At 38.3% G+C, this 72,089-nt stretch overlaps 2 protein-coding genes across 2 annotated transcripts; both read right to left on the bottom strand.

Annotated features, from left to right (window-relative positions):
• Window positions 1-14,655: 14,655 nt before the first annotated feature.
• On the bottom strand, window positions 14,656-34,405 carry IFI44 (interferon induced protein 44). Its single transcript, XM_088835426.1, is given in 10 exon segments — window positions 14,656-15,564; window positions 17,780-17,880; window positions 19,107-19,278; window positions 26,914-27,060; window positions 27,224-27,419; window positions 28,347-28,383; window positions 32,167-32,385; window positions 32,388-32,476; window positions 32,478-32,609; window positions 32,852-34,405. Coding segments are annotated over 9 exon segments (1,272 nt in total). The 5' UTR covers window positions 32,600-32,609; window positions 32,852-34,405; the 3' UTR covers window positions 14,656-15,375.
• Window positions 34,406-42,546: 8,141 nt separating this feature from the next.
• On the bottom strand, window positions 42,547-65,550 carry IFI44L (interferon induced protein 44 like). The gene is given in 8 exon segments (XM_088834997.1): window positions 42,547-42,816; window positions 43,093-43,193; window positions 51,430-51,601; window positions 52,664-52,816; window positions 55,748-55,951; window positions 56,673-56,713; window positions 58,952-59,445; window positions 65,417-65,550. Coding segments are annotated over 7 exon segments (1,425 nt in total). The 5' UTR covers window positions 59,436-59,445; window positions 65,417-65,550.
• Between the last annotated feature and the right edge of the window lie 6,539 nt (window positions 65,551-72,089).

The raw sequence follows: 72,089 nt of genomic DNA, 5'->3' as shown, positions 1-72,089 counted from the left end.
ATGGCCCTAACAGAAGCAGAAGATATTAAGAAGAGGTGGCAAGAATACACAGAAGAACTGTACAAAAAATATCTTCGAGACCCAGACAATCACGAAGGTGTGATCACTCACACTCACCTAGAGCCAGACATCCCGGAATGTGAAGTCAAGGGGGCCTTAGGAAGAATCACTATGAACAAAGCTAGTGGAGGCGATGGAACTCCAGTTAAGCTATTTCAAATCCTAAAAGATGATGTTGTGAAAGTGCTGCACTCAATATGTCAGCAAATTTGGAAAACTTAGCAGTGGCCACAGGACTGGAAAAGGTCAGTCTTCATTCCAATCCCAAAGAAAGGCAATGCCAAAGAATGCTCAAACTACTGCACAATCGCACTCATCTCACACGCTAGTAAAGTCATGCTCAAAATTCTCCAAGCCAGGCTTCAGCAATATGTGAACCATGAACTTCCAGATGTTCAAGCTGGCTTTAGAAGAGACAGAGGAACCAGAGATCAAATTTCCAACATCCACTGGATCATGGAAAAAGCAAGAGAGTGCTAGAAAACATCTTTCTGCTTTACTGATGCCAAATATTTTGACTGTGTGGCTCACAATAAACTGTGGAAAATTCTTAGGGAATACCAGACCACCTGACCTGCTTCTTGAGAAACCTATGTGCAGGTCAGGAAGTAACAGTTAGAACTGGACATGGAACAACAGATGGTTCCAAATAGGAAAAGGAGTACATCTAGGCTGTATATTCTCACCCTGCTTATTTCACTTATATGCAGAGTACATCATGAGAAACTCTGGGCTGGAAGAAGCACAAGCTGGAATCAAGATTCCTGGGAGAAATATCAATAACCTCAGATATGCAGATGACACCACCCTTATGGCAGAAAGTGAAGAAGAACTAAAAAGCCTCTTGATGAAAGTGAAAGAGGAGAGTGGAAAAGTTGGCTTAAAGCTCAACATTCAGAAAACTAAGATCATGGCATCTGGTCCCATCACTTCATGGCAAATAGATGGGGAAACAGTGGCTGACTTTATTTTTCTGGGCTCCAAAATCACTGCAGATGGTCATTGCAGCCATGAAATTAAGACACTTGTTCCTTGGAAGGAAAGTTATGACCAACCTAGACAGCATATTAAAGAGCAGAGACATTACTTTGCCAACAAAGGTCCGTCTAGTCAAGGCTATGGTTTTTCCAGTAGTCAGGTATGGATGTGAGAGTTGAACTATAAAGAAAGCTGAGCACAGAAGCATTGATGTTTTTGAACTGTGGTGTTGGGGAAAACTCTTGAGAGTCCTTTGGACTGCAAGGAGATCCAACCAGTCCATCCTAAAGGAGATCATTCTTGGGAGTTCATTGGAAGGACTGATGTTGAAGCTGAAACTCCAATACTTTGGCCACCTGATGTGGAGAGCTGACTCATTTGAAAAGACCCTGATGCTTGGAAAGATTGAGGGCAGGAGGAGAAGGGGATGACAGAGGATGAGATGGTTGGATGGCATCACCAACTCGATGGGCATGAGTCTGAGTAAACTCCAGGAGTTGGAGATGGACAGGGAGGCCTGGTGTGCTTTGGTTCATGGGGTCGCAAAGGGTCGGACTCGACTGAGCGACTGAAGTGAACTGAATTGAAGCGTTATATAAATTAATAAATGCTGATTCAAAGAGTGAATGGATTACAATTAGCCCTTGTGAGTTTTTGCTTCATAACCCTGTGCATGCATGCATGCTCAGTTGCTTCAATGATGTCCAACTCTTTGCAACCCCATGGACTGTAGCTTGCCAGGCTCCTCTGTCCATGGAATTTTCCAGGCAAGAATACTGGAGTGAGTTGCCGTTTCCTTCTGTAGGAGATCTTCCCAATCCAGGGATTGAATCCAGCTTCTATGGCTCCTGCATTGGAGGCAGATTCTTTACCTACTGGGCCACCTGGTAAGCCTCTTAAATCCTGTATATTATTCTAAATTCATGCAATAACTGACATTAAGGGAAAACAGCAATAATAAATGTTTTGCAGGGAAAATAAAATGTATTGTGATTTTATGACTGATACTGGCTCCAATGCAACAAATTTATTTTGTCACTAATAGCAACAAAAAGAAAAATAAAACAAAGAGAAAACATGAAATGAGCAGCCGAACAGAGTGACCTTGCCAACACACTGAGCAGCGATGCAGGTGGAAGCTCCCAGAGACCTGGGAGATCATTCCTTCTCAGTGCAGTCAGAGTCTCAGTTTCCCCAGTTCTCTCTCCCACTGCTCTGCCTTTTTCTCACTCTCCCCCTGGACTGTCATTCTCCTCTCCGCCCCCTTCCCAGCTCTCATTGCCAATTATGAACTTATCTCTTCTTAGTCACGGACTTAACCTGGTTGAAGTAATGAAATTATATTCTCACTTCTTTGGACACACAGTGTTGTCATTTGAGCCCATAAATGACAAATTGGAACCAATCACAGATATTTGGTGCATCATGTGGTAATCTTAAATGATGTATGAAAATGGTATAAACATGGATCGATTTTTATATCCTACTTTGATTCTACTTGGCTGCAAATGGTGATAAAACTTGTTTTGAATAGAAAACTATGAAAAGGTGAGAGAAAAGTCACAGAAAAACAGTTTGTAACTTACAGGGGCCAATGTCTTTATTTAAAGATTTCTCCTACCACTCATACAGCGAAGATACTTTCAAAATCAAGTTTAATTGCTTAGAACTTCATGTGTCAGAGGGATATACTTTATAGAGTTTAACTGCCTGTCCCATATATGCAAATATTTACATCAGGATTTTTATCATTATAATATCATAGAATTTCAGACCTGGAAAAAGGCTTAGAATTAATCTTGTGAAGTCCAAGCTCTTTATTTTACAAATGAAAAACCTAAGTCTTACAGAAGTAAAGGAATTAAATCTTAGAGCTACTTAACAACAAAGCAAAATGTTGACTGTATGCTTCCAGAGTCACGTTTTAATGCTACACTCCCCAAACTCTAGAATTGGGAACAATACACTACACAGTGGGGATTCTCATGAATAATAATGAAGGTTGGAAGGAATCAATTTTCTTGAATACAGCTGGGAACCCATTCTTATAACTTATGATTTACATGATTTTCAGGATAAGCATTCTTTCCATGCATATGGAATGCAAACAAAATGTAGCCCAGATGACTGCTAATTGTTTTAAAAACAAAATATGCATGGAGAAGGAGCAAAATTAGAACAGTAAAGGAGTAAGTCTAAGAAATTCATAGCTTGAAACTTGAAGAATATCTCAAGTTTGCAGAGACTACAAAATATTTGCAAGCTTCTAGATACTGAGACCTTGGAATGACTGAGAAAGATATATTGAAATGCATGTTCTTGGCATTGCTATGATGCCATTAAATTGTGTCATTTTAAATCAAGAGTCCTCAAGAGCCCCAGTCCACATCCCTGAAAAGAACCGCCTTGCCATCCAGCTATAATTGGGATGAAACTTTGTGCAGAATGACCCTTCTCAAGACACTTGCACAGTTTGCAGTACATAGATGTTCAATGAAGAATGATGTTAAACAGGTGAATTTATCTCCTTCCTCAATGCTGGGAAAGTTGTTATTTGATGCACTGGAAAATATGTGGTTTGACATACAGATACAGTAGATACTGACCAAGCCTAATATTTGTGTTAATAAATCATAACCACTGGTAAAGGAAAAGCATCTCACCCTCGGCAGGCTTATCTTGAAAAAGAGATAGAAACCTTTCTGTCTAAAGGAGAAAATGATCTTTTAAAAGAAACTCAATGCACTTTTTTCCCCTAAGCAAATTAGAATCATGCTAGGCTGGTGAATTCTCCAGAGAGAGTGAGGACAAAATCTTGACATCCATTGTAGTTTCAAATTCTCCATGCCTCAGGAAGAAAGTCCTTTTCCTCTCATTTCTAAGCTAACAGAAGTTCTCCCTGGTGTCTAGAGAGAGAGACTATATACCAGGGTCCTTGAGCTGTCAGTAGAGGTAAGACCACATTAGGCAATGTTTTCACACTGATTTGAGCACTAAAGGGAGTGTTGAACCCACGGGAACTTTTCATCAAGCAATAGCCAAATGTGTTTTCAATATTGAGAGAAAAGGACCTACACATAAAACACTTTGTGTGTTAGTTGTTCAGTCATGTCTGACTCTTTGTGACCCCATGGACAGTATCCCACCAAGTTTCTCTGTCCCTGGAATTCTCCAGGCAAGAATACTGGAGTAGGTTGCCATTCCCTTCTCCAGAGGATCTTCCTGATCCAAAGTCTGAACGCAGGTCTCCTGAATTGTAGGCAGATTCTTTACCATCTGAGCCACCAGGGAAGCCCTACTGTAAGGCAAAAATTACTGCTGCAACAGAAGCATAATCAAAGTGCTATATAAAGAACCAATGGAATATAATATTTAACTGACAGTATGAGAAATGTTTTTAAATGGTGTGGTATACCAGTTGGACTTTGAACAATTGGTTACATTTTAATAGGACATAAAGCATGGAGATTTTGTTCTGTGCCGCAGGAATAGTAGTAAAGGCATGAATATGCATCCTGTGTTTAGGAATAACCAGAAAACCAGAGATAGGAATGTAATTTGTGGGAAAGAAAAGAAGTTAGAGAAGGGTCAGCTGCACTTCTGCCTCCAGATCTGTTCCTCAGGCTTGCATCCCATTCCACTCCACATGGCAGACAAGCCCATTCCTACAGACTGTTTCATCCAGGCTTCCACCTCATCTGATTTATGGCTGAGTTTGGCCAGTGGGAGTTGCCATCTAGAGACTCGAAGGCAGTTTGTAGGGCAGAGATGGGGGCTTTGTCAGCTCCTTTCTCACCCTTGGGTGTGACCTCCAGCAGCAACTAAATCCTTCTTATGGCTCCAGATTCCATGGGACAGTCCACCCTGTGCAGTTTCACTTCTCACCAGGAAGCTCCCACTGTAGTTACAGTTTCCTCCAGAAAGCTTTGGCTTCTTGGTTCTGGTAAGACCATCTCACCGCGTTGTCCTCTCTGCCTAGGTAGAGAGGTAGCAGCTTCCTCTTTCAACAGAAGGAAATCAGGATATGTCACCCCAAAATATGCCTCTCATATAAAAAATATTTTGAGGAATTAGCAGAATATAAACACTTGGTAACGATGATGATGACACAAAAATATCTCCTATGGATCTTGTCCTACAGTTATTAGATTTTCACATGAACATACACAACAGATAAGTTTATTAACTGTACAGCATGATGACCATTTACTGTTCATTAAGTGGAAGTAGATCATCATAAAGGTCTTCATCCTTGCCATCTCCGTGTTGAGTAGGCTACAGAAGAGGGTTGGTCTTGCTGTCTCAAGAGTGGCAGAGACCGAAGAGGGAGAGGAGGTGGAAAGGGCAGCAGGAGGGGCAGACACACTCAGTGTAACTATGGAAATATATCATAACTTCTGTCTGATTTCGCTTTCCATTTCTCTCAGAATGTTTCTATACAGACTCAATCCTCCTACCATTCACTTCAGTGCCCAAATCATAGAAGGGATCATCCATGTCATAAAAGAAGGCAAAAGCAGTCTTGAAAAGTCAGAACACTTCTGACCTTTGTCTAACGTTAGTTTTTGGTTGTTTTTTTTTTTTTTCTGGCACTGCTTCTTATACATCTTCTCCATTGTCTGGCACTGGTTCAGAAGGACTCAGTCATCTTCTGGTAATTCCTCTGGTGTGGTGTCTATTAGCTCTTGAATTTCTCCAAGATCCATATTTTGAAACCCTTCACAACCACCACCCTATCTTTTTTACCCATATCCACAGTCTCTTTCATGATTTCCTTGACTGTTTCTATCATAAATCCTGAGAAATCATGCACAACATCTGGAAACAATTTCCTCCACAGGAACTTATTGTTTCAGGCTTTATGGTTTTTGCAGGCTTTTTTACAATAACGATAGCATCTTTATTGGTGTCATCCTTCCAGATTCTCATGTTTCCATCGAGGTTCTCTTCCACAGTATTGATAATCCTTTCCATAGAGTACCGTGTGTAATGAGCTTTAAAGTCCCTAAGAGCCCTGATCTGGAATCTGAATCTGAGACACTGTGTTTGGGAGCAAGTGGGCCACTTCAGCACCTGTGGTGCTGAACTCATGAGGTTCTGGGTGGCTAGGGACATTGTCCAATATCACAAGATCTTTAAAAGGCGGTGCCTTACGGGAGAGGTATTTCCTGACTTCAGGGACAAAGCATTAATGGAACCAGTCTAGAAAAAGATTTCTCATTGTCTGGGACTTCTTGTTGTACAACCAGAAGACTGACAGCTGGTATATATCCTTTCCCGTCAAGGCTCAGATGTTAGCAGCTTTATAGATACAGGCAGTTCTGATCATAAATCCGACTGCATTTGCACAAAATGGGAGAGCTAGGCTATCCATTCCTGCCTTAAATCCTGGTGCTTATTTCCCTTCTGTATTAATAAATGTTAATAATTCCTGGAGATACTCTTTCCAGGAAATAGTCTGCTGCCTCTTGATCAGTGGAAGTTGCCTCTCATGTTATCTTGATATTTTTAAAGCCAACATCTTTCTAAAATTATCAAACCATCCTTCACTGTTAAATTCTACAGCTTTAAATCCTTTACCTTCCTTTGACTTTCTGTTGTCGTATAATAACTTCACTTTTTTTCGAAACATATTAGTCTGTAGATATGCCTGTACCTGCATAAAAGCTGCATTTTCAATAGAGGATAAAAAGGTATTTTGCAAAAAGTGCAAAGTTTTCCTGCTTGCTAATGTAGATGCAATTATGCCTTCATGGATTTCCTTTTTGGGTTTTTGTTGTTTTGTTTGTTTGTTTTTATAGCGGTCCTTGTGCTGGATTTGTTTATCTTGAAATGACAGGCAACAGAAGCTGCAGACCTCCATCTAGGGTACACATCCAGCAATTAAACTTCCTCCTATAGTACCGTCATGACTTTTCTCTGCTTCTTGGGAGCACTTCCAACCTCACTAGTGGCACTTCATATGGGTCCTATGGTGTTAGTCAAGGTTTATGGTATAGAACTAAGCATGATGAAAACCACACAAGAACTGAGAAAGATCAATTTCTACTGTGATGCACAATTTACTGGAGAGAGGAACTACACATACGGAGATGATTAGCATCACGTGGCATTTTACACAGACCCTCCCAACACCTAAGCGCACCTAAAACGCAACAGGAGGTGCCTATGTGTACTGCAGCTAATTTTACAGTTATGATTTATACTGCATCGTTACATTTTTTTTACATTGTTTTTTAAATTTCTCTCGGCTATGAATGGTGCCAAGTATGGTCTTTACATATTTTAACGCATACGTTTTGATAAATTTTAAGTTTTCATTATAGATTTGTATAAAGTATTTTATGACTATAAATGATAAAATAGGCTAGTACATACATCGGAGAAGGCAATGGCAAGCCACTCCAGTACTCTTGCCTAGAAAATCCCATGGATGGAGGAGCCCGGTAGGCTGCAGTCTGTGGGGTCGCTAAGGGTCGGACACGACTGAGCGACTTCACTTTCACTTTTCACTTTCACACATTGGAGAAGGAAATGGCAGCCCACTCCAGTGTTCTTGCCTGGAGAATCCCAGGGACGGGGAACCCTGGTGGGCTTCTGTCTATGGGGCCACAAGAGTAGGACACGACTGAAGTGACGCAGCAGCAGCAGTATATACATATATTTTATGCGTTCATGACATACCTACTTTTTCTTCACGTTTTTAATATTTCTAGACTACATAGTTTATTGGTAATTTTTTCAAACCAGTGCAAATCTCAAAAATTTTGTCCAATATATTTACTGAAAAAGTTCTACTATCAATGGACCCATACAGTTTAAACATGCATTGCTCAAGAATCAGCTGTAGATTTTTTGATGTTATTCTCAGCTGGGTTTTCAGGAATCAGGTTCACATCCACATAAGTCTTCACATGTTTTCTAATCACTTCATTTAATTCCTTCAAACATTACTGAACATCTATTATTCACAGAAACTGTACTAAGTGAACTGACCACAAAAAGCAGTGTGGCTGTATATGGCTATGTAGCTAAATAACATATAGTGTGATAATGCTTGAACAGTGTCTACAAGGAGTCAGCAGAATGCAAATGACAGAGAAATCAATTCCTGATTGGCAGGTGGGAGAAGGAAATGGCAACCTACTCCGCTGTTCTTGCCAGGAGAATCCCAGGGACGGGGGAGCCTGGTGGGCTTCCGTCTGTGGGGTCGCACAGAGTCAGACACGACTGAAGCGACTTAGCAGCAGCAGCAGCAGCAGAGAGGTATACGAGATAAAATACTACAGGAGGGAAACGTGAATAGCAATAGGCATTTGTTTACTGCCTAGGCTTCCCTAGTGATTCAGTGGTGAAGAATCTGCCTGCCAATGCAGGAGACATGGGTTCGATCCTTGGGTCTGGAAGATCCTCTGGAGAAGGAAATGGCACCCCCACTCCAGTATTCTTGCCTGGGAAATCCCATGGATGGAGGAACCTGGCAGGCTACAGTTCCTAGGGTCACAAAAGAGTTGGACACGACTTAGCAATGAAACAACAACAGCAACAACATTTACTGTCTACTGTGTTTCTGACACTTCAAAAAGTACTTTAAGTATACTTTTATTTAATCTTCAAAACAATTCTCTGAGGTAAGTACTATAATTATTCCCATTTGCCAGATGAGAAAACAGGGTACATGGAAATTAAATAACTTCCCCAAAGTATAAACAATCACATGGAGATGGGACAATGCATAAAACAGTTAGGAAGAGGAAGTCACTCAGTGGAGCACTTGTTTCAGTGTTTGAGATCGAGAATGAAAAAGTTGGCTTGAAGCTCAACATTCAGAAAACTAAGATCATGGCATCTTTCCCATCACTTCATGGGAAATAGATGGGGAAACAGTGGAAATAGTGTCAGACTTTATTTTGGGGGGCTCCAAAATCACTGCGGATGCTGATTGCAGCCATGAAATTAAAAGACGCTTACTCTTCGGAAGGAAAGTTATGACCAACCTAGATAGCATATTAAAAAGCAGAGACATTACTTTGCCAACAAAGGTCCATCTAGTCAGGGCTATGGTTTTTCCAGTGGTCATGTATGGATGTGAGAGTTGGACTGTGAAGAAAGCTGATCACCGAAGAATTGATGCTTTTGAACTGTGGTGTTGGAGAAGACTCTTGAAAGTCCCTTGGACGGCAAGGAGATCCAAACAGTCCATTCTAAAGGAGATCAGTCCTGGGTTTTCATTGGAAGGACTGATGTTGAAGCTGAAACTCCAATACTTTGGCCTCCTCATGCGACGAGTTGACTCACTGGAAAAGACTCTGATGCCGGGAGGGATTGGGGGTAGGAGGAGAAGGGGATGACAAAGAATGAGATGGCTGGATGGCATCACTGACTCTGTGGACATGAGTTTGAGTGAACTCTGGGAGTTGGTGATGGACAGGGAAACCTGGCGTTCTATGATTCATGGGGTCGCGAAGAGCCGGACACGACTGAGTGACTGAACTGAACTGAACTGATGTCAGGATTAGGAAAAATATCCTAAGAAGTTTGGACAAAATGCTGTGTAGGCAAAGGAATTCATCGGAATTCTCTGAAAGAAACATAGGTAGGGAACCAGGGCACATCATCATGTTTTTGGAGCAATGTGCTATCGTAACTAATTTACAGACTCTTCTTTTGTATAGAATAATACTAAATCAAATATAAATTCACATTGAAGGAACATGATTCTTGAAGCATAATGTTTCTTCTGTTCAACATGAATGTAATTTGCCTGCACAAATTAACTCATGTGTAAGTGGGTTTGAACTTCATTATCCAAAAGTAATGTTATTGGGAATAACATTGTTTTAAAGCAAAAGACAAAAGTTCCTATTTTATGTGTTTATTGATCACCATAGGCCTTGAGCATTATACTTTCAAATTTCTATTTAAACATGCTAAAATAGGATATGTTAATTATATCTTAGTTTGCAAACATGCATGAACAATGTCTGATATAACGCCAGGAATAAAAAAACTCTAGCACAGAACACAGCATTTCCAAATGCTGTCATATATACAACACCAGGAGAAAATCATCTTCCACTTCAATAAGGCACACCTTTAACAAAATTTTATGTTAAATTTTTTTTCTGTTGTGATGGTATTCCTTTAAAAAAAGCAAAATTATAAGGCTTAGTTTTTATTTGAGCTTCCAAATACGACCTTAACCATCTTCTCCATTTAGAGCATTGACCACTAGGGGGCAGAAATGACCCAATCATTTAGTTTGTTTCTGTTGACTGTTTCAGATTTTCAATCTGAGATGTCGTATGCTCCTAAAGCCAAAGGGGTATCTTCTTTAAACTGCATATCAAACAAACAAACAAAAAGAAAGAAAAGAAAACAATTCAATTTTAAGTCTCTTTCAGTTTTATGAGTTACCAAGTTCAAATCTTATGTTTGTTTTCAACTACAATAAAATTAAATTTACAATAGAGAGATTGATAGTTGATTATTGGTTTGTTGTAATATAAGACTAGCAATGTCCTTCAGTACCTGGGTTTATGTTTCTAAGTGCCTACACTAAAGATTAATGTAGTTACGAATATTACCTAATTCACGTATATTATTAATTACATATATACATATTATACATTATACATATTAAGTAGTTACATATATTATCTAATTATATATATATTACCAAATTACACATATTATCTAATGATTTAGTTATTTATATTATCTAATTTAGTGTTTATGACATATCTATGAATAAAGTGTTAGCATCCTCATCTGTAAGATGGGAAATTAAAGATTTTTTAAAAGATTGCAAATCATGTGGCATAATACGGATTTAGACCCAGTTCTGCATAATTCCAAAAGTTTTCTATGATATTAATTTTTTTCAGTGTTAGTATGGAATATGCAATACATGCAGGAAAGTATCTAAAATACAAATATTCAACTTAACAATGATATTAAAGCAAATATCCATTTCACCACCATTCTGATAGAAACAAAGGACACTTTAAGCTCCTGCAGAAGCACCAGATGGCTACTTACTCTTCAAAAATCCCCTCTACCTTGGGAGGTAAAAAAATAAAATAGTCCACCTGATTTGTCTATGTTCTTGCCTGTCCAGACAAACTCAACAAGCAGGGTTTCCAAAAGCGCGATATGGCAAGAGAACGAGAAACAAGACACAAGAATTCAGAGAAAAGCGAGAATCAGGGGACCAACACCGCCCCTAGGTGAAGGTGCCGAAACTGAATCCAAGCCAGCTTTATTATACTTTCAACTGTGAATGAAAGAATATGCGGGGAGGTAAACTATAACTCATGTGACCTTCAGGGCCAAAGAAGAAAGTGATCATTGACCACTGAGCTATTTCAAATCCTGAAAGATGATGCTGTGAAAGTGCTGCACTCAATATGCCAGCAAATTTGGAAAACTCAGCAGTGGCCACAGGACTGCAAAAGGTCAGTCTTCATTCCAATCCCAAAGAAAGGCAATGCCAAAGAATGCTCAAACTACCGCACAATTGCACTCATCTCACACGCTAGTAAAGACATGCTCAAAATTCTCCAAGCCAGGCTTCAGCAATACGTGAACCGCGAAGTTCCAGATGTTCAAGCAGGTTTTAGAAAAGGCACAGGAACCAGAGATCAAATTGCCAACATCCGCTGGATTATGGAGAAAGCAAGAGAGTTTCAGAAAAACATCTATTTCTGCTTCATTGACTATGCCAAAGCCTTTGACTGTGTCAATCACAATAAACTGTGGAAAATTCTGAAAGACATGGGCATACCAGACCACCTGACCTGCCTCTTGAGAAACCTGTATGCAGGTCAGGAAGCAACAGTCAGAACTGTACATGGAACAACAGACTGGTTCCAAATAGGAAAAGGAGTACTTCAAGGCTGTATATTGTCACCCTGCTTATTTAACTTATATGCAGAGTACATCATGAGGAACGCTGGGCTGGAAGAAGCACAAGCTGGAATCAAGATTGCCGGGAGAAATATCAATAACCTCAGATATGCAGATGACACCACCCTTATGGCAGAAAGTGAAGAGGAACTCAAAAGCCTCTTGATGAAAGTGAAAGAGGAGAGTGAAAAGGTTGGCTTGAAGCTCAACATTCAGAAAACTAAGATCATGGCATCCAGTCCCATCACTTCATGGGAAATAGATGGGGAAACAGTGGAAACAGTGTCCGACTTTATTTTTTTGGGCTCCAAAATCACTGCAGATGCTGATTGCAGCCATGAAATTAAAAGACGCTTACTCCTTGGAAAGAAAGTTATGACCAACCTAGATAGCATATTAAAAAGCAGAGATGTTACTTTGCCAAGAAAGATCCATCTAGTCAAGGCTATGGTTTGTCCAGTGGTCATGTGTGGATGTGAGAGTTGGACTATGAAGAAAGCTGAGCACCAAAGAATTGATGCTTTTGAACTGTGGTGTTGGAGAAGACTCTTGAGAGTTCCTTGGACTGCAAGGAGGTCGAACCAGTCCATTCTAAAGGAGATCAGTCCTGGGTGTTCATTGGAAGGACTGATGCTAAAGCTGAAACTCCAATACTTTGGCCACCTCATGCGACAAGTTAACTCACTGGAAAAGACTCTGATGCTGGGAGGGATTGGGGGCGGGAGGAGACGGGGACAACAGAGAATGAGATGGCTGGATGGCATCACCAACCTGATGGACATGAGTTTGAGTGAACTCCAGGAGTTGGTGATAGACAGGGAGGCCTGGCATGCTGTGATTAATGGGGTCGCAAAGAGTCGGACACGACTGAGCGACTGAACTGAATTGAACTGAATTAAGAAACAGTAATCAATAACAAATCAAAGATTGATATTCTTATCTATACTTTTTCCACCAGATATGTAAAACATGTGACTCTGAGAAGCCAGTTGAGAAACAGTCTGGGGTCAGTTTTCTGACCCCAGGATCATATCTTGTTTTTATGAACTGTTCCCTCTGGACTTGTTCCAAGAGTCTCATGCCTTATAACATCTAGTTTTTCAATAATTACAAATTTATTTTGTGGCCCTTGCCGGGGCCTGCTTTTCTTTTATTCTTCCTGTCTCCTACACTTGCTTGTAAAAATATATCCTTCTTTTTATTGCTGAGTAGTATTCCATTGTGTGGATATACCGCAATTTTTTACTTATTCACCTGTTGATAGGCTTTTGAATTGTTTCCAATAAAGTTGAAGATATGTAGACAGACCCAATCAGCTGGCAATTTCTCAGTTATACATCTTAGGGACAATTTTTATATGTGCCTCAAAAAATGTGTATAAGAATCTTTGTAGTAGCATTATTCATAATAGTCCCAAATTAGAGATAATTCCCAGGCCTATGAATAGTATTAATACAATAGATAATAAATTGCAGTATATTCCATAGAGCCCCTCTCCACCTTGAAATATAATCACCATCTTCATTTTTATGACCATCATCATTTTTTTAAGATTATCATTCCCTTTGTTTTACTTAGAACTTCTGTGAGATTTATATAAATCTATTCATCATGTGTTGGAGAAGGAAATGGCAAGCCACTCCAGTATTCTTGCCTGGAAAACCCCATGGACAGAGGAGCCTGGCGGGCTGTGGTCCATGGGGTCACAAGAGTCGGACACGACTTAGCTACTAAACCACCATTCATCATGTATAGATTCATTCATATCTTTCTCCTTTTGATCAGAAGTATATTTTTAATATTTATCGATTCTGTTGTATATAGTTATAGGTCTTTAATTTTCATTGCTACATTAAATGAAATCTCTATGAAATATTAATTTGCTACATCCTTGAAGAAGTGTTCAGATATTCAAACAAAAATGGCTTTAGGTTAAAGAATACAACATTAACAGGGGCCCAAAGAGAATCAAGCACTTTAGAAATAACATAAGAAGGCAAAAATTAAGACAACATAGGTGACGGTCAGATGTTGACAAGTCATATTAGAATAATCTTTTCCAAAATCACACACACACACATACCACACACACACACAGATGCACACACTCAAGTTAGACTTCAGTTTTACAAGAAGAAACTTTAATTTTTCACAGATACAGAACATAATTTTTAAAGAAATTATTAGTGTTTTATACAATCAATGACTTAAATTGTGCTGTTCCTCTTTATATGTATTATGATTTTGTATGTGCAATTTCATTCTAGACTTAAATAAAATATCCCCGTCAGGTTCAACTGCTTCCCTTTTTCCTGTGTTTTCTTATTTCACACTTTTCACTCTTCTATGATGAGATTAAAAGCTTTAATATGCAATGTGCTCACTTATTTTCTTTATTCACATTTGACCATTTCTTTCTTCTGATCTCTGTGTAAAGGAAAACAATATATTCTTAATGGGTTATCCAGAGAAAAGCACAGAGAAGGCAATGGCAACCCACTCCAGTACTCTTGCCTGGAAAATCCCATGGACAGAGGAGCCTGGTAGGCTGCAGTCCATGGGGTTGCTAGGAGTTGGACACGACTGAGCGTCTTCACTTTCACTTTTCACTTGCATGCATTGGAGAAGGAAATGGCAACCCACTCCAGTGTTCTTGCCTGGAGAATCCCGGGGATGGGGGAGCGTGGTGGGCTGCCATCTATAGGGTCACACAGATTCGGACACAACTGAAACGACTTAGCAGCAGCAGGGAAAAGCAACCAGTAGGAAGAAGAGACATTGGACTACAGGAGATCTAAGCCAACTTTGACTTTGGAAGTGCATGCCCCACGAGGAAGAGAAGGAATGGAAAAACCAAGATGGCAGAGTCAGAACTGCAAACGAAGTAATGTGAGAGTTTCCCCAGAGTTTGCAAGAGAGAGAGCCAGAGATAAAATGATATTCTGATTTCCCACAAACTGAAATAAGATTTGAGTTTAGGTTAACACTCCTACCTTATCTTTGATTGGAACAGTGCAGCATGTACTATACAAAGGTTGATAATAGGAAATACACATAATACTAAATTCTGAAGTCATAAACAGGAAAAGCACCCACCTCTACCCAGAACTGATTACACTGCATTAAGGCAGGCTCTGGTGAGGGAAAGCCATTGAAAAGTCAAGTCAAAAAACAGGACTAAATATAAAGCCCCAAGGAAGGACCAATAATTAAAGATCACTTCTGATCAGAAACAATGCTGAGTCAATCTCTTTCTGAGTCCCAAGCAGCAAAGCCCACTTTGACAAAAGAGAACAAGGCTTGGTCTGTTAAAACAGAGGTGAATCATTTCAAATTTTCATTTTGAAACAAGACAAGAAGGGGAAGAAGTACTGTATGCACCCAAACTGGAAGTAGCCACATAGTGGACACCTTGAAGCTTTTACACCATCAAACATGTCTACCTGTCTTCTCAAGAGGCAAATTCTCTAAGAAGTCATCTGCAGCCCACAGCATCTCTTTCAATGCAGAGAGGATCAGGACATCTATGACAGGCTCCAGTTCCCACTCTGAGGTATAATTACTAACCACAAAGATGTCAGAAAGAGCGAATCCAAGTTTTCTGTGAACTTCCTCTAGCTGAAATAGAGAATATAAAGACCAGAAATCTTAAAACAGTGCAAAATACAGTTTTATGTCAATATAAATTATGAAAGCACTAACATAAAGTACAAACTTGGCAATGCTTTTGCTGTTGGAGAATGTAGAGACAGAGATCTGGCCCCCTAAAGGGGTTTCTTCAAGAACATCACAAGTCAAGGTCTAATATCATTGCTAATTTTCATTTAGAATACACATTATAGATTCAATATGAATTAGAAGTGAAAGGTACCTAATAGTTTCATACAAACTACACTGAAATTCAAGCATTTTAATACCCTTATATTAAAATCTATCATTTCCTTTCTAAATTTCTTTTCAATTTTTGTTTATTTATTTTTGGCTGTGCTAGGTCTTTGCTGCTTTGCACAGACTTTCTCTAGTTGTAGTGAGTGGAGGTTACCCTCTAGTTGAAATGTGCAGCCTTTTCATTGCAATGGCTTCTCTTATTGCAGAGCACAGGCACTAGGCACATGAGCTTCAGCAGTTGCACCATATGGGCTCAGCAGTTGCAGTGTGTGGGCTGTAGAGAACGCAGACTCCAGCAGTTGTAGCACTCAGGCTCAGTAGGTACGGCACATGGGCTCGGTTGCTCCAGGACATGTGGAAGTCTTCCTGGACCAGGGATCAAACACATGTTCCCTGCATTGGCAGGTGGATTCTAATCCACTGTACCACCAGGGAAGTTCCCTTTCAGTTTCCTTTTAAAGGATATTCTCGGGATAAGTCGTTTTTACTAGACTAATTTAATGTTATGCTTAATTCAGGCTTGAAGTGAACTGAAGTGAAGTCACTCAGTCATGTCCGACTCTTTGTGACTCCATGGACTGTAGTCCACCAGGCTTTCTCCCTTTCTCCATCCATGGGGTTTTCTGGACAAGAATACTGGAATGGGTTGCCATTTCCTTAGCCTAGTTTATCTGTGGAACCACACTTCCTAGGCTCAAAATAGGACTCTGTCACCTCCTAGCACCATCAGGAAACTAGCAATTGCTTTACTCTGTGTGCTTCTGTTTCCTTATCTATAAAATATGGTAATGACAGTGCCCATCTCATAAAGTTGTTATAAAGTATTGAATAAGACAATGCATCACATATTTAGTGCTCAATGGGCTTCCCTGTTGGCTCAGTGGTAAAGAATCTGTCTGTAATGCAGGAGACCCGGATTCAATCCCTGGGTCAGGAAGATCCCCTAGAGGAGGGCATGAAAACCAACTCCAATATTCTTGCCTGGAGAATCCCCATGGACAGAGGAGCCTAGTGGTCTACAGTCCATGGGGTCGCAGAGTCAGACATGAAGCCACTAAGCAGCAGCAGTGCTCAACAAATATTAACTATCTTTATTTCCTCCCAACTATGGTTCCCACCTCAAGGTTCCCTCAACTCCAATCTATTCTGCACATGGGTGGCAGATTTTTATTGGCTTAACTTTGGTCATACCATTGCTCTTTCAAAAAAATTGCTGTAATTCCATATAATGCACCTAATTAATAGAATCATCTCATGCAAATGTAATTTCCTCACTCTCTCTACCACTCCAAGGATTCAGCCCTCCCCTAAACTAAACAGTGCTATGCTTCCCATACACACTACCTTTTCCTTCATTGATGCATTGACTTATGCTGTCCCCAGCATCTCAGTTTTCCCCTTTTGGTCCCTTCACTTCCTGAAATGCTCTTCCTCAGTACCACCCCAGTAATGAAATCATCCTCCTCCCCTTTAATGCACTATTTCCCCTTCTCTAAACTTTCAAAACATTTCATTTTTAATCATTTCTGTTTATCACACTCAATCATATCATACTCTTTTGTCAATTTCTTCTTATCCTACCACCTCCCCAGTCTCTTTACCTCTTCCTACAAAATTACAAGCTTTTTAGTGCAGAGAAATTATTTTTATTATCTGTGTATTTGATTAGAGACCGTCATATTTGCTTATCATCAAGGTAATTGATATAATTTGAATAGAACCTAACTTAATTAAATTGTAGTGAATTGAAATATCTGTGTCAGTGTAAAGATAAATATATATTTAATTTTTAAAAATTGGAAAATGAGCCTGAGTTATCCCAAACAATTGTTTTAATTCTTCTTAAACTCAGTAGGTGTTTGTTTTTATTTTTATACACAGTAATATGTAATTAGAGTGACATAATACCCCAGAAAATGTGTTTACAAATGAAATCACCCATTACCTTAAGTTTCACAGGCACACATTTGTATATGTCTATGAGGTCACCTTTTGTAATCAGATCCAAGGTATCCACATGAGTGAGCAACATCACATGGACCATATCTATGCCAAAAAGATCCATATTATTTTCATTATTAAAGACAACACCAATATTTTTCATTTAATCAGCTGTTAATTATGCAATATGTTATCTATGGAGTAATTTCAGAGACTTGAGAAGGTTCCGTATCCCCCACAAAAATGTCCCCCTTAACTACTCATTCATACTTGGAATTCGTCTGATAGAGGAAATATCCTTCATTGTCTCCTATGGGAAAAGATAAGACTTCAAAAGAAACCACCTCTTGGAAGAGGTAACTAAAATGTATGCTATAGCATTATTGATTGATTTCACATCCTATCCAAACATTTGTGTTTGGATGGAGATTAGAGAAAACCAAAAGAACTCTAACACACAAGATGGGAGGAAAGACGCCTCAAGGTGAAATTTTAGCAATCACCTCCCTGCAAACCACCCTTGAAAGCTTTCAAATTTCAGTGAACAAATAAATCAATCATTCCCTGCTTCTAACTTAATCAAAGTTGTGACAAATTGGCTCATCTGCAAAGAGAATGAATAACAGAGCCTAGAAAAACCATTAAGGCACCCTAATTCCCTAATCCTGTTGAAGCCTTGATGCTACCTCTCCCTACTCAACACCTTACTTTCCTGCATCTTTTTCTAACTGAAATGTTCTTTTCCACTTTCTAATCCTTTAAGAAACAAGGGGGAATTTAGGATTCTTGGTAAATAAACACATGCTAGAATGCTGAGGTAGCAGGCAGTGAGGATTCTGGTAATCTCTTCATCTATATTCATTTGTTTAAACTTTGTAATAAATCTCTGAGGCAGGCTCTATGATTATACTACAATTTTATAGATCAGAAAATTGAGGCCCAAAGTCACTCAGCTTGTGAGGGATTAATTTGATTGAATCACATTGATTAGCCAGGGGAATGTTTACCTCTGAGGGCTTCCCAGGTGGCACTAGTAGTAAAGAACCTGCCTGCCAATGAAGTAGACGTAAGAGACGTGGGTTCAACCCCTGGGTTGAGAAGATCCCCTGGAGGAGGGCATGACAACTCACTCCAGTATTCTTGCCTGGAGAATTCCACGAACAGAGGAACCTGGTGGGCTACAGTCCATAGAGTCTCAAGGAGTCAGACACAACTGAAGCGACTTAGAACACACACATTCACATATGCAATTTCTTAAGGTCTTCATCCTGTCCCCAAACCACCCAACAATATAATCAATTGCCTTAGAAATAAACTGGAAAGAGACTCACCAGACTTAATAAACTCCATTCAAATTCTTTTGATCTTTTCCACCGTCTCATGGGAGAGCTGTCCAACAGAGTTGGCATTGAACACAAATGCCACACAATGGATTCTGTCCTTCATCAATGGGCAGCCTGTATGGCTACCAATACCTTTTGGCATTAGTTTCAAGGAATTAAACTGTAAAGTAAACATAAAGCAACATACTAATTCAATGAATATTTATAAGCACACACTCTGCACCAAGCACAGTTCAAGTGACTGAAACTGAACAAAACAGGCATGTCTCTAACATTAAAGGGCTAACAATCTGGCAGAAAAGACAGCTGTTATGCAATTATATAGCTCACCTTTCACATGGTCAGGTAAAGCTTCTGTGAGGAAGGGTCATATACTTGGAAAGCTAAAATGTTGGGGGGAGTTAGACTGATAAAGGGAATAAGGAGATGGTAGACGATGCTGTGAAAGTGCTACACTCAATATGCCAGCAAATTTGGAAAACTCAGCAGTGGCCACAGGACTGGAAAAGGTCAGTCTTCATCCCAATCCCAAAGAAAGGCAATGCCAAAGAATGTTCAAACTACTGCACAATTGCACTCATCTCACATGCTAGTAAAGTCATGCTCAAAATTCTCCAAGCCAGTAATACATGAACTGTGAAATTCCAGATGTTCAAGTTGGTTTTAGAAAAGGCAGAGGCACCAGAGATCAAACTGCCAACATCCGCTGGATCATGGAAAAAGCAAGAGAGTTCCAGAAAAACATCTATTTCTGCTTCATTGACTATGCCAAAGCCTTTGACTGTGTGGATCACTATAAACTGTGGAAAATTCTGAAAGACATGGGAATACCAGACCATCTGACCTGCCTCTTGAGAAACCTGTATGCAGGTCAAGAAGCAACAGTTAGAACTGTACATGGAACAACAGACTGGTTCCAAATAGGAAAAGGAGTACGTCAAGGTTGTATATTGTCACCCTGCTTATTTAACTTATATGCAGAGTACATCATGAGGAACGCTGGGCTGGAAGAAGCACAAGCTGGAATCAAGATTGCTGGGAGAAATATCAATAACCTCAGATATGCAGATGACACTACCCTTATGCCAGAAAGTGAAGAGGAACTAAAAAGCCTCTTAATGAATGTGAAAGAGGAGAATGAAAAGTTTGGCTTGAAGCTCAACATTCAGAAAACTAAGATCATGGCATCTGGTCCAAAATCACTGCAGATGCTGACTGCAGCCAGGAAATTAAAAGACGCTTACTCCTTGGAAGGAAAATTATGACCAACCTAGATAGCATATTAAAAAGCAGAGACATTATTTTGCCAACCAAGGTCCATCTAGTCAAGGCTATGGTTTTTCCAGTGGTCATGTATGGATGTGAGAGTTGGACTGTGAAGAAAGCTGAGCACCAAAGTATTGATGCTTTTGAACTGTAGTGCTAGAGAAGACTCTTGAGAGTCCCTTGGACTGCAAGGAGATCCAACCAGTCTATTCTAAAGATCAATCCTGGGTGTTCATTGGAAGGACTGATGCTAAAGCTGAAACTCCAATACTTTGGCCACCTCATGCGATGAGTTGACTCACTGGAAAAGACTCTGATGCTGGGAGGGATTGGGGGCAGGAGGAGAAGGGGACGACAGAGAATAAGATGGCTGGATGGCATCACCGATTCATGGACATGAGTTTGAGTGAACTCTGGGAGTTGGTGATAGACAGGGAGGCCTGGTGTGCTGTGATTCATGGGGTCACAAAGAGTTGGACAGGACTGAACGACTGAACTAGAACTAGAAAGCATTCAAGATAGAAGAAGCAATGTGGATAAAGGTGGAAGTTAAAGCATTTAGAAAGAAATCTGATATCATCATAATACAAGGGGGAAAGTCATTCAAAATAGGATGTGTTTACTCTTTAACTAGCAATTCCTATGCTGGGAATCTGTCCCACATATATACTGGCAAAATACAAAGTGATATATATATATATATATATATATATATATATATATATATGTATACACACACACACACAAGGCTTTTAACTTCAGGACTATTTGTAGTGGCAAAAATCTGATTCATCAATGACTTATAGTATTCTATCACCTCTCTAAGAAAGGAGAAACCACAAATAAACTATAAATTTTTATATGGGTACTTATAAGAAAAGAGGATGAGTGTATTTTATGAGTCAGAGAAAAGATGGATTCTTTGAGTACACCTTCTTTTCTAGAATTGACCTTGTACAGATGATAAACATAAATACAAAACTAAATTTTAAAAGCTATCCTTAACTTTAAACAAATAAGTTTTTACATCCAGCAGGATCATAATAACCACACAGAGATAAATAATTTGATTGACTTGAAAACATAGTCATTTGTATATTTCTGCTACATATTTCCTAAATTGAATATAAAAATCTGTTAAAAGACTAATTTGTCTCCAGCTTTGATTGTGTTTATATTATGTTGGTATTAATTATGATCATGATTAGATTGTTCATAGTAGTAATAGAAATTTTTTTCTGAGACCACAGTGAATATTATGTGCAATAAAGCAAATGAGTTGTGGCATGATATTCTGCCACCTCTGATGCACTTGAGAATAGGGATTCTCTGCTTGGGAGAAATCACATACAAATGTAAGGTTGTTGTTCAGTGGCTAAGTCATACATGACTCTTTGCGACCCCGTGGACTGTCTCCCCGAGTTTGCTCAAACTCATGTCCATTGAGTCAGTGATGCCATCCAACCATCTCATCCTCTGTCATCCCACCTTCTCCTCCTACAATCTTTGCCAGTATCAGAGTCTTTTCCAATGAATAGGCCCTTCACATTAGATGGCCAAAGTTCTAGCACGTCAGATTCAGTATCAGCCCTCCCAGTGAATATTCAGAGTTAATTTCCTTTAGGATTATGTAAGATAGAAGAGATTATGTAAAAATTCTTTAGCCGTGAATTTGAATGGAAAGTTTCTGAATGAACTGATAATATATTTGATATATATGATAATATATCATAAGAATACATATTATATGTGTGTGTGTGTGTGTGTGTGTGTGTGTGTGTGTATCTTAGCCCTGTCTACAGAAAAGGGCAAGAACCAGTGGCCAACTAAGAAGCAATCAATAGTTCTAATGACCCAAGCAAAGACTCCTTAGAGAAATCACTGATTTAAAATCTAGAACTGGAAATATATACAATGTGGCTTGAATATCTAGTACATCATAAATAAGAAATATAGGAGACTTTTCAGGTTTCTGTCAAAAAAAAAACACTCAGTATCCAAAATGTAGAGGTTTCCACTTGTCAAAAATGGTACATTTGGCATCAAAATGGAGAAAAACATAGTAAATAGAAACATATCAAGTATGTTCAATTCATGACTTCATATGGATAGTAAAATAATAAATGGTAATTGTTGGCAGATACAAAGAACTAACTTATTGTTTCAAAAGTTTGTAAAAAAGAGAAAAAAATGAAGCATACATTTCTACCTATATAAGCTCTACCACTAAATAATCTAGTAATAGAAGAGGGGAAGTTTCTCTTTCATATGTGAAATGAAGGAGTGATGAAAAGAGAATATCACTATTTTCACACCGCAGTAAAGGTTCTAGACATTGAACACTGATGAACACCTATATTAGAAAAATGAGAAAACCCAAAGTTGTATGCCTCTTCATGAAAGAACACAACACCACCTATGAAGTCAAAGCTGAATTTAAACATGCCCCAGGCATGGTTTTGGAATTTTTTCCATGGTTTTGGAAACCCACATCAATTGAAACAAACAACAAAATTCAGACTATAGGTTAGTCTAGAGAACAACTAGATTTTTTTTTTAATTACTTTCAAAGAATAATACCAGAAGATATAGAGGCAGAACATACAGACTAAAAGAGGCTGGAGAGATTTCTCTGAATAATGTTTCTAACAAATTGTTTAAAAAAAGATGCATGATAAAGAGAAATGGGTAATAGTTTGCAAATTAAGAACAAGTATAACTTTTAGATGTGATAAGCATATTATGGCTCTATTTAAAAAAAAGACACATATGTGCCATGAGTATATATATACATACATATATAAGATATTTGACATGTTAAATATAAATTAAATATATATTTTAATAATAAATTTAAAATATATATATATATTCAAATAAAAGTGAAAGTGTAAGTCTCTCAGTCATGTCCAACTCTTGGGAACCCCAAGGGCTGTAGCCTGCTAGGCTCCTCTGTGCATGGAATTCTCCAGGCAAGAATACTGGGAAGAGTAGCCATTCCCTCCTCCAGGAGATCTTTCTCACCCAGAGATCAAACCTGTGTCTCCTGCATTGCAGGCAGTTCTTTACCATCTGAGCCACCAGGAAGACTAGAGATCTCTTCAAGAAAATTGGAGTGATCAAGGGAACAATTCACGCAAGGATGGACGTGATAAAGGACAGAAATGGTAGTACCTAACAGAAGCAGAAGAGATTAAGAAGATGTGGGAAGAGTTCACAGAACTATACAAAAAAGCTCTTAATGACTCAGATAATCACAACAGTGTGGTCACTCACCTAGAGTCAGACATCCTGGAGTGTGCAGTCAAGTAGGCCTTAGGGAACATTACTACGGACAAAGCTAGTGGAGGTTATGGAATTCCAGCTGTTATTTCAAATCCTAAAAGATGATGCTGTTAAAGTGCAACATTCAATATGTCACCAAATCTGGAAAACTCAACAGTGGCCACAAGACTGGAAAAGGTCAGTTTTCATTTCAATTCCAAAGAAAGGCAATGCCAAAGAATGTTCAGATTACTGTACAGTTGCACTTATTTCACATGCTAGCAAGGTAATGCTCAAAATCCTTCAAGCTAGACTTCAGCAGTAGGTGAACCAGATACACAAGCTAGATTAGAAAAGACAGAGGAACCAGGGATCAAATTGCCAACATTCGTTAAATCATAGAGAAAGCAAGAGAATTCCAGAAAAATATCTACTTCTGTGTCACCGATTAAGCCAAAGTCTTTGACTGTGTGGATCACAACAAACTGTGGAAAATTCTTAAAGAGATGGAAATACCAGACCACCTTACCTGTCTCCTGAGTAACCTGTATGCATGTCAGACATTGAACAACGGGCTGGATCAAAATTGGGAAACAAGAACATAAAGGCTGTATATTGTCACCCTGCTTATTTAACTTCTATGCTGAGTACATTATGCAAATGCCACACTGAATGAATCACAAGATGGAATCAAAATTGCCAGGAGAAATATCAACAACCTCAGATATGCAGATGACAACACTCTAATGGCAGAAAGTAAAGAGGAACTAAAGAGCCTCTTGATGAGGATGAAAGAGCAGAGTGAAAAAGCTGGCTTAAAACAACATTCAAAATACTAGGATCATGGCATTCGGTCCCATCACTTCATGACAAATAGAAGGGGGAAAAATAGAAGCAGTTACATATTTTTCTTTCCTTTGGCTCCAGATCACTGTGGACAGTGATTGCAGCCATGAAATTAAAAGACACTTGCTCCTTACAAGGAAAACTATGACAAACTTAGATAGCATATTAAAAAGGAAAAACATTACTTTGTTGACAAAGATTCATAGTCAAAGCCATGGTTTTTCCAGTAGTCATGTATGCATGTAAGAGTTGGACGATAAAGAAGGTGGAGTGCCAAAAAATTGATATTTTCAAGCTGTGGTGCTGGAGAAGACTCCCAAGAGTGTCTTGGACTGCAAGGAGATCAAGTAAGTCAATCTTAAAGGAAATCAACCCTGAATATTTATATGGAACATTGAAGCTGAAGCTCCAATACTTTGGCCACCTAATGCAAAGAGTTGACTCATTGGAAAAGACACCGATGCTGGGAAAGATTGAGGGCAGGAGGAGATGGGGACAACAGAGGATGAGATGGTTGGATGGCATCACCGACTCGATGGACATGAGTTTGAGCAAACCCAAAGGGATAGTGAAGGACAAGGAAGCCTGGAGTGTTGCAGTCCATGAGGTCCCAGAGGGTCAGACACAACTTATCAAATGAACAACAACAGCAGCAACATATATTTAAAGGCATATTCATTTATGGGTGAAATGTTATGACTTCTCATGTTTTCTTCCAAATAATACAGGAGAGAAGAATGTGGGTAGACATAGATGAATCAAGATTGGCTATAAATAAAAAAGTGTTGAAGCTATGTAAATGAACATTTGTTAAATAGTTTTTTCCACTTTTACATAGGTTTAACATTCTCTATAATAAATATTTCTTTTAAAGAATATTTTAAAATAAACTTAGCTACCTCTATAAGATAACTTGACACTAAAGAATGAAAGAACCTTGCATGAATTTAAAAATAAAGTATTTTGTGTTTCTGGATAAAAATACTGGATGTACAAAGATGTATATAGACATGCAATATAAAATTTTCACATCATCCCAATCAAAGCACCAACAAATCAAGCACAGAAACAACCAAATAAAGCACACGTTCATTTGAAAAACTGTATGTATGAAATAGTTACAAATCTGTGAGAAAAGAATAATGAATGATGTATCCAATGAGTTATCAAGACATAATTTATTGCCATGGAAATTAAAACAATTAGACAATATAATAATCACAAAAGAATTGAAATATATTTTAATAGGACAAACTATGGAATAAAAATTAATATATATATTTAGAATGAAAAATATGCAAAGACATTCAATGAAAGATGTTGGCACATTTGATTATTCATTTGGAACAAGATGAATTAATACTAAATTATCTGAATGTTTATATAAAGGAATGGGAAAGTTTTGTGTTTTTTTTTAAAGGCTGACTGAAGTAGTTCTTCTCTTTAATCTTTTCCTTTTTCTTGCCTGGAATATTGACAGTGCTTAGCATGATCATCTTGAGAACACAAAGATTAAAACCACATGTATTAGTCATCCTGGCCTGCTGTCACAGGTTAGAGAGAAAAACCTTTATTTCTCATAGTTCTGGAAGCTAGGAATTCCAAGATTAAAATGCTAGTAGATTTGGTGTGTGGTGAGAGCCATCTTCTTATTGTGTCCTCATATGGCTTCTAGAGAGGTCATCTCTTGTGTCCTTTCTTACAAGGATACTAATTGCATTTATGAGGGCTTCATTGTCATGATCTAATCACCTCCAAAATTCTCTACCCTCAAACCTCAGCACATTATGGATTAAGCCTTCAACATATGAATGTGGGGTTGGGAGGGCAAACATTATGCTTTATGCTGAGGGATCTCAGAAACAAAAGTCAGAAGGACTCTTGAAATTAATAACCTGCCACACTGTCCCCAAACTGCCTACCTTCAGACTTCCCGTTACATAAGAAAAATCACCCATGTGAGTATATTGATGTAGTTAGATTTCTGTTTCACATAACCAAAAGCAAGTGAACATAAAACAGCATTCATTGTTATAACAGCTATGACAGAAGAATCCTTTGGATGCTTTGTGTGCTAAGTCACTTCAGTTGTGTCTGACTTTTCACAACCGTACGGACTGTATCCTCCGTCCATGGGATTCTCCAGGCAAGAATACTGGAGTGGGTTGCCGTGCCCTTCTCCAATGAATCTTCCCAACCCAGGGATAGAACCCAGGTCTCTTGAGTTTCCTGCATTAGCATGTGGGTTCTTTACCACTAGCGCCACCTGAGAGGCCCCTTGGATGTTTTAATTCTTTATAATATAAAACATCAAAAAGCAGAAAAGGATCATGAACAAGTATAGTTTAATACAGTAAATCCCAGTGCACTAGAGTCTTAAGTATCAATTATACATTCGTAATAATTAGCTAAATCATACCTGGTATCTGTCAGGAAAATGACCTTCTAAGATATAGGGTATGTCATCCATGTCCAGGCCTTCTTTCTCACTCAGCCCCATTGAGTCACACAGAATAAATGGCAGAGTGTTTTTATCCTTCCCATACTTAATGAAATATGTTCTGTACTTCAGAAGGAAAAAAGCAGCTTTAAGAGCTCATTAAAAAAAAAAAAAACACTGTAAATTGAAATGAACTCTATGTGTAATGAAATTAATCAGCAAAAGACATTTCAAATCTAGTTAACTTGAACAAGGAAGGCAAAGGCTGAGTGATCTAGCATGAACTCACCTTTTCAGATGTCCTAGTTGGATTAGAACCCACCAAAGCCTTGTTCGTTACATGGCTTCAGAAAATAGACCTCACTGAGTTGAAAAAGCTAGACTTCCCAGCTCCAACTGGATCCAGAAGCAGAATCCGAATTTTGTGAACCAGGCCTCCATATGGTACGAAATTTCTGATAGCACACAATAAGCTCTCCTTGAGCCTGTTTAGAAAAGGCAAGTTTAACAGTTAACTAAGGTTAAATCTACCATTAATTTTCCTAGAATTCAGTCTCTTTTCTTCTTCTATGTTATTATTTATTTCTAACCAGCAACTTGTATAAAAAGACATGAAACTACCTTATCTCAAATCCTATTGTAAAAGAAGTAAAAGTAAAAATAACTGTGTTAACTAAAACCAATCAGACATAAAGCCTTTTGGACTTAAGTATACATAAATCTTGGAATAAACAGAAATTATGTTAAACAAGAAGATAAATTATCAATAATAGACTTGAAAAACCACAGCACAATATGTGACTTTTGAAGTTTATAGAAGTAGATGGTTTCTAACATGTTCTTGAAGTTAATCATAAGTATTCCTGCCCTGCCAACCACCCCTGCCCTGAAATAGTTAAAACTGTAGCTCTAAGAATTCTAAGCAAAAATATAGACATTCAGCCAAATAATAATTTCCCTTTTAATATAAAAAAACATTAGAAATGCCTTTCATCCACTCAGTCCTCTTTTTGCTTTAAGATTGAAATTAAGAAATATTTTACGATTATAGATACAGTTTGTTCTTTGTGACGCACAAGTTATAATTTACACTATCAATTTTATTGACAGACTGTATAGTAGAATAGGATTTTCCAGGTGGTGCTAGTTGTAAAGAACCCGCCTGCCAATGCAGGAGACATAAGAGACACAGGTTCCACCCCTGAATCAGGAAGATCCTCTGGAGGAGGGTGTGACCAACTCACTCCAGTATTCTTGCCTGGAGAATCTCATGGACAGAGGAGCCTGGTGGGCTAAAGTCCATAGGGTCGCAAACAGCTAGACATGACTGAAGAGACTTAAAGGAGGAAAGGATAGTATAATAAATCTCATATAATGAACAGAATAACAGAATATTAAAAACATTTACATACTCAGTAATCCCATTCATCCTCCTTTCATCCAACAAATCTATAGAGAAATAATCAAAGAATATAATGAAGATTACAGGTTGTTGAATGATTGGAACTGAATTAATATCAATGAAGTCACTAGAAAAAAATACAAAAATTGCCTTTCTGCAGGAACAGAACAGTATGGTGAAAAGCAAGTAGAAAATTACAGGAAATCTCCTTAATGTATTTCATTTGAAGAGTCCAAAGCTGGACTCAAGGTGGGCACTGCAAGATCTTTTCTCACAAAATTATTTAGCAATAGTGTGTGGCCCACTCCAACATGAGAGATGTGGGCTGAGTCCTCTCTGAATCAGAGAAGCAAGGCCTAGAGGCATAGACAGGCCAGGGAAAGACTCAAAATACTCTAGAATATCTTCTTCTCCATCAATCCAACAGATATGAAGGGGATAATGTACATAGATACACAAATAAAAAAACCACAGGCACAAGATTTTCTCTAAAACCTACTATCGACTGTTGGGCTTCTTAGAATTTCCAATCCAATTGCTTTTCTTCTTGGTGCAGAAGGGAATGTGGTACTTGTGCATAAACAGTGAGAGCACAATAAAGGATTCAAGGGCAGACTTACGTCTTCACTGAACCAGTGAGACAGTTCAGTTCAGTCGCTGAGTCGTGTCCGACTCTTTGCGACCCCATGAATCACAGCATGCCAGGCCTCCCTGTCCATCATCAGCTCCCAGAGTTCACTCAAACTCATGTCCATCGAGTCGATGATGTTATCCAGCCATCTCATTTTCTGTCGTCCCCTTCTCCTCCTGCCCCCAATCCCTCCCAGCATCAGGGTCTTTTCCAGTGAGTCAACTCTTTGCATGAGGTGGCCAAAGTATTGGAGTTTCAGCTTTAGCATCAGTCCTTCCAATGAACACACAGGATTGATCTCCTTTAGAATGGATTGGTTGGATCTCCTTGCAGCACAAGGGACTCTCAAGAGTCTTCTCCAACACCACAGTTCAAAAGCATCAATTTTTCGGCACTCAGCTTTCTTCACAGTCCAACTCTCACATCCATACATGACCACGGGAAAAACCATAGCCTTGACTAGACAGACCTTGGTTGGCAAAGTAACGTCTCTGCTTTTTAATATGCTGTCTAGGTTGGTCATAACTTTCCTTCCAAGGAGTAAGCGTCTTTTAATTTCATGGCTGCAATCAGCATCTGCAGTGATTTTGGAGCCCCCCAAAATAAAGTCTGACACGGTTTCCACTGTTTCCCCATCTATTTCCCATGAAGTGATAGGACCAGATGCCATGATCTTAGTTTTCTGAATGTTGAGCTTCAAGCCAACCTTTTCACTCTCCTCTTTCACTTTCATCAAGAGGCTTTTGAGTTCCTCTTCACTTTCTGCCATAAGGGTGGTGTCATCTGCATATCTGAGGTTATCGATATTTCTCCCAGCAATCTTGATTCCAGCTTGTGCTTCTTCCAGCCCAGCGTTCCTCATGATGTACTCTGCATAGCAGTTAAATAAGCAGGGTGACAATATACAACCTTGACATACTCCTTTTCCTTTCTGGAACCAGTCCGTTGTTCCATGTCCAGTTCTAACTGTTGCTTCCTGACCTGCATACAGGTTTCTCAAGAGGCAGGTCAGGTGGTCTGGTATTTCCATCTCTTTCAGAATTTTCCACTGTTTATTGTGATCCACACAGTCAAAGGCTTTGGCATAGTCAATGAAGCAGAAATAGATTCTTCTGTTTCTTGGAAAGGGTTACTCTTTTTTGTGGATTTAAAACTGAAAGGATTAGATGTAGTGATGCTGGTAACTCTAAATATCAAAAGAATAATACTGTGTGGAACATTTATAGATATAGCTAAATGCATGGTTACAAAGAAATGTTCTTTAAATTACCGAAGGTAGAAATAGTGAAGACTGTGTTCAATGATTTCAATATAATAAAACTAGAAAAGAATGAGTGTAAACAAAGAGAAGGGCAACCTCTTAGGATTTCACAAAGCACTTTTTAGATAGCTTTAACATCCAAAAGGAAATAAAAATCACAATTGGAAATGTATAGAATCTAATAATATAAATACTTAATATCAACCTTGGGATGTGTATATTTCATGAATAACAAGAAAGAAGGAAAGAAACAGGAAATAGAAACAAAAGAATAAAGGGGAACAAATCTTAGAAATATAAGAATATAACAAAAATAAAAAGGCATATTAATAAATTGAAAAAGAATAAAATAATATAGTAATTAATGTAAAATATGAAATAAATAAATTACTAACTAGTCTAATCAAAAAAAGCCAATTTCACAAAACGTCACACCACAAGTTACATACCAGAATGGCTACAAATTGCAAAATCAGTAATGAAAGATTTGGGGAAAGTTTTAGAGAGACAGAAAATCTCATACACTGCTTGTGGTAATGAAAATGGGTATGACAATGTTGGAAAACTTTATCAGTATCTACTGAATCTGAATATACACATACCTGATGACCCAGCAATTTCATACTTATATTCTTCAAAAAAAAAGTCGTGTCCGACTCTTTGATACATTTATGTGAACCAAAAGACATATACGAGATTATTTATTTGGACTAGCCCCAAACTGGAAAACCCAATGGTCACCAAAAGTGACTTGATCTTTTTTATAGTGTGATGGAATCATTACAATGAATATTATAGGAAAATAAAAAGGAGAAAATTACTACTATGTATAATACTATGGATGGATCATTAGGGAGGTAGAAGTTAAAACAGCTGACCTAGGATATATTCACTCTCTTTACCAGGGAAAGAAAAAAAGTAACTAGGTCTAATTTTCTTATAAATATACTAGTAGTCTTGTCTCCTGGGAAATAAACTAGTGATATTTGCTACAAGGACGGTATTTTTCTCTTGAATATCTTTAACAGTATGTTCCTGGCTAAGAATTATGTGCTAAGTTACTTGTCATGTCAAATTCTTTGTGACCCCATGGACTATAGCCCGCCAGGCTTCTCTATCCATGGGAATACCAGAGTGGGTTGCCATTTCCTTTTCCAGAGGATCTTCCTGACCTAGGGATCCAATCCAAGTCTCCTGCATCTCCTGTATTAGCAGGCAGATTCTTTATCACTGAGCCACCTGGAAGCCATTTCTATATTACAAATTGATATATTGACATGTAACTAGCTAAAGGCTAAAATGCAGCATAGTATTTATTCTAGAGTCCGGGGCAGTATCTGGCACATAAACAGGCATTTCTACAACACTTTTGTGGGTAGCACAGACAACTGAAGCTTTTGGAAGATATGTATCCAAATGCAAATGTACATAATTCTTAAACAGCAACTCCACTATCAGGACGTTACCATAAAGAAGCAATTTTGTGTACTTATATGCATACAGATAACACAGGAGCATTGGTTGTAACAGCAAATATAAGAAACAATTTATGTCTTTAGTAGAACAATGGGTAAACTAACTTTGGTCTTTTGATATGGTGGATATACTAGGGAACTGCAGCAGAAAGCATCGAGTACCAGCCAAGAGAAGTTCAAGCTCTGGTTTCTTTCTAACAGTCTCACAATCTTCAAGTTTGCTTTCTGTTCTCTCTCTCTCACTTCCTTCCACATTATCTCCTCCTCCCTACCCCTTCCCCCACACTCCAGAGAACTCTGGATATGCAACTTTTGACCATGGTTGTGTTGTAGAAAACAGTTGGGGGCAAGTTTTCAGTCTGGGCTTCCTGAAGATAAGGACAAGTATAAAAAATTATTGTTCCTTACAGGAATGGGTCAGCTAGAACCCTCCAAATGTGAAGGGTTATCTGGTTTAACCTACCTTCACATCGAAAAACTTCACAGTCCTGGACGGAAATTGAACTTTGAGACAGTCCAAGTTTTTCCATTGCGTTTATACTAAAATACATCGTTTTTTCCTTTAAATGTATACTGACTTCAAGATTTCCATCAACGTTTTTATCAAACAACATAGGTAGTTCAAATGGTCCTACTTTGCATTCTGTAATTGTAGTCTCTTGAAAGACAAAAACAGTGATTAGTTTCCTTCCCCATAGTCCTTTTGCATATATGCCCCAACAATTTGATCTCCACTGTAAATCACTGTTAGAGTAGGTCCTTGTCTAGAGCATAAGCAAACTATTAGTAGAGAATCCATGGACACTGGCCTTATAGAGAAGGCTGAACTGCTTTTCTCCAAAGTAATTTTGCAGCTTTTTTTCTTGCATCCATGTCAAATGAGTTGCCACTGCCATACTTCTCAATCTGGTGGAACATCAAATACATTTTCCATTAAATATTGAAATTTTTGCACTGACAAAACGTTTGCATTAATGCTTCTTATTTACTTTGCAGTACAAATGAAATGTGTAAACAGAGGGTGAATAAATAGCAAAAAAAGTCATTAGCTAGTTTTTCATTCTAAATGATTTCTTTTTTAATTAAAAAAAAAAAAAGACTACTGTTTGCAAGAGGCTAGGAAAATTGAAAAGCTACAAATCATTTACCTGTTTGGAGGATCTCTTCAAGGGCTGAAGCTGAGGGTAGCTGCTCTATCTGACAGCTAGGCAAGCACAAAGTGGGAGCAAAAACTTTCTCAGCAACCTTGAGGCTTTGGAGAAGCAGAGAAAAGGAAACTGAAACTTAGTGAGGTTCAGCCCAGTTGGCTGTGTGCTCACTTCCTCTAGTAAGCAGGCATAAAGGGATCCAGTTAATTTTACATAGTAAAGTCATATAAAAATTATATTAGAAGAATCAAGGGATTGAAGTCGGAAGGAAAAAAAGCCTGATAGCTCACTACTTTTTTTAATGACTTCAAAAAAATTTTAAGGACAATTCAGTTTCTATATATGGACACACAATAAAAGCAATGTCTATTCTGCCTCCAGCATGCATCTCAAATATGTTCATTTCTCTTCAACTCTGCTATCAGTATAATCTAAACCAACAAATGTAAATTGTTTAAGCAGTTTCCTAACCGGTCCCTCTACTTTTCTGTTTGCCTCCTCTCCAATACTGTCTCTTCAATGGAACCAGTCATTTGTAAAATATTTACTGAGTAATGTAAATTTCACACTAAAACCCCTTCTTTGAATCCACATTGCTGGAGGTCACAAACTTGTGTCCTATAGGCTGAACACAACCTGCAGATATTTTTTGTAGGGCCAACACAATTCCTTTTCCTTCTTCTGTTTTGTTTTGTTTTTTTCCCTTGGTGGGAATGGGGCCTGGGGGTAGATTTTAGGTTTGAATGTTTTTATATCATTCCATTTGGCCACCTCATGCAAGGAGTTGACTCACTGGAAAAGACTCTGATGCTAGGAAAGGTTGGGGGCGGGAGGAGAAGGGGACAACCGAGAATGAGATGGCTGGATGGCATCACCGACTCTGTGGACATGAGTTTGAGTGAACTCCGGGAGTTGGTGATGGAAAGGAAGGCCTGGTGTGCTGTGATTCAAGGGGTCGCGGAGAGTCGGACACGACTGAGAGACTGAACTGAACTGAACTGATATCATTCCATTTCCGATTGTCATCATAAATCCAATAATCCTGGTTCTGAAAATCTTTAATTGTTTGCCTGGCCCAAAGAGGAATTTAAGTTTTTTATCCTATTTTAAAAAGCACTATAAAATAAAAATATTTTAGGTAGCTTTTAGGTATTACTTACTTAGCTAAAAATGTACCAGAAGCTATCATTACTTATTATTTACAAGGCACTATCCGTGTTATCTCATTTATTCATATCAATAATCTTGTGGGGAAAATACTAATCTTGCCTCCAGTTTTCAGATAAATGAACTATTGGAGTTCAATAACTTGCCAAAATTCACTCTGCTGCTAAATTTTAGAGCCAAGATTTGAACCATAATCTAAGTGAAAACAGAGTGATAGGGGTTTCACAGGTACATACATTTGTCAAAAACAATCAAATTATATACTTCCAACAGGTGCAGTTTTATATATCTCAATTATATCTTATTATAGCTGCTAAAAAAGTCTACAAGTTCCAAACAATATATTATCCAGTTTTCCCCTGTATAGTAAAAAAGTTGGTAATACAGTTAAACTGCCAGGCCACAGTTTAAGGGCAATGACATATATCAGTTCAGTTCAGTTCAGTCGCTCAGTCGTGTCTGACTATTTGCGACCCCATGAATCACAGCACGCCAGGCCTCCCTGTCCATCACCAACTCCCAGAGTTCACTCAAACTCATGTCCATCGAGTTGGTGATGCCATCCAGCCATCTCACTCTCTGTTGTCCCCTTCTCCTCCCACCCCCAATCCCTCCCAGCATCAGACATTTTCCAGTGAGTCAACTCGTTGCATGAGGTGGCCAAAGTATTGCAGTTTCAGTTTCAACACCAGTCCTTCCAATGAACACCCAGGATTGATCTCCATAAGAATTGACTGGTTGGATCTCCTTGCAGTCCAAGGGACTCTCAAGAGTCTTCTCCAGCACCACAGTTCAAAAGCATCAATTCTTCCGTGATCAGCTTTCTTCACTGTCCAACTCTCACATCCATACATGACCACGGGAAAAACCATAGCCTTGACTAGACGGACCTTGGTTGGCAAAGTAATGTCTCTGCTTTTAATATGCTATCTAGGTTGGTAATAACTTTCCTTCCAAGGAGTAAGTGTCTTTTAATTTCATGGCTGCAATCAGCATCTGCAGTGATTTTGGAGCCCCAAAAAATAAAGTCTGACACTGTTTCCACTGTTTTCCCATCTATTTCCCATGAAGTAATGGGACCGGATGCCATGATTTTGTTTTCTGAATGTTGAGCTTCAAGCCAATCTTTTCACTCTCCTCTTTCACTTTCATCAAGAGGCTTTTGAGTTCCTCTTCACTTTCTGCCATAAGAGTGGTGTCATCTGCCTATCTGAGGTTATTGATATTTCTCCCAGCAATCTTGATTCCAGCTTGTGCTTCCTCCAGCCCAGCGTTCCTGATGATGTACTCTGCATATAAATTAAATAAGCAGGGTGACAATATACAACCTTGATGTACTCCTTTTCCTATTTGGAACCAGTCTGTTGTTCCATGTACAGTTCTGACTGTTGCTTCCTGACCTGCATACAGGTTTCTCAAGAGGCAGGTCAGGTGGTCTGGGATTCCCATCTCTTTCAGAATTTTCCACAGTTTATTGTGATCCACACAGTCAAAGGCTTTTGCATAGTCAATGAAGCAGAAATAGATGTTTCTGGAACTCTCTTGCTTTCTCCATGTTCCAGCGGATATTGGCAATTTGATCTCTGGTGCCTCTGCCTTTTCTAAAACCTGCTTGAACATCTGGAAGTTCACAGTTCACATATTGCTGAAGCCTGGCTTGGAGAATTTTGAGCATGACTTTACTAGCGTGTGAGATGAGTGCAATTGTGCGGTAGTTTGAGCATTCTTTGGCATTGCCTTTCTTTGGGATTGGAATGAAGACTGATCTTTTCCAGTCCTGTGTCCACTGCTGAGTTTTCCAAATTTGCTGGCATATTGAATGCAGCACTTTCACAGCATCATCTTTCAGGATTTGAAATAGCTCAATTGGAATTCCATCACCTCCACTAGCTTTGTTCGTAGTGATGCTCTCTAAGGCCCACTTGACTTCACATTCTAAGATGTCTGGTTCCAGGTGAGTGATCACGCCATCGTGATTATCTCCATCATGAAGATCTTTTTTGTACAGTTCTTCTGTGTATTCTTGCCACCTCTTCTTAATATCTTCTGCTTCTGTTAGGTCCATACAATTTCTGTCCTTTATCGAGCCCATCTTTGCATGAAATGTTCCCTTGATATCTCTAATTTTCTTGAAAAGATGTCTTGTTTTTCCTAGAAGGGAATGGCAAACCACTTCAGTATACTTGCCTTGAGAACCCCATGAACAGTATCAAAAGGCAAAATGATAGGATACTGAATGAGGAATTCCCCAGGTCGGTAGGTGCCCAGTATGCTACTGGAGCTCAGTGGAGAAGTAACTCTAGAAGGAATAAAGGGATGGAGCAAAAGCAAAACCAATACCCAGTTGTGGATGTGACCAATGATAGAAGCAAGGTCTGGTGCTGTAAAGAGCAATATTGCATAGGAACCTGGAATGTTAGGTCCATGAATCAAGGCAAATTGGAAGTGGTCAAACAGGAGATGGCAAGAGTCAACATAGACATTCTAGGAATCAGTGAATTAAAATGGACTGGAATGGGTGAATTTAACTCAGACGACCATTATATCTACTACTGTGGGCAGGAATCCCTTAGAAGAAATGGAGTAGCCATCATGGTCAACAAAAGAGTCCGAAATGCAGTACTTGGATGCAATCTTAAAAACGACAGAATGATTTCTGTTCGTTTCCAAGGCAAACCATTCAATATTACAGTAATCCAGGCCTATACCCCAACCAGTAATGCTGAAGAAGCCGAAGTTAATCGGTTCTATGAAGACCTACAAGACCTTTTAGAACTAACATCCAAAAAAGATGTCCTTTTCATTATAGGGGACTGGAATGCAAAAGTAGGAAGTCAAGAAACACCTGAAGTAACAGGTAAATTTGGCCTTGGATCCAGAAATGAAGCAGGGCAAAGGCTAATAGAGTTTTGCCAAGAGAACGCACTAGTCATAGCAAACACCCTCTTTCAACAACACAAGAGAAGACTCTACACATGGACATCACCAGATGGTCAACACCGAAATCAGATTGATTATATTCTTTGCAGCCAAAGATGGAGAAGCTGTATACAGTTAGCAAAAACAAGACCAGGAGCTGACTGTGGCTCAGATCATGAACTCTTTATTGCCAAATTCAGACTGAAATTGAAGAAAGTAGGGAAAACCACTAGACCATTCAGGTATGACCTAAATCAAATCCCTTATGATTATACAGTGGAAGTAAGAAATAGATTTAAGGGACTAGATCTGATAGATAGAGTGCCTGATGAACTCTGGACGGAGGTTCGTGACATTGTACAAGAGACAGGGACCAAGACCATCCCCATGGAAAAGAAATGCAAAAAGCAAAATGGCTGTCTGAGGAGGCCTTACAAATAGCTGTGAAAAGAAGAGAAGCGAAAAGCAAAGAAGAAAAGGAAAGATATAAGCATCTGAATACAGAGTTCCAAAGAATAGCTAGGAAAGATAAGAAAGCCTTCCTCAGCGATCAATGACATATATAGATATACTTAAATAATTCATTAACATGAAAATAAAAGTAAGAAATATGCTCTTTTGCAAAAGCCATTAATTATCTGTTAACTCCAGAGTCTCTAGCTATGCAAGGTAAGTTTCCTATTTGTGTTGTGAACTGAGATTCTTTCATTCATTCTTTCAATATTTATCAGATACCTACTATCTACCTCCACTGTTTTGGAGGCTAAGGATATAATAGACAAGACAAAGTTCCTGCCCTCATAAAACTATAGTCTTTAGAAGGCAGGCAATCAACACAAATGTTATCTAGTTGTGAGGAAAATAAATGGGAATAAGAGGGAGAAGAATGACAAGGGGTGTCTGCCATTCTAGATCCTATGATAAGGGAGTGTCTGAGAAGATGGTGTTGGAGAAGAGACCTGAATGAAGGTGTGGAGAGTGCCCTGGATACATCCAGAGGAAGGGCAGTGTAGGCAGAGGAGGGGAAGCAAAACCTTGGATGGCAGTAAGGAGGTCAATGTAGCAGCAGTAAAGTAGGTATGGAAGAGATTAATGTCAATGATCACTCTAAAAAGGGAAAAAATATAGGGCAGCAAGAAGGCTTTTGCAGTATCAGGTGAGAAATGAAGATCAGGTAGCCTAGTGCGATAGTGAGAGAAGCAATGAAAAGTGGTAAGAATCAGCATGCATTTAAGGATGACAAAAAAGCTGTGAGAACTTATTGTAGGACTGGTTGTGATGGGAAGGGAGCAGGAATGGAGGACAAAGGATAATTTACCCTTTGGACAAAGGAGAACGGCCCTCACGGATTTTTGTCTTGAGATTGGATAAATGATGGAACCACTTGTTGAACTGTGTATACTGGACAATTTCTTGAGGGGATATCATATATTCTGTCTTATCCTGAAATCTGTAAGTGCATAACACAGCTAGTTAGGTCTATGAGATCAGAGACTAGGAAAGAGGACCAGGTTGAACACTGAATCTCAGAATTATCAGCATAAATCTACATCTATATATCTGGAGAAGAAAATGGCAACCCACTCCAGTATTCTTGCCTGGGAAATCCCTAGGACAGAGGACATGGCGGGCCACGGGGTCTCAAAGAGTCAGACATGACATAGTGACAAAACAATGACAGCAATATCTATATTTATCTATCTGGAAAGCTAAAAGTAACTTTAATGAGAGCAGTCCTATAGACCAAGACCTGCCCCTATCCCAATATCCAAACGTCATATTTATTAAAAGGGTCTACCCAAGAAGACGAAGAATGTGTGACCAGAAAAGAAAAAAGCTAGAAGAGTATGTTATCCCAGGAGCCACGTGAAGAATGAGAAAGTGATTGGCTGCATCAAATAGAGGAACACTTTCCTTCAGAGCCTCCTGCATTTAGACATCTGAAAAGACTCACTCTGTCTCTCAGGATCTGGGAATTTGAGGGATAGTCTTGTCTCACTGTGGCAGACGGCATTAGGGTAGTGGCGACTATCTCTTGTTAGGGAAAGGCTGGAAATTGTTAGAGAAGGTAGCTCTGCTGCAAATAAAGAAGTGAATCTTCAGAGAAGCTGTCTCCACAGAGCTGAGTGAGGCTGTGGTCTGTGCTAGCAACAGAGACGGAGGTCTCCCTCCCTGGCCTCAGTGAATTGCTCAAGGGTAAGCAGTTCCAAGGCTATGGTTTTTCCCGTCGTCATGTATGGATGTGAGAGTTGGACTGTGAAGAAAGCTGATCGCCGAAGAATTGATGCTTTTGAACTGTGGTGTTGGAGAAGACTCTTGAGAGTCCCTTGGACTGCAAGGAGATCCAACCAGTCCATTCTAAGGGAGATCAATCCTGGGTGTTCATTGGAAGGACTGATGCTAAAGCTGAAACTGCAATACTTTGGCCACCTCATGCGACAAGCTGACTCACTGGAAAACAGTCTGATGCTGGGAAGGATTGGGGACAGGAGGAGAAGGGGACAACAGAGAATGAGATGGATGGATGGCATCACCGACTCTGTGGACATGAGTTTGAGTGAACTCCGGGAGTTGGTGATGGACAGGGAGGCCTGGCGTGCTGTGATTCATGGAGTCGCAAAGAGTCAGACACAACTGAGCAACTGACCTGAACTGAACTGATGCAGTATTTGTCTCCCCATTTGACTAATTTCTTTTAGCATAATACTCTGGTCCATCCATTTTGTCTAAAATGGAAGAATTTCCTTGTTTTACAGTTGAATAATATTCCATTTCTTTATCCATCCGTTGATGGACATGTAGATTAAGAAACATGTTGTGGCATGTTTTAATGCCATAACCCAACCCACTCATCCACCTACCCCACCTACCACACAAAGGTTCTAGCATTGATACTTAAACTGTCTCACCAACATCCCTCTCACTTTAAGACAATATATTGCCCCTTGTTTTATCTGCTGTGCCCCTTAGCACTATTTTGCTAAGAAGTATTTTAGCAATTTTGGCTGGACTATACAACTAGATGCTTACTCCTTGGAAGGAAAGTTATGACCAACCTAGATAGTGTATTAAAAAGCAGAGACATTACGTTGCCAACAAAGGTCTGTCTAGTCAAGGCTATGGTTTCTCCAGTGGTCATGTATGGATGTGAGAGTTGGACTGTGAAGAAAGCTGATCGCCGAAGAATTGATGCTTTTGAACTGTGGTGTTGGAGAAGACTCTTGAGAGTCCCTTGGACTGCAAGGAGATCCAACCAGTCCATTCTAAAGGAGATCAGTCCTGGGTGTTCTTTGGAGGGACTGATGCTAAAGCTGAAACTCCAATACTATGGCCACCTCATGCGAAGAGTTGACTCACTGGAAAAGACTCTGATGCTGGGAAAGATTGGGGGCGGGAGGAGACGGGGACAACAGAGAATGAGATGGCTGGATGGCATCACCAACTTGATGGACATGAGTTTGAGTGAACTCCAGGAGTTGGTGATGGACAGGGAGGCCTGGTGTGCTGTGATTCATGGGGTCTCAAAGAGTCGGACACGACTGAGCGACTGAACTGAACTAAACTGATACAACTAGATGAATTGCAAATTATGTAAAGTTTAAAAAATCCTGAATGGCTTCTAAAATGCAGCAAAATGGTGAGTCCTACTATCTCTCAGGATGGTAGAGAAAGATCACCAGAATCTACAATCTCAGGGAAAGTCCTCTCTCAGATAAAAGAGTAGTTTATGCCCTTATGAGCCTCCCTGCCATCACCAGTCTTTTCCAGCCTAAACTCCAAATAAATATTTAGCTCCATTGGAGGTTTAAATGCTCCCAAAGCAGTGTAAAGTCAAAGGATTCAGAATCGTGACATCAATTATCTAACACTGCACTTTACAGAAAAAAAGAAAAAATCTCAGTATTTACATTCTCAAACAGCGTTGGCTCACCTAGACAGTCCCTCATTGCTTAAGTCTGTTCATGATTCCATTACTTCCCTTCTTTTTCAGCATCTCCTTCTCCCTCATAACAGTATTCCATGCTATCCTTTCAAATAAAGTTCCGCTTTGAATCTAATTTTACATCTAGAAAAATTTTCCTCTCCCCAGATTTTTGCTGACTCCACTCTGGAGAAGGATGAAGTATGGCCCTACAGTTGGTGAAATCAATGGCAGGTCTTGAATCACCTTTAGTCTTTTCCAACCAACAATAGCCACGGCTTTTGTTTCTCCCTAGAATACATGGAGGCAAACATACCTTACTCTGTAGACCTGTTGTGCCTTACATCCATATCATAACTATCCTGTCTGCCACTCTGATTTTGTTCCCAACATCTACTTGGGCTCTACTCCTCAATACTTATAACCATTCTATTCCCAAATATTTTCTAAAAAACCTATCCATCTCTTCCATTGAATTATAGCTTATGGACATTCATTAGAACATGGCTTCACCTGTAGCTTTGCTTTAAGAAATATTCTTTTTCCCATAATTATCCCAAAGGAATTCCTGCCCTTGTAATACCCAGGACTTCCCCAAAAACATAATAATTCTAAGTTAGATTGTATTAATATAAGGAACTATTGATCCAAAGCATATGCATTTGAAAAAGACAGAAATTTGAAAGGAGTTAAGTAAAAAGAGAGATAACCTGATTCTTCTTCTTTCTTTATTAATAGTTCTAACTTCTTCAGCTATCCAGTGAACTTTAGAATCATTTGGGAGTACTTGTATAAAAGAACCTTATTATTGACTTGCACTAGTAACCTTATTTGATCATTCTACTTTGGAAATATGGCTAGGGTGGTTTGGAATTCAATCAATGAAAATCAGGCATGGGTTCATTAGAGGAAAGATTTTTGTTTTTTCTTACAGAAATGAAATATTAATCCCTTGGGAACATTTGTTTCTTTTAATTAACTTAAATTCATATTTTCATTCAGTGTTAAGTGATACATTCTCCTTCCTTGATTTCTCTCCAGCATTTCATTCTCTCACAGTCTTCCTTTTTATAAGGAGAAAAATTTTAAATACATGTTATCACACTGGGGAGATCGGGAGATATGCTTAATAGCAGGTATCCTTGCACCCTTCCAGGAAGTGTGTGAATTTCTGTGAATACAAAGATAAGAAAAATCCAAACCCTGCTTCTTGAAAAGCTCACTATTTAGAGAAGCAGATATCTATAACCATTTTATACTCAGTGTGGTTAGTACTGACACTGAGTTTTAAATTAAGTGTTGAAACAATTAAGACAAGAAAGTAAGGGAATAGTTAACTTTGCTGAGGATATATTCAAAGATGTCATAGAAATTAATTTGTAAGTAGTGCACAAGTACAAACGGTGGTTTGCAATAGGTCGTATGTTGGCCCACTACTGCTCAAGGTTGGCCTTTGTACTTGAGGTATGACTGATCTTAGAAGGAATCTTCAGCTAGATTTTGTCAGGGACAGAAGGTAAAACATGAGTAGAAGTAGAATCTCAAAGAAGCTGTTGGCAACTCCAGCTTGGGCCAAGTGTCTGAATCAAGTCAATTGATGCAGAGCCTGAACATTCCTGCAATTGCATCTGGAAACAAAACATAAAAATGGTGAGAACAAAGCAATATTGTTACATGACTGTCAGGACTACCACAGGCAGATGGGTAACAACCATCCAACTGAGAAATAGCTTAGCGTTTCTCCAAAAACTTTGTGAGAGGAGCAGGATGGGACCAGATCACCTGTTTACTCAAGAGGCAAATCCTCTAAGAAGTCATCTGCAGCCCGGAACATCTGCTTCAGCGCAGAGAGGATCAGAATGTCCTTTAAAGGGTCCATTTCCCTCTCTGAAGCATAATTATCAACCACCAGTATTCTAGAAAGAGGAATGCCTAGTATCTTGTTGACATTCTGTACCTGTGGAAAAGGGAATTTAATAAATATAAGCCTTATATCTAAAATTTGACTGAATTTAAATATAATTTAAGAAAGAAACAGTAAACACAATGGCTTAATATTATTTTCTGAATATAATTATAATTCAGATTATTATTTTAAAGTAGGGTATTAACTTCAATCAACCAATTAATCCATTTCTTCATTTACCTGTGAATATGTAGTGTGAGCATGCACACACAAACACAAAATATAAAACTATTACAATTCTATCTAGTTGCAAAAAGTATTCTTTACCTGGCTTTAAGAAATCATAGCCTTATTCATCTTTAAGAAGTTGTCTTGAAGAACTTCATTGCAATTATTCACTTTAGTAAGTAATGCAACTTGTGCTACACCTATATCAAGTAGATAAATCAGTTATTTTATATCATAAACAGCAGTGTATCAACAAGGTAATTAAATATGTGTGAAAATAGTACTCTGAAAGGTAAATTTAAGATCAGGAGAATGCAAGAAATTTCCCCAAGAAATCTCAATATGGGACCTGAAGTTCTAATGGGAGAAATTATGTCTTCCAACATGAGAGACTATTTCTAAATGGAATTAAAATTATACTAAGTTGCAATCAGCTACTATCCCATTCAAACAGTGTGCTTTAAATTGGTCAGGGGGTTAAAGTGGTTGCTGGATCTTGAAGACTGAAAAAGAACCCCAAGAAAGAAAGAAAGCAAGGAGAGTTGTGTGAGAACATTTGTGAATGAAGTACACTGATTTCACAGTTCTACTAAGGACCTTGCCTTTTCCCTCAAACCATAGAGATCAAAGTAAATAACTGGCTGTAACTGAATCAAAGCTGTACTTTACTAACAGCTATTTCCCCAAGAAGGACAGAGGGATATCTCTACAGACCCCAAAGACATAAAAAGAATGAGAAGATACAATGAACAAGTCTACATGCATAAATTTGACAACGTAGATGAAATAGACTGAAACTATACATGAGACGAGCTGACTCACTAGAAAAGAGTCTGATGCTGGGAAGGATTGGGGGCAGGAGGAGAAGGTGACGACAGAGAATGAGATGGCTGGATGGCATCACCGACTTGATGGACATGAGTTTGAGTGAACTCCAGGATTTGGTGATGGACAGGGAGGCCTGGCGTGCTGTGATTCATGGGGTCGCAAAGAGTGGAACATGACTGAGCGACTGAACTGAACTGAACTGAATACACTAATCACTGCAGATGGTGATTGCAGCCATGAAATTAAAAGATGCTTACTCCTTGGAAGAAAAGTTATGACCAACCAAGATAGCATATTAAAAAGCAGAGACATTACTTTGCCAACCAAGGTCCATCTAGTCAAAGCTATGGTTTTTCCCATGGTCATGTAAGGATGTGAGAGTTGGACTGTGAAGAAAGCTGATTGCCGAAGAATTGATGCTTTTGAACTGTGGTGCTGGAGTAGACTCTTGAGAGTCCCTTGGACTGCAAGGAGGTCCAACCAGTCCATCCTAAAGGAGATCAGTCCCAAGTGTTCATTGGAAGGAATGATGCTAAAGCTGAAACTCCAATACTCTGGCAATATCATGTGAAGAGTTGACTCACTGGAAAAGACCCTGATGCTGGGAGGGATTGGGGGCAGGAGGAGAACGGGACAACAGAGGATGAGATGGCTGGATGACATCACCGACTCGATGGACATGAGTTTGAGTAAACTCCAGGAGTTGGTGATAGACCGGGAGGCCTGGTGTGCTGCGAATCATGGGGTCGCAAAGAGTCGGACACAACTGAGTGACTGAACTGAACTGACTGATACACTACAAACTACACTACAGCTCATCTAATATGAAATACATCATTTTAATAGCTCTAAAACTATTTTTAAATTGAACTCATGGTTTTAAAAATCCCTGAAAAAGAAACCTCCAGGGCCAGACGGTTTTATTGGAGAATTCTACCAAACACTTAAAAAAAAAAATTCTATGCAATCCCTTCCAGAAAATGAAAGATGAAAGATTACCTCCCAACTCATTTTATAACACCAATATTACCTAAGACCAAACCCTGACAAACACTACAGAAATTAAAAAAAAAAAACTACAGTCCAATATCCCTCATAAATATAGATGCCAAATTTCTTAATAAAATATTATCAAATAGGATTCAGCAATATATAAAAGAAATGATGCACCATGAACAAATGGGTTTTGTGTTATGGAGACAAAGTTGGCTCAAGATTCAGATTCAGTCAATATGATCCATGATATAAACAGACTACAGAGAGAAACAATTCCCATGATCATATCAATCTATAGAGAAAAACCATTTGGCAAAATTCAATAGCCATTCATGCTTTTAAAAAAAACTCTCAGAGAAGTTGGAATAAAGAAGAACTTCCTCAACTTAATAAAGAACAGCTATTAAAAACTATAATGACATTCAGTTCAGTTCAGTCACTCAGTTGTGTCCGACTCTTTGCAATCCCATGAATTGCAGCATGCCAGGCCTCCCTGTCCATCACCAACTCCCGGAGTTCACCCAAACTCATATGCATAGAGTTGGTGATGCCATCCAGCCATACATTAGTTGACATTAAAGTGGTGAAACATTGAATCTCTTCTCCTAAGTTCAGAAACAAAACAAGGGTATTTGTTCTCATCACTGTTCAACTGAAAGTACGAGCCAGGATGGTAAGATAAGCAAAAGTAAATAAAACACATACAAGTTAAGAAAGAAGAAATAAAATTGCCCCCATTTGAGATGACATGAAATCCTAAGAATTTAATGATGAAAAAAATCTTCCTTGAACTAATAAACAATCAACATCCCATTAAGACTTTTTTTGTAGAAATATACAAAGTAACTCTAAAATTACTACAGAAATGTAAAGGAACTAGAATAGATAAAAAAATTGGGGCGGATTCATGTCAATGTATGGAAAAACCAACCAATATAATATTGTAAAATAATTAGCCTCCAATTAAAAAAAAAATAAAGTGGAAGGAATTATTTTACCCACTTTAAGACCTATAATTTGTATTATTATATAACCACAGTGATAAAGACTGTGTGATGTTGGTAGAGGAATGAACATATAGATCAAGGGAACAGAATAGAGACCCAGAATAGATGCACAGAAGTAAGGACAATAGATTTTTGATAATGGTACAAAAGCAATACAATTGAGAAATGACAGTTTTTTCAACAAATGGTCCTGGAGCAACTGAATATCCATAGGCAAAAATAAAATAAACCTTGACCTACACTTCACATCCTACACAAAAAGTGACTCAAAATTAATTACATATTTAAATGTAAAATGTAAGACTATAAAACTTTTAGAAGAAAGCAGAAAAAAATCCAAGACTTAAAGTTTGGTGTAGGATTTTAGACACAAAATGAAAGCATGACCCTTAAAAGAAAAAATTGACAAATACTAGTTCACCAAAATTTTTAACATTTTTTTGTGAAAGGCTCTGCTAAGATATTGAAAAGACAACTGAGTACTGGGAGAAAATATTTGCAAACCATATAGCTGACAACTGAATCATATCTAGGATTTACAGATCTTTTAAAACTCAACAGTAAAAAAACCAAAGTGTCCAAATAGAAAATAGGTCAAAGACATGAAGAGATCTTTTACTGAAGGAGACATATACAAGCAAATAAGTAAATTAAAAGACGGTCAATATAATTCATCATTAAAGTGAAGTCCCTCAGTTGTGTCCAGCTCTTTGCTGGAGACCCAGGGATTGAACTCAGGTCCCCTGCACTGCAGGCAGATTCTTTACCAACTGAGCCACCATTCAGTTCAGTTCAGTTCAGTCGCTCAGTCATCTCCGACTCTTTGCAACCCCATTCAGTTCAGTTTAGTTCAGTTCAGTCGCTCAGTCGTGTCCGACTCTCCGCGACCCCATGAATCACAGCATGCCAGGCCTCCCTGTCCATCACCAACTCCCGGAGTTCACTCAAACTCACGTCCATCGAGTCAGTGATGCCATCCAGCCATCTCATTCTCTGTCATCCCCTTCTCCTCCTGCCCCCAACATTTCCTAGCATCAGAGTCTTTTCCAGTGAGTCAACTCGTCGCATGAGGTGGCCAAAGTATTGCAGTTTCAGCTTTAGCATCAGTCCTTGCTTATTTAACTTATAAACAGAGTACATCATGAGGAACGCTGGGCTGGAAGAAGCACAAGCTGGAATCAAGATTGCTGGGAGAAATATCAATAACCTCAGATATGCAGATGACACTTCCCTTATGGCAGAAAGTGAAGAGGAACTCAAAAGCCTCTTGATGAAAGTGAAAGAGGAGAGTGAAAAGGTTGGCTTGAAGCTCAACATTCAGAAAACAAAGATCATGGCATCTGGTCCCATCACTTCATGGGAAATTGATGGAAAAACAGTGGAAACAGTGTCAGACTTTATTTTTTGGGGCTCCAAAATCACTGCAGATGCTGATAATGCAAATTCAGGCCATGATGAACTATCACTATATACCTACGAGAAGAGTTAAATTTAAAAAAAAAAAGCAATAATGGCAAATACTAGCAAGAATCCAGAGAATCTGGATCACTCATATATTGTAAAAATATAAAATGTGCAGTAATTCTTAAAAGTGATTTTGCATTTTATTCAAAAAATTAAACACAGAGTTAGCATAGGGCCCAGCAATCACACTTTTGGGGAATGATCCCAGAAGAAAGAAAACTTCCTGCACACTAATATTCAAAGGAGCTTTATGTGCAATAGCCAAAAAACAGAAATAATCAAAAAGTCCTTTGATAAAGAATGGTTAAAACAACTACGGAATATCTATACCATGAATTAGTACTCAACAATAAACAGCAATGAACATCTGATATACATAACAACTTTTATAGAATTCAAAGACTGAGTGAAGAAAGCCAGCCTCAAATTAGACATACTGTACAACATTCTCAAAACTTATGGAGATGAAGGAAAGATTAATTGCTGCCAAAAATTAAGGATGATGAAGGTTGGGGTGTACCATGACAAAGACTTTCATGACGATGGAATAGTTCTGTATGTAGTGGTAATCTACACATGTAACAAAATAACAGAGCTATAACACGCATTATGAGTGTCGTATCTCCCGGTTTTAATCTTTCTGGTCTATTTACCTAATATGGGGAGGTGACTCCTCTATCTAGCCATAGGAAAATCACACATGATGAAAAAATTATGCCATTCTAGTCTTTAAGGATTTCTGTAAAGCCTTTGAATGATCTCTATCTGCTATTGTCACCAACCAAACCGGGACACAGCTGTGAAGAGATATCCCATATCCAAGGTAGGAGAAACCCAAGTGGGATGGTGGGTGTTGCGAGGGGGCATCAGAGGGCAGACACACTGAAATCATAATCACAGGAAGCTAGTCGATCTTATCGCATGGACCACAGCCGAATGTGGTCCACTGGAGAAGGGAATGGCAAACCACTTCGGTATACTTGCCTTGAGAACCCCATGAACAGTATCAAAGGGCAAAATGATAGGATACTGAATGAGGAATTCCCCAGGTCGGTAGGTGCCCAGTATGCTACTGGAGATCAGTGGAGAAGTAACTCTAGAAGGAATAAAGGGATGGAGCAAAAGCAAAACCAATACCCAGTTGTGGATGTGACCAATGATAGAAGCAAGGTCCGGTGCTGTAAAGAGCAATATTGCATAGGAACCTGGAATGTTAGGTCCATGAATCAAGGCAAATTGGAAGTGGTCAAACAGGAGATGGCAAGAGTCAACATAGACATTCTAGGAATCAGTGAACTAAAATGGACTGGAATGGGTGAATTTAACTCAGATGACCATTATATCTATTACTGTGGGCAAGAATCCCTTAGAAGAAATGGAGTAGCCATCATGGTCAACAAGAGTCCGAAATGCAGTACTTGGATGCAATCTTAGAAACGACAGAATGATTTCTGTTCGTTTCCAAGGCAAACCATTCAATATTACAGTAATCCAGGCCTATGCCCCAAACAGTAACACTGAAGAAGCTGAAGTTGAACGGTTCTATGAATACCTACAAGACCTTTTAGAACTAACACCCCAAAAAAATGTCCATTTCATTATAGGGGACTGGAATGCAAAAGTAGGAAGTCAAGAAACATCTGGAGTAACAGGCAAATTTGGCCTTGGAGCACAGAATGAAGCAGGGCAAAGGCTAATAGAGTTTTGCCAAGAGAACACACTGGTCATAGCAAACACCCTCTTCCAACAACACAAGAGAAGACTCTACACATGGACATCACCAGATGGTCAACACCGAAATCAGATTGATTATATTCTTTGCAGCCAAAGATGGAGAAGCTATATATAGTTAGCATAAACAAGACCAGGAGCTGACTGTGGCTCAGATCATGAACTCCTTATTGCCAAATTCAGACTTAAATTGAAGAAAGTAGGGAAAACCACTAGACCATTCAGATATGACCTAAATCAAATCCCTTATGATTATACAGTGGAAGTGAGGAATAGATTTAAGGGACTAGATATGATTGATAGAGTGCCTGATGAACTCTGGACGGAGGTTCATGACATTGGACAGGAGACAGGGACCAAGACCATCCCCATGGAAAAGAAATGCAAAAAAGCAAAATGGCTGTCTGAGGAGGCCTTACAAATAGCTGTGAAAAGAAGAGAAGCGAAAAGCAAAGGAGAAAAGGAAAGATATAAGCATCTGAATGCAGAGTTCCAAAGAATAGCAAGGAGAGATAAGAAAGCCTTCCTCAGTGATCAATGCAAAGAAATAGAGGAAAACAACAGAATAGGAAAAACAAGAGATCTCTTCAAGAAAATTAGAGATTCCAAGGGAACATTTCACGCAAAGATGGGCTCAATAAAGGACAGAAATGGTATGGACCTAACAGAAGCAGAAGATATTAAGAAGAGGTGGCAAGAATACACAGAAAAACTGTACAAAAGAGATCTTCACGACGAAGATAGTCACGATAACGTGATCACTGACCTAGAGCCAGACATCTTAGAATGTGAAGTCAAGTGGGCCTTAGAAAGCGTCACTACTAATAAAGCTAGTGGCGGTGATGGAATTCCAGTTGAGCAATTTCAAATCTTGAAAGATGATGCTGTGAAAGTGTTGCACTCAATATGCCAGCAAATTTGGAAAACTCAGCAGTGGCCACAGGACTGCAAAAGGTCAGTCTTCATCCAAATCCCAAAGAAAGGCAATGCCAAAGAATGCTCAAACTACCGCACAATTGCACTCATCTCACACGCTAGTAAAGTCATGCTCAAAATTCTCCAAGCCAGGCTTCAGCAACATGTGAACCGTGAACTCCCAGATGTTCAAGCAGGTTTTAGGTTCTGTCTGGCAGAGGAAGAGATCAAATTGCCAACATCCGCTGGAACATGGAGAAAGCAAAAGAGTTCCAGAAAACATCTATTTCTGCTTCATTGACTATGTCAAAACCTTTGACTGTGTGGATCACAATAAACTGTGGAAAATTCTGAAAGACATGGGGATACCAGACCACCTGACCTGCCTCTTGAGAAACCTGTATGTAGGTCAGGAAGCAACAGTCAGAACTGCACATGGAACAACAGACTGGTTACAAATAGGAAAAGGAGTACGTCAAGGCTGTATATTGTCACCCTGCTTATTTAATTTATATGCAGAGTACATCATGAGGAATGCTGGGCTGGAAGAAGCACAAGCTGGAATCAAGATTGCTGGGAGAAATATCAATAACCTCAGATATGCAGATGACACTACCCTTATGGCAGAAAGTGAAGAGGAACTCAAAAGCCTCTTGATGAAAGTGAAAGAGGAGAGTGAAAAGGTTGGCTTGAAGCTCAACATTCAGAAAACAAAGATCATGGCATCTGGTCCCATCACTTCAAGGGAAATAGATGGAAAAACAGTGGAAACAGTGTCAGACTTTATTTTGGGGGGCTCCAAAATCACTGCAGATGCTGATTGCAGCCAGGAAATTAAAAGACCCTTACTCCTTGGAAGGAAAATTATGACCAACCTAGATAGTACATTAAAAAGCAGAGACGTTACTTTGCCAACCAAGGTCCGTCTAGTCAAGGCAATGGTTTTTCCCGTGGTCATGTATGGATGTGAGAGTTGGACTGTGAAGAAAGCTGATCGCCGAAGAATCGATGCTTTTGAACTGTGGTGTTGGAGAAGACTCTTAAGAGTCCCTTGGACTGCAAGGAGATCCATCCAGTCCATTCTAAGGGAGATCAATCCTGGGTGTTCATTGGAAGGACTGATGTTGAAGCTGAAACTGCCATACTTTGGCTACCTCATGCGACGGGCTGACTCACTGGAAAAGACTCTGATGCTGGGAAAGGTTGGGGGCGGGAGGAGAAGGGGACGACTGAGAATGAGATGGCTGGATGGCATCACCAACTCTGTGGACATGAGTTTGAGTGAACTCCTGGAGTTGGTGATGGACAGGGAGGCCTGGCGTGCTGTGATTCATAGGGTTGCAGAGAGTCAGACACGACTGAGTGACTGAACTGAACTGAACTGAAACCGGGACTCTGGAAATTGGAAGAAGGCTACATGGAACCTTGCTGTATTCTTTTTGCAATTTTCTGTGAATGTATCTTTATTTCAAAGGAAAAATGTCTTGAAACTCACCTCAGTTTATTACTTCTTTTTGAATTTGTTTGAATTTCTCCCTCATTTTAGAGGAGAGATTGTCCATAGAGTTGATATCAAAGACATAATCCACACAGTGAATCCTGTCTTTCAGTGATGGAGAGGTGATGAAAGTAGGATGCTTGGGTGTAATTGGTTTTTGAGGACTAAACTGTTACAGAAATATAAGGTAACATTTAAGAGAATTCTTTCATTCATTTAACATAATTCTGCTGAATTCTTTCAGATACAATTCATGTTTCAAGCATGATCGCCACTAACTTCCAATACAAAACTTCCCTTCTCCCAGACACTCCTGCCCCAGATTAGTTCATAGCATTCTCTCATACTTCCTCTCCACTGTTAGCATGGCATCATTATATTAAAAAAAAATACAACCCACTTCATTGCTTTGGCAAAAAATATATATATATATATATATATATATATAATTACAACTTAATTATCCATAATGGAAATATTTCAGAAAAGTACAAACAATGTTATTTTAAAAAGCTAATTTCAAATCTCAGTCTCTTCAAATCTCAAAGCACAATTGAGGAAAAGGAAATCAGTGCTTAGAAATTGAGGCTAATTTTATTGCTCCCAATACCTAAAATAAAGGTGACAATAATGGTTAACTTTCTGAGAACTTAGAGTTTATCTTCTCATTTAATCTTCTTAACCACCTATGTGATCAGCATTATTATTATCTACATTTCACACATTAAAAAAAAAAAAAACTCACAGAGACAAGCATGTAACTTACTTATGGGTACACATCTAATCGGTGCCAGAGCCAACCTTTGAAATCAAGTATTTAGGCTATATCTAAGTAGTAAAGTCTGCTCACTTTCAGTATAACATCACATATCAACAAAGAGTAGTTGCTTCAATATTTTGTTTAAGTGATTATAAAAGTGCAAGAGATTATATTACTCCTTTCCTATTATTTAGAATCATTGCAAAGAGTAATATAAACACAGTTCCTCCTGACCTTTTCCTGGAAACTATATGAGTAAAATCTTGCCTTTTGGTTATATTTCTTAATGCTGTAGAAAATAAGAGAAGTTATCTGCTTTCTTTACATAAATATTTTTTAATTTAAAATATTGGTTGGTGTTGGTTGGTGTTGAAACCACTTTATAAAAATTGAAAATGCATGTGATAAAATATCAATGAAAAGCATTGCTGAAAATGATTTGAAATGTTCTAGACTTTGAAGGATTCTTACCTCATATCTGTCTGGCACACAGCCTTTTAAGATGTAGGGTATGTCATCCACACATAAGCCTACTCCCTCTTTCTCATCCAGCCCCATGGAGTCACACAAAATAAATGGCAGAGATTGGCCATTTTTTCCATCTTTAGTAGAATATATCCTATACTATAAAACAAAACACAGCAATATAAAATTTCACTCTTCAACTAGCCTTCAAGATGTAATAATAAGAAAAACTCGTTAATATTTTTACTGTGGTCCTCAAACATTTTGGTCTCAAAATCAACTAAGTTTCTTAAAAATTATAGAGGATCCCAAGGATATTTTATTCATGTGGGTCTTATCTATTTATGTGCAACATACTAGAAATTAAAACAAAAATTTTTAATATTTCTTAAATCATTTAAAACACAATATTAACCTGTTATATATTAATCTAACAATTTTAGAAAAAAGCTATTTTCAAAAAATTATAGAAAAGAGTGGGATTGACTTACTTTTTGCAATTCTCCTTAATGTCTGAATCAATAGAAAACAGCAAGATTCTCATAGTTGCCTCTGCATTCAATCTATTGTGATATATTGTTTTGGTTGAAGTATATGAAAAAATCTGACCTCACACATACAGGTAGTAGGCAAGGAGGGAGTATTTAATTTAACAGCTTTCAGAGAATTATAGACATTGCTCATTAACAATACATCAAAGCTGAACAAGTGATAGTTTCTCAAAGGTTACCAGCAATGTGAAATCTGTGATGCTTTCAAACTATGACATTAAGTTCATTGATCTATTTTACACTTTAAATATATTTTTTTATCCATCCGTGATTTTGTAACTTGATGCATTGGTCATTTGAAAGTATTGGTTCACTGGCTTATCTGGAGCTTCCAAATATTGCTACATTTCATTGTACAATATTAAAATATCATATTTGTTAATACCATCATTAATCTCATTAGATAAGTCTTTAAGTTCTTAAGTTTTCAAGCTCAAAGTAGTGGATACAAACTTCCTCATGCTCTTTTTCTGAAAAGCTCAAATGCTATCTTTGACAACAAACACTGTGGGTTGTTATCCTTGAAGTGATACTCTCATTTTGTGAATGTTTCCCCAAAATGTCTACCAAATATCCAAGTATAAATAAGCAAGTCTTTCAGTTGTCTTTTCAATCAAATATGATATTCCATGAGAAAAGTTCAGCTTACAACCGCCATATTTTGACATGCATTAGGAGCACTTTGCTTGCAGAATCTGCCTGCAGTGCAGGAGACCTGGGTTCAATCCCTGGGTTAAGAAGATCCCTTGGAGAAGGAAAGGACTACCTACTCCAGTATCCTGGACTGGAGAATTCCATGGACAGTCCATGGGGTCACAAAGAATCATAAACAACTGAGGAACTTTCACTTTAACAAAGCTTCTTTTCTAGACACACTCCATCTGATCCCAAGACTATTTTTCAGGATAACTCTGAAAAAATTTCATTTATTGGTCAAATACACTTTCAACATAGACTCAACTATGGAAGATTTTGGAAGAATCACAAAGAAAAGGGCTTCTCAGAGACACCAGCTGATACTCAGTTCTTTCAGTCCAAACCAGGAAGTAGAGAATTCCTCTGTAACCTATTGTCATTTGTGATGGAGTCAAAGCACCCATTGCTTCATAAAAATGCCTAGAGCAATTCCACTGGAGATTTTGACCTAAGTGAATGGGGTTTATTGGTACCTCAACATGAAAGAAATTACATGGAATATTAGATAATATTCAATACATTGTAAAATTTCAAGATCAATAGGCACATTCATAGTCCCAATAACCATTAACCTGTTTCCTTTATAGCTTCAATTCTTCAGAAAGAAGGGTCTCTGAGCAGTCAAGTATTCTGTTTCCTTCACAAATACACTGTCCTGTTTTCCTTTAATGTATATAGTATTTGCATTCTATTTGGAGTTCAGGATCTAATACACCTTCCCTTAAAGCAGCAAGTCTTTGGAGTTTTCAACATAAAAAGAAGGCATAGAAATTCTGTCCTGATGAGTACCACTATTACAGCATGTCTCACACTGAATAGTACTTACTTGATTATTGTCTACATTGGTTTCTGAGCTCCCTGAGTAAAGGGATGTAGTATTATTTACATTTAGGTCTCTAGTGCAACACAATGTTTAGCAAACATAAGCATTTCAATCAATGCTTAATGTACTGAATTGCTGTTGCAGTATCTTGCTTCTGAGGCTAGGCCCATATATCATAATAAAGCCACTGAAGTGGATAGAGAATAGCCAACATCCAAAAATAAGATGTGATTCTTAAAAGTCTTAGAAAATGCTTTCAGTTAGTAAATATGACCTAAAACTAAAATCAGCTATGACTGTCTTATGCTAAATTTTTCATTGACAATGTACAACATATTCTCAATCAGAAGATAACAATACTGGACTTCAGCAATCATAGAAAAACACAGCTTGATTTTGACATTTTCTAATAATTCCCTTTATTCTTTTCATTTGATTACATAATATTGACAAACATAGAATGGAAGCTTCTAGATGAATATTGCACTATAAATCTAAGATCTTTAGCATAACAGTTTAAAAATGATATTAGTACTTATTTCCTTAAATATATTTATTTACAAATAAGACAGTCTTTATAGGAGCATTGGTAGACTGACTTACCCCATGAAGGTTTTGCTTCTCATGATCATTTTCTATTAAATGATCTCATATAATGCAAAAGTGTTACAATACATAATTTTCATTATTTTATTACAAAAAAAGAGAAAATAATTTCAATCCAGGCAAAACCAAATAAAATGGACAAAGATTTCTACAAAGTTTTTAAATATTTATTATTTTTTCCAAATACTGAAAAGCATTCTTCTTAAAACTGCTTATGTCCATAAAAATGGAAAGCTTCTCTGTCTAATATAACTCATGGGAGCAATTCTAATTCAATTTCTATTCCTGTTTTACATTTGATTTAGCATTTAATTGTTCATAGATTAGGAGGTTAAGCTATTGAGAGAAAATGCCAATTACCTCATAATTGTAACCTATGAAACAAAATCCTCAGGAAATCCTGAAATAACTTACCTGTTCAGTAATGCTGGTGACATCAGATCCCACTATGGCTTGGCGAGTCAAATGGCCTTGGAAAATGGACTTCACTGAATTGAAAAAACTGGACTTTCCAGACCCAACCGGACCCAGCAAGAGAATACGGATTTCTGAAACCAAGTCTGCACAGGGACTGTAGGCTCTGACGTCTGCTAGGAGACTATTTCTGTGCCTGGAAAACTGCAGTAGTTAAATACAGCAGCCAAACTTCCATAAGGAACAATGTAATTCTGCTGAGCTTTCCTTCCTGCTAAAAAGCATGTTTTAACACTTATTTATTATTTTGATATTAGCATCTTCTTTCATATAACTTGAAAGGGTCTAAGGTTATACGTTTTGTGCTTGAAGAAAATGTACATATCTATATCTGACTAAGTTATACGAACCAACAACCAAATCATTTCTAAACTATTAGCCTTAGACCCCATAAGTATAATAAGAATTAACAACAACAGTGAAAATGAATTTTCAGTAACAATGTACATTAAGGGGAAACAAAAATCAAATATATGCAATGCAGGTTTTTATCTATAAAGTGGGGAGAGGGGACTTTGTTTTTAAAATTTTCTGAGGTTCTCTGAAAACTTGATTCTCAAAACAAGGATTCAGAGGAATTATCTAAAATAGTCATCTCAAATCTGGAAAACTTTGAATCTAACAGAACCAAAGTGAAACATGAAGTCAAACTGCCATCAGGTGGATCTCAAAAAGTTTCAGCTGGCAGTGGTTTTGTTTTTGTTGCTGTTCTAAATTGTCTTCAACACATTATGTCAGGAACATGGTAACTGATTTTTATCACTCCAAGTAACATGATTTTTAATCTCACGGTCAGTGCCATTTATACAGTTGATCTAAATGAAATGAGTAATAGATAGCTCAAGAAACTAACTTATTGTGTGGCTCTTGTTATCCTGTTTATGTAGCCTGCCTCATCCTTAATTCCTAAAGGAAATAAACATGGCATAACAATTTTTAAGGTTGTCTGATCAAATGTGACCAAGTCTAACTTCTAAACAGGGCATTGAGTCTTTTTGCATAACCCAGCTGAGCTGTTTGGTTAGGACTTAGGGTTGGCAGCATAATGATATTCAGTTCAGTTCAGTTCAGTTCAGTCACTCAGTTGTGTCCAACTCTTCGTGACCCCATGAATCACAGCATGCCAGGCCTCCCTGTCCATCACCAACTCCCGGAGTTCACTCAAACTCATGTCCACAGAGTCGGTGATGCCATCCAGCCATCTCATTCTCTGTCGTCCCCTTCACCTCCCGCCCCCAACCTTTCCCAGCATCAGAGTCTATTCCAGTGAGTCAATTCGTCGCATGAGGTGGCCAAAGTATTGCAGTTTCAGCCTTAGTATGAGATTCAGTTCAGTTCAGTTCAGTTCAGTCGCTCAGTCGTGTCCGACTCTCCGCGACCCCATGAATCACAGCACGCCAGGCCTCCCTGTCCAACACTAACTCCCGGAGTACACTCAAACTCATGTCCACAGAGTCAGTGATGCCATCCAGCCATCTCATTCTCCGTCGTCCCCTTCTCCTCCCGCCCCCAACCTTTCCCAGCATCAGTCTTTTCCAGTGAGTCAACTCGTCGCATGAGGTGGCCAAAGTATTGCAGCTTCAGCTTTAGCATCAGTCCCTCCAATGAACATCCAGGATTGATCTCCTTTAGAATGGACTGGTTGGATCTCCTTGCAGTATAAGGGACTCTCAAGAGTCTTCTCCAACACCACAGTTCAAAAGCATCAATTCTTCGGCGATCAGCTTTCTTCACAGTCCAACTCTCACATCCATACATGACCATGGGAAAAACCATTGCCTTGACTAGACGGACCTTGGTTGGCAAAGTAATGTCTCTGCTTTTTAATATACTACCAAGTTTGGTCATAACTTTCCTTCCAAGGAGCAAGCGTCTTTTAATTTCCTGGCTGCAATCACCATCTGCAGTGATTCTGGAGCCCAAAAAACTAAAGTCTGACACTATCTCCACTGTTTTTCCATCTATTTCCCATGAAGTGATGGGACCAGATGCCATGATCTTTGTTTTCTGAATGTTGAGCTTCAAGCCAACCTTTTCACTCTCCTCTTTCACTTTCTTCAAGAGGCTTTTGAGTTCCTCTTCACTTTCTGCCATAAGGGTAGTGTCATCTGCATATCTGAGGTTATTGATATTTCTCCCAGCAATCTTGATTCCAGCTTGTGCTTCTTCCAGCCCAGCGTTCCTCATGATGGGCTCTGCATATAAGTTAAATAAGCAAGGTGACAATATTCAACCTTGACATACACCTTTTCCTATTTGGAACCAGTCTGTTGTTCCATGTCCAGTTCTGACTGTTGCTTCCTGACCTGCATACAGGTTTCTTAAGAGGCAGGTCAGGTGGTCTGGGATTCCCATCTCTTTCAGAATGTTCCACAGTTTATTGTGATCCACACAGTCAAAGGCTTTGGCATAGTCAATGAAGCAGAAATAGATGTTTTTCTGGAATTCTCTTGCTTTCTCCATGATCCAGCGGATGTTGGCAATCTGATCTCTGGTGCCTCTGCCTTTTCTAAAACCTGCTTGAACATCTGGGAGTTCACGGTTTACATACTGCTGAAGCCTGGCTTGGAGAATTTTGAGCATGACTTTACTAGCGTGTGAGATGAGTGCAACTGTGCGGTAGTTTGAGCATTCTTTGGCATTGCCTTTCTTTGGAATTGGAATGAAGACTGACCTCTTCCAGTCCTGTGGCCACTTTTGAGTTTTCCAAATTTGCTGGCATATTGAGTGCAACACTTTCACAGCATCATCTTTCAAGACTTGAAATAGCTCAACTGGAGTATGAGATTAAGAGGAGCTAAAAGTATCTCCTTTGTATAAATCACTCTACAAACTCATATAACTGTGCCTAGGAATCCCAGGGCTGACTCAAAAGGTGTCACGTGTCAAAATAGTGAGACTTCTCTCTTCATCTTCATCTCTTCACTCATACTTCTCAACTTACTTTGGTCAAAGCTGCCTATGTTTTCTGGGTGATAACCCCATAACCTTTATGCCTTCCATGTTTAATTTTGGAGGTTATTAAAAAATGTGTGGTATGAAATTCACTTGTCTGTCTTCTTTTTTCTTGTTCTTGTAGATTAATTATGAGCTACCAAACACAAAGACTAGAATCAGAACATAATAGTGTACAAATTAACATACCTTCAACCCAAAAAACTTCACATTCTAAATATGGGGCGTTTGAGTCAGATTTTACTCTTAATTCTTCCTCTAAAAATCTAGGTATACAAAGGTATCTTTCGGTGAAATTTAGAGATAAATACTGATCGTCATAACTAGAGAAATTAAATCTCAGGCCACGATAAGTAATTGTCACTGTTGAATTTAAAAATACAGTTTTCATTTCCATTGTTTCATTCTTTTGAAGTGAAAAAAAGAAGGAAGCACTTGGCTCCATAAAACTTTTAGACATTTCAGAACTATGCCTAAGCATAAAGATACCAAAAATATTGTTAGGATGATAAATCACTGTCACAGTGGGTCCTTGACAACTATACCTATCCTGCATTTCTACGGCGTTTTTTCCAAGGACACTAGACTTATAAAGAAGTCTCAGAGAAACATTTCCAAGCAGCTTTTGCAAACTTCTTTCCTCATTCCATGTCAATGTGGTTGTCACTGCCATTGTTCTGTATCTGGTAGGAAAAAAATTTAATAGTTTCAGAGAGCAGTACAGTATTGTGATTTCTGCTATACTAGTTTCAGTGAGTTCTTTATTTGCTGACCCAATTAAAGCATATTATTTGGATTTGGAGTGTAAAGAATTATACACACACACATATGTATATACATACACATCATATAATTTAATATATATAACATTAATGGTTAGATATGAAAAACATAATTTAGGCATTTAAATATCATTATTTTTTTAAAGTCAATAGGAAAAACCAACTAGAGACTGGATTTTAAAAGTAGAGAAAAATTAATGAATTAGAGCAGAGACCATCAGAATTTTTCTTAGTAACAAATAGTAAAAATTTTAGGATTTGTGGGTGATATGGTTTCTACCACAGTTATTCAACTTTGCCAGCATAAGGCAAAAGCAATCATAAACAAAGCTCATGACAGTGTTCAAACAGAAACTTTTTTACAAAAATAGATGGCTGGAATGAGGGCATATTTTACCAATCCATGAATTTGGTGATAGAAATGAGAAATTAATTCAGAAAACAGTGCATCAAGAAAGAAATTGAAGCATGAGAGGATTTAATAGGTAGGAAAGTCCATGATGGCTAGAACATTAGCCATCATGCCAATACTTTCAATAAGGAAAATTAAAAGCAAGGATAACTGTGATATAAATATATTTGAAAGCATTGGAGAGAAAACAAGGCAGTAAAGAAGTATATTATTGGCTAAGATTTGGAAAAGAAGTGAATGCAGAGAGGTAAGCTTGGCATTGGTGCATCTGTCAAATTCAGAAGATGCTAAGAAATTCTCCAAAGCAGGCTTAAACAGTACATGAACTATGAACTTCCAGATGTTCAAGCTGGATTTAGAAAAGGCAGAGGAACCACAGATCAAATTGTCAACATCTGCTGGATCATCAGAAAAGCAAGAAAGTTTCACAAAACATCTACTTCTGCTTTATTGACTATGCCAAAGCCTTTGACTGTGTGGATCACAACAAACTGTGGCAAATCTGAAAGAGATGGGAATACCAGACCATCTTACCTGCCTTATGGCAGAAAGCAAAGAAGAACTAAAGAGCTTCTTGATGAAAGTGAAAGAAGAGAGTGAAAAAGTTGGCTTAAAATTCTCCACTCAGAAAACAAAGATCATGACATCTAGTCCCATCACTTCACAGCAAACAGATGGGGAAACAATGAAAACAGTGAGAGACTTTATTTTTTTGAGCTCCAAAATCACTGCAGATGGTGACTGCAGTCATGAAATTAAAAGACGCTTGCTCCTTGAAAGAAAAGCTGTGACCAAACTAGACAGCATATTAAAAAGCAGAGATATTACTTTGCAACAAATGTCTGTCTAGTCAAAGTTATGGTTTTTCCAGTAGTCTTGTATGGATGTGACAGCTGGGCTACACAGAAAGCTTAGCATCAAAGAATTGATGCTTTTGAACTGTGGTGTTGGAGAAGACTCTTGAGAGTCCCTTGGACTGCAAGGAGTTCAAACCAGTCAATCCTAAAGTAAATCAGTCCTGAATATTCATTGGAAGGACTGATGCTGAAGCTGAAGCTCCAATACTTTGGCCACCTGATGCAAAGAGCCAACTCATTGGAAAAGATTCTGATGCTGGGAAAGATTGAAGGTAGAAGGAAAAAAGAACAACAGAGGATGAGATGGTTGGACAGCATCACCAACTCAGTGTACATGAGTTTGAGCAAGCTCCAGGAGTTGGTGATGGACATGGAAGCCTGGCATGCTGCAGTCCCTGGGGTCACAAAGAGTCAGACACAACTGAGTAACTGAACTGAACTGAACAGGGAAGAAGCACCAGTGGACTGAAACAGACTTAATTCCATCTCTGGTCTTCTCAATCTAATCTATAATAGGATTAAGACAAATGAGAATTGCCAATGTCTCTAGCTATATAGGACAGATGCAAAATAAATTTTGTCTCAGTGAAGAGAACATTTTCTTGACTTTAAATTAGGTCTACATATTCTTGATACTGAATGTCTCACACTCATCATAAACACCGGAGAGCAGACAAAACAACATGATAGAAAACCAAGAGAAAAAAAAATAGAAACAAATTCATACTGATAATTGAGTTACCCGCAGTGATTTTTAAACAACTAAGCTTTCCCTGGTGGCTCAGAGGTTAAAGCGTCTGCCTCCAATGCGGGAGACCCGGGTTCGATCCCTGGGTCGGGAAGATCCCCTGGAGAAGGAAACGGTAACCCACTCCAGTATTCTTGCCTAGAGAATCCCATGGACAGAGAAACCTGGTAGGCTACAGTCCATGGGGTCGCATAGAGTCGGACACGACTGAGTGACAGAACGGAACGGAAGCTTTGTATGGTCTTCCCTGGTGGCTCATCAGTAAAGAATCTGAGGGTAATGCAAGAGCTGCAGGAGAGGTGGGTTCAATCACAGGGCCAGGAAGATCGCCTGGAGGAGGGCATGGCAGTCCACCCCAGTCTTCTTGCTGGAGAATCCCATGGACAGAGGAGCCTGGCAGGTTATAGTCCATAGGGTCAAAAACAGTCAGACATGCCTGAAGCGACTTAGCATGCAAGCTTGATGTATTCAAATAAGTAAAAGATAAGATTAAATGGCTGACAGAAAATGGAGTGGGGTGGAGATTGAAGGGAATTCTAGACTTTAAAAATAAATATCTGAAATTTAAAAATTGAAAAATAAATTTAATTGAAAGTTAAACACATTTGAAAGGAAGAATTAGTTTTAAGAAGCTATATCAAATGAAAAATTAAGACAAAGAGAAGGAAAAAGAACAAAGGACCAAAGCGAGTAGAGAGTATAGTTATCCACTTAACTCTCAACTATGCAACTAAAGTCTAAGAACGAGAGAAAGAAAGAATATGGCAAATATCAAAGTAGTCATACAAAGCTCAAAAAGCAAGAAAGTCTCAAAACATTTCAAACATAAAATAGGTTCCCTAATACATTAGAAAATAAAGAAATCTCTGGTGGCTCAGATGTTAAAGAGTCTGCCCACAGTGCAGGAGAGCCGGGTTCAATCCCTGGGTTGGGAAGATCCCCTGGAGAAGGAAATAGCAACCCACTCCAGTATTCTTGCCTGGAAAATCCCATGGATTGAGGAGTCTGGCAGGCTAAAGTCCATGGGGTCACAAAGAGTCAGACACGACTGAGTGACTTCACTCAGTACTAAGAAGTCCATTGATCAAATAAGAAAACTTAATAAGATCTGGAAAATTGAACAAATTATAATTATTGTCAAAACTCGTGAAATGAAGCTAAAACATGCTGTAAAAACTGTTTATGATTAAATATATGTATTAGAAAAGAAGAAAGGCTGAAAATGAATAATATAAAATTCAGTTTCACAAGTCAGGGGGAAATTGCCAATTACACACACACACAAAGAAATTAAGTAGTAAAAGTAAAAGCCAAAATTAATAAAGCAAAAATAAATATACAAAGAGAAGATTAACAGAACCAATGTTAGTTTTCATAAAGTATAAATAATAAAGTTGGTAAAACATTGCTGATATTGATAAAAAATGGTTGGGGGGAGGGACAATGTACCAAAATCAAGAACATAGACAAGAATATCAGTACATATGCTACAAACAATAAAAATATTTTTCAAACTGAACAATTTTTTTTTAAATAAATTTGAAAACAGGCAAATTTGAAATGGGCCAATTTTGAGAAAAACTTACCAAAACCGACATGAGAATAAATAGAAAAATAAAATGAATAGTCCCATAGTATTCTAAAAAACAAAACTCACCATTAAAGACTTCCCACAAATAAATTACAAAGATAAGTGGGTCCAATAACTAAACCAAACTTTGAGTGATAAACATTAGAACCCTTAAAAAAACACTTCAAGAGAATAGAGACCACACATTACAATGGCATTGCAAGCAGGAACACTGCAAGCTAGTCTCACTCCTAAACACAGGTGTAATATTGTAAGCCAATCATCAAGCAATTAAAAATAAAAAAATATTTTTTAAAATCTTCAGCAAAATATTAACAAGCCTAAAGAAAAAAAAGAAGTGGATTTTTAAAATTTATTCACAAAAGCAGCAAATAATGTACTTGGGAGCAAATTTTTTTTAAGATACAAACAACTTCTGTAGAGATAATTACAAGAAGAATGTTATAAAGGACATGAAAAATGACCCAAATAGATGAGGACCTATCTTAGATGACAAAAGCCTTCTTAAAAATTATGTCAATTCCTCCAAAATGTATCTTTCAGTTTAGCGCAAGGGTGATCAAAAGCCCAAGAACAATCTTTCAATTGAATGTAAGGAGATAATCTGAATGTTCCCATGATATCTCAAGGAGCAAAGAATAGCCAACAGAGTCTTAAAGATGAACAAGTTAAGAAGTATATAAAATTACGATACTTAGGAAAATGAGACCGTGGCATTAAGATAGTCATGAGCCCTGAGACTGACCCACTTTTGTAGCTGGGATGCCCTGGAAAACAAAGCTGAATGCCAAGTTTACATGTGGAGACTTTACTGCTGGGTACAATTTCAAAAAAATAACATGAGATAAAGCAGAAAGTGAAATTAAGAGCAACTTAAACCAAATACAAACTTGACACAACCGGTTACTCAGCTTGGAGGGCAGGTAATAGCTCTATAGGAAAAAAAATTTTAATTAAGTCATTTCATCCTCATAATCTCATAACATTCTCAAAAGTAAATTCCAATTGATATTAAGCACTAAATGTAAAAATTTTTAGAAGGAAGTACTAGAGATTGTCATTACAACCTTTGCATTGGGGAGGATTTCTAAAATAAGATACCAATAGTACAAACTATAAAGGAAAGAAAAATAAATTTAACTACATTAAAACTTAAAATATTTTACAATAAAAGGTACAATAAATGCAACCTTAAAACATCATATACTTACAAATACTATCCCACCTATGAACAATAAAGAAACCACAAACAACCTAATAAAAAAGTAGTGAAAGTATTTGAACAAGAAATTCACAAGTGGAAGTAACTTAAATGGACTCTAAACATATGAAAAAATGTTCAACAGTTCTAGTGACAAGAAACTGTAAATTAAACAACAATGGGATATCATTTCATATCAAACAAAAGTTCAGTGAAACAGATGACCATGATATAGAAATTCAAGAATATTTACATTGTCCTGATGGCCATGCATCATTTTGGAAACAATGCATCATTGTTTATGGTGATGTTAGAAGATTGGATGTACAAATTTTTGCATATTCATAAAAGGAAATACTAAAGAGCATTGAAGTAACTGAATTAGACCTATTTGTCTCAAAGTGGATAAATCTCAAAGAATTCATATTGACTGGAAAGAAACAAGAGGAGAGTGAGAATCTTAGTATGACACCATAAATAAACTGTTAATTTACAAAGCAATACTGCTGCTGCTAAGTCACTTCAGTCGTGTCCGACTCTGTGTGACCCCATAGACGGAAGCCCAACAGGCTCCCCCGTCCCTGGGATTCTCCAGGCAAGAACACTGGAGTGGGTTGCCATTTCCTTCTCCAAACAATACTAGAGGTCATTTAAACACACACATATATACAGTAAAAGAGCATAAAAACAAGCATGACAATAATTTATGACAAAGTCTGGGTACAATTTCTCTCTAGGAAGTAAGGAAAGTGAAGAAAATATAAGAGAAACTCATCAATAATTTCAGTGAGATCTGTAATGCCTTGAAGTTTTCAAGAAAAAAAACTATTCTTATTAATAAAGCAAATCATGTAAAAAAAACAGAACTGTATAAGATTACAGCAGAGTTTATGTATTCTCTGTATTCCCTGTATTTGAAATATTCTTTAAAAAACAAAACCAACAAAAGCGGAAAACGCAATCTTGGTAGCGATTTCACGTGAAACTCTTCTTCAAAGAAAGAAAAACAGGCAAATTTCTTTGCCCACAGGTAGGAAACGTTGGATGGCAGCAAGTCACTTACCAGCTTTTCAGATTGGGACAAGGCTTAATGGAGTATTAACTTCTCTGTCACACATGTGGACTAGCCAGAGTTGATCACTGATCTGTTGAGATCAATGGCTCCCTGTTCATGAGAAAGGAAAGTGAAACTCAAAGCAGCAAATGAGCAGGAAACAGCAAGCCAACTGCTGTTAAGTTTCTTTTTCCCTAAAGAAAAAAAAGACAGAGAACAAGAAAAAAGAAAGATAGATCTGCTATGCACAAGAAAAAGTGCAAAGATGTTTGGTCCCCTCAGTAGCCCACATCTAAGCATGCATGAAATGCAATTAATAATAAGAAATTACAATAAAACTAAGAGTTTAAAATTTTGTGTTCATTTAAATATCTATTTGGCACTGATCTATGGGACTACATACATTTTCCTAGTTTCTTCAATCTTATACAGTAAACTTTACAAGCGTCCATATTCTCAAAGTATGAAAATGAAACTTAATGACATTCAGAGACTTCGCCCAAAGTGATTGAACTGATAGAGTGGTGCAGTCAGATGGTATTCAAAACCCAGACTCTCTGCACTGGAACAAACAGATTATGATTTGACTTTTCCTGAATGCATATGTAAGGCAGTGGAACAGCCTCTTTTCCCATTTACAAGTTCATTCATTCTACATGGACTTAGATCCTGGAAAGCAAAATGCTGAGTAAGATAAGACCTCCGCCCTCAGAAACCATGCCTTGTACTCAGGGAGGCAGGTAGGTAAACCAACAGTTTTGTTAGTGTGCCAGGGGCTACAGGAGGAATAAGAACAAGATTGTCTGGGGACCAGGATAATGGTGGCCTCACGCTACTAGTCTTAAGTGAAGTGAAGTCGCTCAGTCGTGTCCAACTCTTTGTGACCCTGTGGACTGTAGCCCACGAGGCTCCTCCATCCATGGGACTCTCCAGGCAAGAATACTGGAGTGGGTAGCCATTTCCTTCTCCAGGGGGATCCTCCTGACCCAGGGATTGAACCCCAGTCTCCCGCATTGCAGAGAGACACTTTACCCTCTGAGACACCAGGGAAGCCCTACTAGTCTTAGGACACTAGTAAAACACTTGCTAAAAGATCGAAGTTTAGATTGAGACAGGAATTACAAGGAAGAAGTGAAGCAAGAGAGCGCAGTGTTATGAGACCTCCAATTATTTTAGTCTGACTGGAATGGAGTGACAGATTGGCAGGCACCAAGGCTAGGGAGGTGATCAGGGTTTCATTTTTTTTTACTTTTTTGTTTTAAGTTATAAATTTTTAAAAATTTTTTTTTTTAATTTTACAACATTATATTGGTTGGTTTTGCCATACATTGACATGAGTCCATACCGGGTGTACATGAGTTCCCCTTCCTGTACCCACCCCCACCTCCCTCCTCCCTCTGGGTCATCCCCGTGCACCAGCCCCGAGCATCCTGTATCATGCGTCTAACCTGGACTGGTGATTTGTTTCACATATGATAATATACATGTTTCAATGTCATTCTCCCAAATCATCCCACCCTTGCCCTCTCCCACAGAGTCCCAAAGACTGTTCTATACACCTGTGTCTCTTTTGCTGTCTCATATACAGGGTTATCATTTCCATCTTTCTAAATTTCATATATATGCGTTAGTATACTGTATTGGTGTTTTTCTTTCTGGCTTACTTCACTCTGTATAATAGGTTCCAGTTTCATCCATCTCATTAGAACTAATTCAAATGCATTCTTTTTAATGGCTGAGTAATACTCCATTGTGTATATGTACCAAAGCTTTCTTATCCATTCGTCTGCAGATGGACATCTAGGTTGCTTCCATGTCCTGGCTATTATAAACAGTCCTGCAATGAACATTGGAGTACATGTGTCTCTTTCAATTCTGGTTTCTTTGGTGTGTATACCCAGGAGTGCGATTGCTGGATCATATGGCAGTACTATTTCCAGTTTTTTGAGGAATCTCCACACTGTTCTCCATAGTGGCTGTACTAGTTTGCATTCCCACCAACAGTGTAAGAGGGTTCCCTTCTCTTCAAACCCTCTCCAGCATTTATTGTTTGTAGACTTTTGAATAGCAGCCATTCTGACTGGTGCGAAATGGTATCTCATTGTGGTTTTGATTTGCATCTCTCTGATTATGAGGGATATTGAGCATTTTTTCATGTGTTTGTTAGCCATCTGTATGTCTTCTTTGGAGAAATGTCTGTTTAGTTCTTTGGCCCATTTTTTGATTGGGTCATTTATTTTTCTGGAGTTGAGCTGAAGGAGCTGCTTGTATATTTTGGAGATTAATTCTTTGTCAGTTGTTTCATTTGCTATTATTTTTTCCCATTCTGAAGGCTGTCTTTTCACCTTGCTTATAGTTTCCTTTGCTGTGCAGAAGCTTTTAATTTTAATTAGGTCCCATTTGTTTATTTTTGCTTTTATTTCCAATATTCTGGGAGGTGGGTCATGGAGGATCCTACTGTGATTTATGTCGGAGAGTGTTTTGCCTATGTTCTCCTCTAGGAGTTTTATAGTTTCTGGTCTTACATTTAGATCTTTAATCCATTTTGAGTTTATTTTTGTGTATGGTGTTAGGAAGTGTTCTAGTTTCATTCTTTTACAAGTGGCTGACCAGTTTTCCCAGCACCACTTGTTAAAGAGACTGTCTTTTCTCCATTTTATATTCTTGCCTCCTTTGTCAAAGATAAGGTGTCCATAAGTGTGTGGATTTATCTCTGGGCTTTCTATTTTGTTCCATTGATCTATATTTCTGTCTTTATGCCAGTACCATACTGTCTTGATGACTGTGGCTTTGTAGTAGAGCCTGAAGTCCGGCAGGTTGATTCCCCAGTTCCATTCTTCTTCCTCAAGATTGCTTTGGCTATTCGAGGTTTTTTGTATTTCCATACAAATTGTGAGATTATTTGTTCTAGTTCTGTGAAAAATATTGTTGGTAGCTTGATAGGGATTGCATTGAATGTATAAATTTCTTTGGATAGTATACTCATTTTCACAATATTTTTTCTTCCAATCCACGAACATGTTATATTTCTCAATCTATTAGTGTCCTCTTTAATTACTTTCACCAATGTTTTATAGTTTTCTATGTACAGGTCTTTTGTTTCTTTAGGTAGATATATTCCTAAGTATTTTATTCTTTTTGTTGCAACAGTGAATGAAATAGTTTCCTTAATTTCTCTTTCTATTTTCTCATTATTAGTGTATAGGAATGCAAGGGATTTCTGTGTGTTGATTTTATATCCTGCAACTTTACTGTATTCATTGATTAGCTCTAGTAGTTTTCTGTGTAGAGGATCATGTCATCAGCGAACAGTGAAAGTTTAAAGTGTTAGTCGCTCAGTAGGGTCTATCTCTTTGCAACCCCATGGACTGTAGCCAACCAGGCTCCTCTGTCCACTGAATTCTCCAGGCAAGAATACTGGAGTGGGTAGCCATTCCCTTCTCCAGGGGATCTTCCCAACCCAGGGACTGAACCCAGGTCTCCTTCACTGTAGGCAAACTCTTTACCATCTGAACCACCAGGGAAGCACAGAGTTCTAAAAAGCCTTATTTAACTTGAATTTTTATCAGAAAGACAACTTTCACACTCTGAAAGCAGAGGGTGGCAAAATCAAAACTGAATGTCTTTGAAATAAAAGTTCTTCTGTTGTTTCTTGCTTTGTAACAAATACCATAAATTTAGAGGCTTTGAAACAACTCTCATTTATTATCATACAGTTTCCATGGATCAGGAGACCAGCATGGCTCAACTGGATTCTCTCCTCAGGGTCTCTCGCTAAGGTGTTGGCCAGCGTTGCTCTCCTCTTTCTCTGGGAAAGCTCTTTCAGGTAATGGCAGAATTCAGTTCCAAGAAAGTGTTAACACTCAGGTCCCCTATTCTGTGCCAGTCTGAGGCCACTCTCAGCTTCAAAATGTTGCTTCCAGTTTCTTGCCAATGGTCTTCTCACTCATCACGGGCTTACATGACATGGGGGCAACAGAATCCTCCAGGCTGGCAGCAGAATCTCCCTCATGTCAAATCTTCTTCAGAGAGAGCCCCTTTCTTTTAAGGGTTTACTTGATTGTATGGAACACACCCAGTGAAGATAATCTCTGCTTTAAAGCCAAGAAATTAATCATGGAAGTGACGGTCCATCATTTTCAGATCTCTCTTGCACTCAAAAGGAGTCAGTTACACAATGATATGGGTCAGATGGGGCCAGCATAGATTTCTGACTATCACAAACAGCAAGACTGAAGTAAAACTGACCACTCTTTTTGCCTTTTCCTTTTTTTAAAAAAATATTTATTTGGCTATACCAGGGTTTAGTTGCAGCATACAGGATCTTCTGTCTTTGTTGTGGGATTTAGGATCTGTAGTTACAGCACATGATCTCCTAGTTACAGTATATAGGATCTAGTTGACTGACCAGGGATCGAATCCAAACATCCTGCATTGAGAGTGGGGAGTCTTAGCCACTGGATCACCAGGGAAGTCCCTCCATTTATTTATTTATTTATTCAATCATCTATCCATTCACCTGTTGTTTTGTTTGTTTTTGTATAGCTGACTTACAATGCTGTGTTAGTTTCACTACATAGTGATTCATTATTTTTGCAGACTATATTCCATTATAGATTATTACAAGATAATGGGTATAATTCCTTGTGCTATACAGTAAATGCTCGTTGTGTATCTATTTTATGTATAGTAGTTAGACTGGTGGGCTACTGTCCATACAGTCACAAAAAGGTTAGACACGACTTAGGGACTAAACAACAACACCACCTGAAACACTATAATGTAAGTCAATTACACTTTTAAAAAATTAATCAAACAGGGAGAAAAAACACAATTTCCTGTTCTGCCTAGAGTAAGACTCTAAATTTTAGACTCAAGCCTTAAAGACTCAAATGGCCAAAGATTTTTGTCAACTGAGTTATTCCTGTAGCTGAATAGTGGACCACCTCTAAAAGCAATGGGCATCCTCAACGTTGAGTGTAGTCAGGAAAACCAGAGAGCCACAGCTCTTCTCGAGGAACAGAAAGGTATGGCCATGCCTTCCTTCTCTTTCTTTGTTCTTCTGCAGCCTCTTTTTGGTACAGACTCAGGGTGGAGTCAGACACGACTGCAGCAACTGAGCATGCTCACATGCGCTTGAGACAGTACTGGGAAGTACTGTCTTGCCTTGAACATTTTGGTTTCCCTCCACTCTACTTAATTTGCTTCCTCCTCTAATAGTTCCTTCCTTCTCTATTTTCTGCCTCCTCATCATTTTTCCTTCCTTGATTTTCTTTCTGCTTCTCTGTGGTTTGTATCCAATTCTGCTTCTTTTTCCTTAGCCGCTTAATGTACATTTGAAGAATGAATTAAATGAAATAGTTGTGTGACAATTTAGAAACTCCCAAGATTAAAGAAGAACCCAGTCATGATCACTGTGACCTGTTTTCTAAAAGGAAGATAGAGCATATTTAAAGAAAAATATCTTTTTGAGAAAATAAAAATAGATATTTTTCTATGATTTAAGAATTTCCCTTCCTTACGATTAAATATACTACTACATATTGGTTGATTTCTCATTATTCTGCATTGTAGATGAATAATGAATGGATTTAAACATGATAGTCAAACTCAGAAAGAACTCGACAAAGTTTATGTAATTTCAGATTTGGGGCTACCACAAATTATAGTATGATAAATGTCAATTTTATAAATTTAACTATAAGTACATTTAACATATTTATTATTACATGAAGAAGAATATTCTATAATAAAATTTTCACAATAATCATGAGCATAAAATAGAGATATATTTAAAAGAAGCATAAGTTTTCATTCTTCCAAATCATGTATAAATCATCATTTTCTTTAAATCATTTTGTTCATTTCTGAATTCCACTGCCAGAGTGTCAGGAATTTATGCTCTGGCATTTGGGGGAACTCTCCATTTTTAGAATTGGACCAAGGACTTTGAATCCAGAAGCAGGACAATGTATGTCCTAAAGCAGTTAGGCATGTGTCCTAAGCAAACTATTCCAGTAACAGGAGTTTGACTGGGCCCCTTCTCCCTTGACTCCTGAACAAGTTTACTTCCAGTTTCCCTGTTGATCCATGTAACACATTGCTGTTCTTTAAGTCAATGAGAGCTGGAGAAGACTCTTGAGAGTCCCTTGGACTGCAAGGAGATCCAACCAGTCCATTCTAAAGGAGATCAATCCTGGGTGTTCATTGGAAGGACTGATGCTAAAGCTGAAACTCCAATACCTGTCGCCACCTCATGCGACAAGTTGACTCACTGGAAAAGACTCTGATGCTGGGACGGATTGGGGGCAGGAGGAGAAGGGAACGACAGAGAATGAAATGGCTGGATGGCATCACCGACTCGATGGACATGAGTTTGAGTGAACTCCGGGAGTTGGTGATGGACAGGGAGGCCTGGCGTGCTGTGATTCATGGAGTCGCAGAGAGTCGGACACGACTGAGGGACTGAACTGAACTGAACTGAACAGAACAAACCTGCATTTACTTCTCTATCAACACTCTCACATACTGGATGATTTGATTCATTCTCATACTTTTCTTTTTTAAATGTATATACTACAATTAGTTTTTTTAATTGCAATACGGTTAATTTACAATGTTATGTTAGTATCAAGTGTACAGAATCAAATGGTTCATTGTACAAATATATATAATATACTCT

Source organism: Moschus berezovskii, chromosome 4, assembly GCF_049115385.1.
Source record: "Moschus berezovskii isolate FMDL1 chromosome 4, NW_MosBer_1.0, whole genome shotgun sequence".
Classification (NCBI taxonomy): Eukaryota; Metazoa; Chordata; class Mammalia; order Artiodactyla; family Moschidae; genus Moschus; species Moschus berezovskii.
The sequence above is the reverse complement of the archived record's forward strand: the minus strand, read 5'-3'. Positions and strand labels throughout refer to the sequence as shown.